This window comes from Engystomops pustulosus, chromosome 6 (genome assembly GCF_040894005.1).
Source record: "Engystomops pustulosus chromosome 6, aEngPut4.maternal, whole genome shotgun sequence".
Classification (NCBI taxonomy): domain Eukaryota; kingdom Metazoa; phylum Chordata; class Amphibia; order Anura; family Leptodactylidae; genus Engystomops; species Engystomops pustulosus.
Genome location: NC_092416.1, coordinates 33283189 through 33355277, shown reverse-complemented (window position 1 = coordinate 33355277; position 72089 = coordinate 33283189).

Sequence of the window (72089 nt, the reverse complement as noted above, 5' to 3'; positions counted from 1 at the left end):
ATAAGTTAACCTATTGTGATTGACACTTCCTCACATTACTCACTACTTCTTAGAGTTTCTTGCTATAGAGTTCTTCTTTGTTAGCTGAATACTTTGCTTATGACTCTCATCATTGTTTTACTGATATACTGACCTTTGGCTCTTGTTTAGACCACTCTACTGTCTTGTGATTTTGTACTATATTTTCCCTTTTTGTTGTGACCTGGATCTGGTGACTACTCTTATCTGGTTGTACTTTTTTGCCTTTGTCTCTTTGTTTTTTCCAGTCTCCAGTTACTGGACACTGCCTAAAGTGGATCAAATAAGTACATAGGGTAAGATTGGTGGGTTCAGAATTTGGGCTCATTGTTTTTTCTGTGCCTACTCCTCCCATTACACCAAGCTTTGAAATGTGCCTAAGCAGACTTTTGATTTGGGTGTTTGATGTTGCTATATGCAGTGGCACAATTGCCTTGAAGACCAAGCAAAGAGCTGCCATGAGACTAATGGAATGGACCCACTTAATTGACTTATACTATTCTTAATTATCAAAAATATTCTAAACTTTCTCCTACTTACACATTAGCCTGTGGCAGTGGCAGTAGTACTGACAGAGCTTTGAGCTGGCATCTAGACATTGCTGGTGGGGTCCCCTTCCTGACTAAAGTGATGGGGGCCTTGAGGTGCACACCTCTGGAGCCCTCCCCATAATATGGCTGTGGTTGTCCCCTACAATTAACGGCTCCCAGTTGCCACTAGTACCCAAGCCAACTGGATGAGTTCAACTCAGAACTTATTCCCTTTAATGAACGCTAAAGTGCACTACATTGCATATCCTCCCAGTTGTTATATATCTCTGTAGTTTTCTTATTTTTAATTTGTTCTTGTCTTAATGTAATGAATGTGAACCCCTTACCGATTGTACAGCACCATGGAAATAATGGTGCTCTATAAATATAATAATAATAATAATAACCACCGCTATACAGCTCTGGTGGCAAAGCTTATCATGGTGGGTGCTTGGTGATGAATCCTCACTGTTGTGAAATTATATCCTACCCCAAGGATAAGTCATCAATATCAAATACCTGGAAAATACTTTAAAGATTGGACCTATCCAGAAAATATATACTGAATAAAAGTTCCCTGTACATGGTCCTACCGAAAACTTAGCTGAAAAGTAAATTCAAAATACTTTACATGTTCAGCCATAGTTTTCTTCTTAAGCACAAGCAATTAAGAGCAAAGTTTCATGAATGCACGACTACATTGTCTAATAGCCTTCCGGAACACTAAGAACTCTTTGTTACAACTGGGTGATCCTATATTGATTTGAATAGCCTCGAGAGAATCGGTATCAAATCTGCCGCTCCGAATATGTTAATATTAATCTCGGAATTTGGGTGATTGTAATTTTAAATCTGTGCTTTTGGATTTAATTTAAGCCTTTGCACAATTCTGAGAAATCTTACATTTATATTGCATTCGCCTGAAACTTTTTTTAGCAATAAAGGGCATGAAAATGACAGCTGTATAATAAGTTACCTACTCTAATTACATAGACCTTGTCTCGTGCTGCGCTGTAGGATGCCAGTCGCAGCTAAGACTGTGTTTTCTTCTGCATAGATCCACGTTCTGCTCTGTTACAGGAGGAGAAAAACTTTTTTTAAAAATGTAAATGTAAATTAATACTTATGAAAGGAGAAAGGACATAGTTGGAGATCCATTTTGACGATCTTTACTTTGCCAGATAAAAATTCGGACCCTTCTAACTTTTTCATCCAGGATTTTATGTGTGCACATTGAAGCATTAAACAACTTAAAGAGAATTTGTCACCAGGGATCTCATTTTCACTAAAGACCGGCTACAGAAGCCCATTACAGCTGCAGTGCAAATATGTCTTTCTACCTTAAATAAACATTTGCATTACAATATAATTGTGTATTATAACTGACCTTGCACCCTGACAAAATCCTCTGTTTATTCCCAGGGTTTGGGCTTTGGTTTGGATGCACTTCAAGAAACAACACATGACTTGCCTGTGCTGCAGACTCCTCAGCTCTCTGCCCCCTCCTATGTGCTCCTGTACATATCCTCCCTTCTGCTCCTTCACAGATCTCACAGCCTGGTGGCCTGACATTGATGGGAGAGGGAGGAGCTGTACAGGAGAACAAAGGTGGGGGCCAAGAGCTGAGGAGTCTGCATCATAGACATGCCATGTGTTGTTTTTTGAAATGCATCCAAAACAAAGCCTAACCCCTAGGACTATACAGAGGATTCTGTCAGGGTGCAAGGTAAGTTATAACACACATTTATATTGTAATGCAAATGCTTAGAGAAAGCATAAAGGCATATGTGCTGTAATGGGCTTTTGCAACCTATCTTTAGTGAAAATTAGGTCCCTGGTGACAGGTTCCCTTTAACTCCTTACCGACATGAGACATAATAATACGTCACATGCCAAGTGCGGGTGCATGGAGAGGGCTCAGCCCTCCATAGCCAATAACACCTCAATTACTGGTAACATCTGCAATCAGTGCCAGCACTAGAGATGAGCGAGCACTAAAATGCTTGGGTACTCGTTATTCGAGACAAACTTTTCCCGATGCTCGAGTGCTCGTCTCGAATAACGAGCCCCATTGAAGTCAATGGGAGACTCAAGCATTTTTCAAGGGGACCAAGGCTCTGCACAGGGAAGCTTGGCCAAACACCTGGGAACCTCAGAAAAGGATGGAAACACCACGGAAATGGACAGGAAACAGCAGGGGCAGCATGCATGGATGCCTCTGAGGCTGCTTAATCGCACCATTATGCCAAAATTATGGGCAACAGCATGGCCATGACAGAGTGACCGAATGAGGCTAGATAGCATCTAAAACATCCAATAATTGACCCTGACACTATAGGGGACGGCATGCAGAGGCAGCGGCAGCAGTGGCAGGCTAGAGAGTCTCATGGCGACATACCCTAAATGGACTCAGGTTTCACCAAAGGAGGTGAAATGATTTCCTATGTGAACAAAAGGTTGACGGTATATTTAGTCGATAACACAGCATGGTGGCGACATAGTGACCAAGTTCCATAACGTATCTGGTGAAACACCCGAAAAATGAGCCTGACACAGCTCTTTTGATAAGGGGACGACATGTGGAGGCAGCCATGGAGACGACTTCCATGATTAAGAGCGACAGTATGGGGCATTCATATTGCGCTGCTATGATTGCAACTTCAGGTCTCCAGCATGGCGGCGACAGATGGGCCGAGTTCCACTATGTATCTGGTGACCTGACACAGCTCGTTTGATAAGGGGATGATGTGCTGCATATCCTCTCGTGCTCCAGCGTCTGGGGTATAGAGAGTTGAAATGAGACATTGGTGGACGCTGTGGAGGATCGTGGAGGCAAAATGGACAGGAAACAGCAGGGGCAGCATGCATGGATGCCTCTGAGGCTGCCTAATCTTGGGATGGAGCTGGCGGTCCACTGCCAGGCGAGCTTTCGCCTGTCCAAGCCCCTGTCTCTCGGCTCCTCCCCACCCAAAATGGGCCTGGGGGCCAGAAGCGTTTACTTTGAAAAAATTATAATTTTCAAATCAGGCCAGGTCGTTTGAATATTTCACCTAGGAATAATGGAATAGCATAGTGGTTCTATTTTTAATTGTTTTTACAGAAATGGTTCCATGATTAAGAGCGACAGTATGGGGCATCCATATTGCGCTGCTATTATTGCAACTTCAGGTCTCCAGCATGGCGGCGACAGATGGGCCGAGTTCCACTATGTATCTGGTGAAACACCTGAAAATTCTGCCTGACACAGCTCGTTTGGGGACGATGTATGGAGGCAGTAAACTAGTAGTAGATTAAGGGTGCTGCAGTTAAAACTATGTTAGTTGGATCTTGAGATGGAGCTGGCGCTCCGCTGCCAGGCGAGCTTTCGCCAATCCAAGCCCCTGTCTCTAGGCTACTCCCCAAACAGCACTTCTAAGAACCTTTTGTATAAGATCAAGTGTAGTAGCGTTCTTATAAGTTTGGGATATGGCGGGTGAGGGGAATGTAAACAGATGCGCAAGAAGCGCTGAAATAATATCGGTAAATGATAAAAGTTTGCCAGTATATTTTGTGGATTACACAGCAGGGTGGCGACAAAGTTAACAAGTTTGATGTGGAAGCCATGAAAACAACCCAAAATTCTGCCTGACACAGCTCGTTTGATAAGGGGACGATGTATGGAGGCAGTGAACTAGTAGTAGATTAAAGGTGCTGCAGTTAAAACTATGTTAGTTGGATCTTGAGATGGAGCTGGCGCTCCGCTGCCAGGCGAGCTTTCGCCAATCCAAGCCCCTGTCTCTAGGCTACTCCCCAAACAGCACTTCTAAGAACCTTTTGTATAAGATCAAGTGTAGTAGCGTTCTTATAAGTTTGGGATATGGCGGGTGAGGGGAATGTAAACAGATGCGCAAGAAGCGCTGAAATAATATCGGTAAATGATAAAAGTTTGCCAGTATATTTTGTGGATTACACAGCAGGGTGGCGACAAAGTTAACAAGTTTGATGTGGAATCCATGAAAACAACCCAAAATTCTGCCTGACACAGTTCATTTGATAAGGAGACAATGTATGGAGGCAGCTATATGGACGACTTTTGGAGGCAGCTATGGCGATGACGTGTGGAGGTAGCAATGGAGACAACGTGTGGAGCCAGCTAAAAAGATGACATGTGGAGGCTGCTATGGAGACAATTTAATTTCGATAGTGTCTGTATGTGGCAGTCCAAAAAAGTTTTCAAACCAGAGGAGCAGGTAGGTGGTCCTCCAGAAAAATTAAATAAATTGAGTGCCTGTATGTGGCAGTCCAAAAAAGTTTTCAAACCAGAGGAGCAGGTAGGTGGTCCTCCAGAAAAATTAAATAGATTGAGTGCCTGTATGTGGCACTCCCAAAATTGTTTAAAACAGAGGACTGGGTAGGTGGCCCTCCAGAAAAATTAAATACATAGAGTACTATAGCTAGAGCCAGTTGGCCCTGGCAGAAAATAGCCAGTTTCCTATGCTTTAGTGTACAAAGAGGAGGAGAAGGAGGACAATGAGGAGGAGGAGTGCATACATTATTCAGGTTGAGCTTCTTTCACCTGGTGGAGAATGAAAATCCGGAGAAATCCAGGCTTTATTCATCTTGATAAGCGTCAGCCTGTCAGCACTGTCAGCGCTGTCAGTCGACAGGCGTGTACGCTTATCGGTGATGATGCCACCAGCTGCACTGAAAACCCGCTCGGACAACACGCAGGGCAGGCAAGAACCTCCAAGGCGTACAGCGCCAGTTCGTGCCACATGTCCAGCTTTGAAACCCAGTAGTTGTAGGGAGCTGTGTGATCATTTAGGACGATGGTATGGTCAGCTACGTACTCCCTCACCATCTTTCTGTAAAGATCAGCCCTACTCTGCCGAGACTGGGGACAGGTGACAGTGTCTTGCTGGGGTGACATAAAACTGGCAAAGGCCTTGTAAAGCGTACCCCTGCCAGTGCTGGAAAAGCTGCCTGCTCGCCTACTCTCCCTCGCTACTTGTCCCGCAGAAGTACGCCCTCTGCCGCTAGCGCTGTCAGAAGGGAAATACTGTTTCAGCTTGTGCACCAGAGCCTGCTGGTATTCATGCATTCTCACACTCCTTTCCTCTCCAGGGATGAGAGTGGAAAGATTTTGCTTGTACCGTGGGTCCAGGAGAGTGAACACCCAGTAATCGGTGGTGGAATAAATTCTTTGAACGCGAGGGTCACGGGTTAGGCAGCCTAGCATGAAATCTGCCATATGTGCCAGAGTCCCAACGCGCAAGAATTCACTCCCCTCACTGGCCTGACTGTCCATTTCCTCCTCCTCCAACTCCTCCAACTCCTCTTCTTCTGCCCATACACGCTGAACAGTGAAGGACTCAACAATGGTCCCCTCTTGTGTCTCGCCAACATTCTCCTCCTCTTCCTCCTCATCCTCCTCCACCTCCACCTCCTCCGATATGCGCTGAGAAACAGACCTAAGGGTGCTTTGGCTATCAACAAGGGAATCTTCTTCCCCCGTCTCTTGTGACGAGCGCAAAGCTTCCGACTTCATGCTGACCAGAGAGTTTTTCAACAGGCCAAGCAGCGGGATGGTGCGGCTGATGATGGCGGCATCGCCACTGACCATCTGTGTTGACTCCTCAAAGTTACTCAGCACCTGACAGATATCAGACATCCACGTCCACTCCTCATTGTAGACTTGAGGAAGCTGACTGACCTGACTACCAGTTCTGGTGGAAGATGACATCTGGCAGTCTACAATGGCTCGGCGCTGCTGGTAAACTCTGGATAACATGGTCAGTGTTGAATTCCACCTCGTGGGCACGTCGCACAACAGTCGGTGAGCGGGCAGTTGGAGGCGGCGCTACGCTGCCCTGAGAGTGGCAGCATCTGTGCTGGACTTCCTGAAATGCGCACAGATGCGGCGCACCTTCATGAGCAAATCAGACAGATTGGGGTATGTCTTGAGGAAACGCTGAACTATGAGATTTAACACATGGGCCAGGCATGGCACATGTGTCAGTCTGCCGAGTTGCAGAGACGCCACCAGGTTACGGCCGTTGTCACACACAACCATGCCTGGCTTCAGGTTCAGCGGTGCCAGCCACAGATCAGTCTGCGCCGTGATGCCCTGTAATAGCTCTTGGGCGGTGTGCCTTTTATCGCCTAGGCTCAGCAGTTTGAGCACCGCCTGCTGTCGCTTAGCGATGGCACTGCTGCTGTGCCTAGAGCTACCGACTGATGGCGCCATGCCCACGGATGGTAATTCGGAGGAGGAGGGGTGGGAGGAGGAGGAGGCATAGTAGGCCTTTGAGACCTGGACCGAGGTAGGCCCCGCAATCCTTGGCGTTGGCAGTATATGAGCAGCCCCAGGGTCAGACTCGGTCCCAGCCTCCACCAAGTTAACCCAATGTGCCGTCAGCAATATATAGTGGCCCTGCCCAGCAGCACTTGTCCACGTGTCCGTGGTCAGGTGGACCTTGTCAGAAACGGTGTTGGTCAGGGCACGGATGATGTTCTCTGACACGTGCTTGTGCAGGGCTGGGACGGCACATCGGGAAAAGTAGTGGCGGCTGGGGACCGAATACCGAGGGGCGGCCGCCGCCATGAGGTTTCGATAGGCCTCGGTCTCTACCAGCCTGTAGGGCAGCATCTCCAGGCTAAGCAACTTGGAGATGTGGACGTTGAGGGCTTGGGCGTGTGGGTGGGTTGCGCTATACTTCCTTTTGCGCTCCAGCGTCTGGGGTATGGAGAGCTGGACGCTGGTGGATGCTGTGGAGGATCGTGGAGGCGAAGATGGGGTTTTCGCCCGGGAGGTGTTTGGGCCGTGGTCCTGGGCAGGGGGCTGACTAGCAGATGACACAGGGGAAGGAGCAGTGGTGTGCCCGGCCGGAGGTGAACGGGCTTGGTACCATTGAGTGGGGTGTTTAGCATTCATATGCCTGCGCATACTGGTGGTAGTTAAGCTAGTAGTGGTGGAACCCCTGCTGATCCTGGTTTGGCAAAGGTTGCACACCACAGTCCGTCGGTCATCCGGTGTTTCTTTAAAGAACCTCCAGACTTCTGAAAATCTAGCCCTAGCCACGGGAGCTTGACTACGGGCAACATTTGGCGCTGATGCACCAGCTCTGGCCCTGCCTCTCCGTCTGGCCCCACCACTGCCTCTTCCAACCTGTTCTGCTATAGGACTCGCCTCCGTCTCAGAAGCATTGTGTTCACCCGGCCTATCAACCCAGCTTGGGTCTGTCACCTCATCATCCTCCGATCCCTCAGTCTGCTCCCCCCTCGGACTTCCTGCCCTGACAACAACTTCACCACTGTCTGACAACCGTGTCTCCTCATCGTCGGACACCTCTTTACACACTTCTTCCACTACGTCAATAATGTCATCATCACCCACAGACTGCGACTGGTGGAAAACCTGGGCATCGGAAAATAGCTCAGCAGCAGCCGGACAAGTGGTCTTTGTGACTGTGGGAAGGGTCCCGAAAACAGTTCCTCAGAGTATGCCGGTTCAAATGCCAAATTTTGCTGGGAGGGGGCAGACTGGGGGGAAGGAGGCGGAGGTGGAGGAGCTGGAGGAGTGCTGATTTCGGTGACATGGGTGGACTGCGTGGAAGACTGACTGGTGGACAAATGGCTAGAAGCATTGTCCGCAATCCACGACATCACCTCTTTGCACTGTTCTGGCCTCAACAGTGCTCTACCACGAGTCCCAGTAACTTGAGACATGATGAACCTAGGGAGTGTAGCTCTGCGGCGTTCCCCTGCTCCCTCATCAGCAGGTGGTGTCTCACCCCGCCCAGGACCCCGGCCTCTGACCCCTGCAGTAGTTGGACGCCCACGTCCCCGCCCTCGTCCTCTACCCCTAGCCCTCAGGTTAAACATTTTCCAAATTAAAGTGTAAACTTTTAATTTTTTTTTTTTTGTGTTTATTTATTTTTTTTTTTTAACAAAATGATGCTATCCTATTGCTATGGTATCTAACCTACACTGACAGCACACAACTGGATTTTGTGCTGTGCCTGATGACTTTGAGCTATAAAATGAAATAAAGGTAAAAAAAAAAATAATAATTTTAATAAATAATAAATTGTCCCACTTCGGTGTTTGAGGTGGATATGCGTGTCACTAAGCGCTAAACACAATGGTCGCAGGTCTCCAAGCAAATTCCTCACAATATGGTACTAGCTGCACTACTAATGCCAGCAAGCCCAGCCACAAGCAAACAAAAAAAAGGAAAATATAACGCTATTGTAGGCCTAAGTAAGCCGTTGGGGTTCTCCTATGGCTATTTTGTAGCCTACACTGAAAGCACACTGCTTTGCAAGATGAGTTTGAGCTATAAAATGAAATAAAGGTAAAAAAAATAATAAATCAGCAGACTCTGCCTAATTCTAATCAAACCCCTAATAAATTGTCCCACTTTGGTGTTTGAGGTGGATATGTGCGTCACTAAGAGCTAAACACAACGGTAGCAAGTCCCCCTGCAAATTCCTCACAATATGGTACTAGCTGCACTACTAGTGCCAGCAAGCCCAGCCACAAGCAAATAAAAAAAAAAAAGTATAACGTTATTGTAGCCCTAAGAAGGGCTGTTGGGTTCTTGTAGAATCACTCCTGCCTAACACTATTCTAATAGAACAGCCTAACGCTTTCCCTGACCAGCAGCAGCTCTCTCCCTAGCGGCATCCAGACACAGAATGATCCGAGCAGCGCGGGCAGCGGCTAGTCTATCCCAGGGTCACCTGATCTGGCCAGCCAACCACTGCTATCGACGTGTAAGGGTACCACGTCATGCTGGGTAGAGTGCAGAGTCTCTTGGCTTGTGATTGGCTCTGTTTCTGGCTGCCAAAAAGCAAAACGGCAGGAGATGCCATTTTCTCGAGCGGGCAAAGTATTCGTCCGAGCAACGAGCAGTTTCGAGTACGCTAATGCTCGAACGAGCATCAAGCTCGGACGAGTATGTTCGCTCATCTCTAGCCAGCACCGATCGTGGCTGATTTCCCGCTGATCTCCAGCGTAGCTGCCGGCGGCTTCAAAAGGTGGCGGCGCATGGGCACCACCATCTTGCCAGGGAGCGTCGATCTGTCGCCAAGACAGCCTTGGGTCTTCCGAAGACCAGAGCCTGGTTCGTGTTAACTATTCACTACAATGTGCTATCAGCACATTGTAATGAATGAGGAGGAAAATCCCCATATACTGCCACACTGTAAATGTATGAAAACATTATAAAACCTATACAAATTTGGTATCTTCATAATCGTACTGACCCAAAGAACAAAGTAGACATGTCATTTGGGGCATACAGTTAAATCCGTAAAATCCAAGCCCACAAGAATACGGCACAAATGCATTTTTTACCAATTTCACTGCATTTGGAATTTTTTTCCGCTTCGCAGTACACGGCATGGAATATTTAATACAATCACTATGAAGTGTAATTTGTTACGCAGAAAATAAGCCATAACACAGCTCTGTATAACGAAAAAGGGCTGCGGCGGAAGGGGATGAAGGACATCTCCCATCAGGATGAAGGATTGTAAATCAAGCACACTGACATACTGGGGGGTGCCCCCTTTGATAGGATCTGCTCTTCTTCTTCTATGGAGCATCAAGTCCCTCAGGGTAATTTGCATAATTCAAAAACCTTTAAAAAAAAAACAGGGCATAAGAAGCTAAAAGAAGAGTGTATCCTTCCAGAGGGGGCACACATCAGTATGTTAGTGTACTTGGTTTACAATCCCTCATTCTGATTTTTACTTGGACTTTTTTAGGGGGGAAGTAAATACTGTCGGCATCTACATGTGGTAGTTGGGCAGTGCAGGTGCAACTCTTGTGCCCTTTAGTATTGAGTGGACCAATATTTTAGGTTGTAGATCCACCTAGCCTTTAAATGTTGTTTGAAGGGCTGCAGAGAAGCCAATTAGGCAGTTTTACGTTGCTAGCAGCTAGGCATGGCTGAGATTAGTCATGTGTGTCCACCAAGTGTCCACCTAGCCAATTATAACCTAGGGATGCTAGGGTCATAAAGCTGCCTGATTGGCTTCTCCGCAGATCATCCAGGTAGATAGAGCTGCCCAAAGGAGGACACAGAGCCTAAACTTCTGCTTTGCTCATCTCTAGTGCATATACAGGCAGTCCCCGGGTTACGTACAAGATAGGGTCCGGAGGTTTGTTCTTAAGTTGAATTTGTATGTAAGTCGAAACTGTATATTTTATAATTGTAGATTCAGACAAAAAAAATTTTGGCCCCAGTAACAATTGGAGTTTAAACATTTTTTGCTGTAATGGGACCAATAATTATCCATAAAGCTTCATTACAGACACCTTACAGCTGATTATCGCAGTCTGGGACTATAGTAAAGCATTCAGAAAGCTTCACCAAAGGTCAGAGGGGTCTGTCTGTAACTATGGGTTGTCTGTAAGTCGGGTGTCCTTTAGTAGGGGACCGCCTGTATATAACACTTCAACCAGTTTACTGAAACATAACGGCATGGTCTCATGGTTGATTTGAATATCCATCACGTGGTATAGAGATAGATCCATAAATTTCACTGAAATTGAGAAATCCCTTTAATTTTATAACCACATTTTTAGCCTTTTTTTCTTATATATCTGAAAACACCTAGATACTGATAAATAACGCAGTCATACGTTATTTTGGGCTCGATTCCACATATCAGATAATCATATGAAGTCCCATTAATTAAATGAACTCTTTATGCAAGAGTGTAAACAAATCCCCACAATGTAATTTACATTCATAGCAATTATAAAAGACAAAATAATTGAGCCCCCCCCTTCCTCCTCGCCCCCGTTTCTATGACACAACAGAAATATGGAACTCATTACAACCTCAATAGCTGAAACATCATTGTATTAAGGCCCTGAGGGTCTTTGTGTTACCACCTGCCACTAACTGTGGCTTTAATTAGAGGATTATACTGATTATTTAATCACAGGTTACACATCAGAGTCTTGCGGGGAAGTAATAGGTTTTGCTTTATGTCTAAAATTGGTTTTATGTTTGTAACCTTGGCTGTGGTGTATGTGCTCTACTAGGATGATTCTGACAAAACTCTTACGTGTGAATGTTGCTTATTCCCCGGAGGCTCACCACCTAATTTTTTTATTGTCATGCATCCCTGGTTTTGCCACCTGGAAATATTGCACCAACACTCCGAAAATGCTGACAATAATCTGTGCTAATGTGTTAAAATTGGAATATTTCTTATTAATTATTTTACGTGTATGAACACTTTGAAGTTGACTCCCCTATATACAACACTGCAACGCCAAGCTTTTTTGTCTTAGGTGTCTTCAACATAGCCTACTCTTACTCCTGAGAGCTATGTGGTCACATGTTTTTTACCATTGGACCAAGATTGAGGGAAATGGACTTTATTTCTGGGAAACCACCAATGAGCTACATATTAGAGTAGTCCCAGTTTTTGTGCAATCTGACCAGAGTAGGGCAAGAGACCCTTGTCGTCAAAGCGTGAAGAGAAAAGGCCAGGGTCGGAGAAGGAATCTTAGAGTACAATTAGCTTAAAGTTCCTTAGATGAGGAACCTTAGAGTGCATATTAGAGTAGTCCCAGTTTTTGAGAAATCTAAGGCAGGTCAAGAGGCCTTGGTGGTCAAAGCATGAACAGAAGAGGCTAGGGTCTGAGCAGGAACCTTACAGTACCGGAAACTTAAGGGTTCCTTAGAGTACAAACCTTAGAGTATGTATTAGAGTAGTCTGAGTTTTTATGAAATCTGACCACTGGTGGTCAAAGCATTAAGAAAAGAGGCCAGGGTCTAAGCAGGAACCTTACAGTACAGGATGCTTAAAGTTCCTTAGAGCAGGAACCTTAGAGTACATATTAGAGTAGTCCCAGTTTTTGTAAAATCTGACCAGAGTAGGTCAAGAGACCCTGGTGGTCAAAGCATGAAGAGAACAGGCCAGGGTCTGAGCAGGGACCTTAGATTACAGGAAGCTTAAAGTTCCTTGGATCAGGAACCTTATATAACTCTCTGCCTGCTTGACTTTATATAAGAAATTTACATCTCACTTGGTATGGTAGAACCATGCAGGGACATGAAAGAAACATTGGGGCTCATTTAGTAAGGGTCCGAACGCCTCACTTTTGTCGGGTTTACTGGCGATTTCCATTTTGCGCCAAATTGCCCCGGGATTTTGGTGCACACGATCGGATTGTGTCGCATTGGTGCCGGCTTGCATGCGACAGAAATGGGGGGGCAGGCCGTCGGACAACCCGACGGATTCGGAAAACACGAGGGATTTAACATTTAAAATTGTGTCGCAAGACACGCACTTACATGCACCAGAAAGAAGCAGGTGAACTCGCGGCAGGACTGGGAAAATAAATCTGGCCCATTATCTGTGTGAAGCTGCTAGGCAACATACTGGTAATTGCTCATTAGACCAATTTCCGATGACAGGTTCACTTTATGTTGCCCAGTTATCCAGACTTGCCAGTTCTAACTTTTGTGTGCCTGCGTCCGTCTCATCTTTACCATACTCATCCAGCTCCTTCCCCCCTTCCTGCAATGTGCATGAATCAGGCAGAGGAGGGGGATAATGTGGACTAGAGGAAGAATGTATGAGGAGACTGAGACACAGGCATACAGGTTGCTGCACACCCTTCCCCTCCGGTACTCACTACAAGCTGCTGGCAGAGAGCAAGGTAATCTGAAATACTTTTATAAAGTACTGAAATGATTCAGAATGCTGACAAAGTAATTTAAATAAAAAAAATATCATAGGCTATATGTCAGGATCGGAGGTAGTGGATCCTCTGTACCATCGCGGATGATGACGTAAGACGACACCTAGGACCGGAGTCTAATTGGTACATGGTTTTCACCAGAGCCTGCCGCAAAGCTCTTGCAGCTTGGTACCACGAGGTCCTCCACAGGCGCAACTTTGTCCATGGTGGAGGCTAAGGTGTAGTACAGAATCGTAAGGCAAACTCGTGGTCGGGGACAGGCAGGAGGTCGAGACAGGCAGCACAGGATCAGGGTCAGGGGACGTAGCGGTAGGTTCAGGACAGGCAGCACGGGATCGGAGTCAGGAACGGAATCGAGGTCACATCGGGAAATCAGGATCAGCTTTCTCTTTGGCATAGAAGCACAAAGATCTGGCAGAGGTCACAGGAAGAGGTTGAGCATCAGATGGCCATCCCCAATTATCGGTGCCCTGGCCCTTTAAATTTCAGACGGACGGCACCCGTGCACCCTAGGGGCCAGGGACCCGCATGCTGAAGTGCAGAGACCGTTGTGGAGCCTGGCTAGGTAAGTGAGGCTGCTGGCGAGAGAGGGCAAACAGAGGCACACAGGTGCGTCTGCGAACCAAAACATGGGTCACAGGAGCACCCGTGACACTATATGAACCTGTCACCAGCTAAAATGACATTTTGGATGACAGGTTCGCTTTAATAGTTAAATATTCTTTAATATGCCAAGGAGTCTTACCAGGTTGGTGCCTTCTCTGTGATTTAGACTTATTGGAATGTCAGTAAGTGGCAGGAATGATAAGGAGCCTATCCTCGATCTGTCACCTCTCCATAGTACTGTGTGTTCTCTCCAAGTCACCTCAACCACAACTATTCCAGACCCGGGTGTCAATTTAAACAATATTTAATATAACCGTGCTCCGGTAGATCACTAGTTCAAGTAATTTCTTTGAAATATAAAACCTGTTTCCTGTATTGTAGAATGTGTTGGTTTCAATTGTTCCCATCGCTCTAGAATGAAGAGGATGAACCTTGTTATCATACAAGGTATAAATACTTTTACCATTCAATTAGTGAGTAGAAAGCACCACAAACACAACTGTTCTTCTCCATAAAAGACGACAAACAATGGAGAGACCTTGAAGTGGGTACTTCAGACATAATTTTGCAAAACTACCGAAAACTCTGATTTGAGGTTATCTAAGGAGAGCAAGTAATTAGTTGTGCACTTTTCTTTGGATGCCTATTAGCCATCCTCGTAATTGGATTACGACACTCCGATCTGCAGCCGCCTAGCCGGCCTCACATTCCGCATGCTACAATACTGTAGGATAATTATTTTACTTGATGCTTTACGAGAAGCTTAAAGAATCCCACAATTAAGCCGCCACAATGTTTCATCTCCAGCTTAAGCAATGACTGGCAGAAGTAGGACCACCGCATCTTGTCCGCGTGATATACGAGGAGATGAAAATTGAGAATGAAAAGGTGTGATCACACGCATTACTCCGTGTCACCTCATATTTTACATTTTAAGCAGTGTCGTGTGACTTTTTCTGCCCTTTTAAAGTGTACGGTAACACATAGGGGAGCTGCGAAAATGTAGACTGCACATAATTCAGTACACTTAGAAAATATGTATCTTGAATATATGGATGGATATGGATTTTATTTCTGAGCTCACGAGAAGGGTTAACTCATGTTTAACTCTTAGCTTAACTCCTGTCAGGACTCCCCAACCAAGAAAAGGGGTAGCATCTACTTGATGAAGTGGTGGGTCAAGTATCTATCTTGCCACTTTATTCAGTGTCTATAATGGTGTTAAAAACACCATCTCCATCTCCAACTTCCATCTCCAACTTCTTCATAGACATTTTGTTGACATCTGTGCTCGCGTCTTCCTCGGTTTGTGCTGGGAGACTGAGGAGACGCTGATTTTCTAAGTGTCTCTCTTTCTTTGGAAGTGTGAACAGTGGTTTAGTTGCTGGGCTACTGTGTGAATTCACCCATCTATTGGCAGCTTTGCTCTGGATCTGAAATGGTTAGCACACTGTGACTGATGGAACTCTGATCCAATCAACTGGGTCACAGTTCTGGCCGCCTATAAAAATCTTGGGGGTTATATATCAAAAGTCTGCGCCTGTGCAGAATTTATCTCTATGCCAGCCCCTGTGAAAAGTCACCGGCTGCAGCTGATGTGCAGGCATGGGGACAGTAACACCCCGTGTTTAGGCCCACTCCCAGCCGGCCTCGCCCACCACTCCCCCGGACACCCCCCCCCTTCACGCTCCTTCCTGTCCCACTGGGTAAATTATCATAAGCTAGCGTTTGCAATATCAGGGCTTCTACGCCACTGACGTGACACAGAGGCCCTGATAAATATCCCCCCTTGTGTCCAAGTGCCTCCCCTCCCATAAAAGTTTATCTTGGCCTATTTTAAACCCAGAAAGTGAGACTTCCATCTGTATTCCTGGATTATTCTGATCTCCGCTTCTGTCATTGAACATTCTGTCCTAACTGCGACTCTCTACCTCATTTTCTATATCACTTGTGATCCAGATTGTTTACCACCCGTCATTGAGGTTTTTCTGTTTCCTTGTCTTGTTTCATGTCTACGTTGTGGCAAAGGAAGGAACAGTCTTAGTGGTATCCGATATCACCTGGGATACACAGAGTTCCCCATTACACAACCATTGGAGAAGTAAGAAGCAAGCTCTATCTGACACTCCATGAATAAAGGTGAATGGGACCAGGGCCGGCGCCAACACTGTGCATACCTGGGCAAGTGTAAAAGATGTAAAAATGTAAAGATGTAAAAAAATGTGAAGTTAATCATATAAACAATGAAGATTTATCAGAAGTGTCTGAGAACAGAACTATTCTACTTGCTCATGGAAACCAATCAGAGTTCAGCTTTCATTTTCCCACAGCTGTTTATAAAATTAAAGCTGAGCTCTGAGCAGTAGTGGATTACTTAGTGGATCCTTAAGGATCCATGACCATCCATGGTGAGTCAAATGCTGACAGATAGGATTGGATATCCTATTGGATAAAATATAGGCCTCTTTGAGGCATACTTACCCTTGAACCTTCCCAATCCCCACCGTTACCCCTTCTCCCAATTACCAGAAGAAATGAACAATTACAACTGCGACGATGGATAAATAAGGCCACAGCAGCCTGTTTATTTAACAAAACATATAAACATATAAAACAGTATATATTAACTTTATTAACAATTACAAATAAAATGCAATTAACAGACTGAATTGACAAGGCCTAAGAGGGGTGATTCGCAAAGCTAATACTAACCGTTACCTGCTTACACCCGCCGCACCGTGCCGGCTCAGGAGCTGACAAATATGTTGCAGATAACCATCCCACCTGTACCCACCTCCGGGTGGGCCAGCTACCATACCCATCATTCTCTATTTCCCCTTTTGGTTATGCGCACAGCGCCACACCTTATGCAAATTTTCCCAAAAGAAATCCCCCTCAAAGGCCTTATGCAGTGGGCGGCTCGTGACAATCCATAGTTGTAAGAAACTATCTTAAAATCTATCTAGTAATTTTAAAAAATTGTACCATAAATTGAGATTCCTGCTTTGTAAGTCAGAAAACCTATGTAAAAAATATGATAAATGCCCCCCTTGGGTAATTTATTACTTTTAGGGTTTCTATGCCAGAAAACTGGTGTAGACGCCAAGATATAGATGCAATTACTAGCAAACCACCAGCAATTGCGATTATTATACTCTTTACACCATTTGGGTGTGGAAAAGGAGTGTAGGGGTCATGGCCGACGTAGGAGAAGGATGGCACAGGGGGATTCTGCCCTGCATCTGCAGCTAGTGAACTTTCACAAGTGAAAAGACATAGAAATAGAAAGAGTCACGGCTGCCGGATACATTAGGAGATACATCATACACTATCATACAATCTCCACCATATAGCAAGTGAAAAATACGGGATCTGGATATATAAAGACTAGAGGAAAGATAAGGATCTATCACCTGTCATGCACGGGGGTGTGGAAGAGTCTCTTGAGGCTAAAGTCTGTGGACTCCATGGACCACCGTGGGAGATGATGGTACTAGCCGGAACCCAGGACCGGAATCTAAGTGGCCCCCTGGTCTTCGTCAGAACCCGCCGCAAAGTGGGATGGTCTCGCTGCAGAGGGGAGCCACCAGATTGTTCCACGGTGCAACTAGGCCAGTGGTGGCAGCCAAGGTAGAGAAGCAGGGAAAAGGAACCACAGGAACGGATCACTGGAGTAGGAACTGCTGAGCCGGACACAGGAACGGACCTCGGGTAGGCAGGACCTCGGCAGGACCTCGGGTAGGCAGGACCTCAGGTAGACAGGATCTCGGCAGGACCTCGGCTAGGCAGGACCTCGGCTGGATGCCAGGACCTCTGGAAGACCACGGGGATACCGGACCGCAACAGGAACACTGGACCGCCATAAGAACACTGGACCGCCACAGGAACACAGGACCGCCACAGGAACACTGGACTGCCACAGGTATACAGGAATGCCACAGGGATACAGGAAACACAGGAAACGCTAGAACATGGAGGAAACCAGGGAACGCAGGAACACTAGGAAACACAGGAGAGTTTTCTCTACAAGGATACTAACTTGAAGATCCGGCAGAGGGTGAAGGGAGGTGCCGCATTATAAAGGCACGCTGGATAAGCAACTAGGAGGACGCTGGCCCTTTAAATCTGCACGAGTTGGCGCGCTCGCACCCTAGCAGTAGAGGGGCACGGCCTGGAAGGAAGGGGGCGTGCGGCCTACACCCCGGGCCCGAGCGGAGCCAGGAGCCTGGAAAGGTGAGTACAGGGGGGGGAGGAGGGGCGCAACGGAGCACTGGTGCCCCCGCGATGCGAAACATGGATCGCGTGGTCACTCGTGACATCACCTAACTATTTGTCTATTGAGCTGTTTGGTATAACTAAAAATGTGGCTTTTAAGTTACATCAGATTCTTCGTCAATCCAGTCTAGACACTGATATTATTGTAAATGACAATTTAATAGATCATCTACAAAGGCAGAATTTTTGGAATCAGCGCTCCTATGTCCCAATTTCTCACTGTGTTAGATAATCTGAAATTCTCATGTTAAGAGGCTAATTCATCATTAGACTCCCCCTTTGTAATTCTGTTAGCAGAGCTGAAAATTGGGAAAAAGAAGATTAAAATTGGTAAAAGAATACAGAAAACCGACAGAGGATGACTGGAGAAAAATGTTGTGGACGGACAAATCTAATTTGTCTATATCACAAAGATGAACATTTCCGAAATGACACAAATGAAAAAACGGTGAAGCTTTGGTGCTTTGGCAAAGTGAAGAATCTGTGCAAAAAAAAAAGAAATTTTAGAAGCTATCACAAAATTTGATAAAGTAGCTCCTAGCGCTAGCCTATTTTAAGCGATGATAAACTGCTAGTTTTATCAGAACCCTCCCATAGGAACGATAGTACGATAGGAATGGTGGACCACGCCAAAGTGGTCCGGTGTGTTCATGATGGGGAGGATAGAGGTGCTGGTTGTTCCCCGGATCGCCGCTCCCACTTCATAGGCCAGCGGTGACTGCCGAGCTTCACTTCCTCCTAGTCCCACCTCCTCATGAATACGCCGAACCGCTTTGTGACAGATCCTCTTTAAATGGGTTGTCTTCTAAAAACATCATCAACAAGTGCTCTACAGATTTTTTCAAAGAATTTGATTCAGACCCTCATTAAATTGATGCAAAAAAGGGGGGTCATGGAATCCCTATCCCTTCTCTTGGAGCCCTTTCCGACACAGTCTGGAACTTTTCCTAGACCGCGGCCGAATTTCTGCCCAAACTGGGAGGCTCTCAAATAGTAGCAGTTTTCTTGGAGCTCTACGGAAACTGGGTGATCCCGAGGCTGGAGAACAAGAGATACATTTTTCTGGGAGAATCTGTTAGGCGGTGCTCTTCCTGGAAGTCTAAAAGCTGGAATATCTGGTCCCTCCAGGCCAAGCTATGGTTCCAGGAGGGCAACTACTATTTCAGAGTCCATTGGTCTTCAGTAGACTCTACTGCCAAAACCGTTGCGTTGCGCTAGGACATGCCAGAAAGGGCTCAAGGATAGACCATGAGACCTCCACCCTCCTGGAGCTCTTTCTGGCACGGCCTGGTGCCTTGCATCAGTTGTCGATAAATTTCCCCAACAAAACAGCCAGTGCGTATCATGTCTTCCTGCTCCCAGAATTTCAGGAATATGTCGGCATTCAGCCAAGACTGTGATGAGGCTCCACGAGTCAGATAGCACTTCCAACACTTACTAGCCTCATCACAGAGACCCAAACTTGTCTCATTTCACTCAGCTAGTTCATGGTCAAATGGGGCTATTTCGGGGCTCTGTACTGAGATTGACAGGTCATGGCAGCGTTATCGAACATCCAGAAGTGCTTTCCGGAATGACTTGGCATCTTGCCCTGGTCATGGCAGAATACCTGCAAAAACTGTGAAGTTCTTTAAAAGTAGTTGGGTCAGGGCACCATGAAGGCACGTTTCCTGGGAGTGTTGAAGTGGAAGGACCTGTTGCCCCAGGCCAAGTCAGGGTTCCAGAAGGGAGAACTTTTTGTGAACCTCCTGATCTTCGCAAAAATTCTCCCACAATGGTGGTAAGGCACCAAACCATGCCAGAAGGGGTTAGAGGAGGTCAGAAACATGCTGTTGCTTGACACTACTAATATAATTTCTTTGAAAAGCAACAGCCTCCTGTCTTTTATCTCATTAGTCAGACATTTCTGTCCATAAAATGGCCGCAGATGTGATCTTATCTGTCCATGAGCAATCACCCTGCCAGGACCTTATCATAGTATTCATGAATAAAAGTTCCTGGCAGGGCGATTGTTCATGTACAGTTAGAGATCACATGACCCTCCATCTGCGGACATTTTATGGTCATTAATGTCCGGCTGATGAGGTAAAAGACAGGAGGCTTCACTTTACATATCACAAAACTGTTGAAGATTTTTTAATAGATGTATATTGGTAAATTACCTATTACTCTGCCCTCTCCACACACTTACATACACACATTACAAACATAAGGTAAAGTAGCCAACCCCTTTAAGGGTCAAGTTGAACTTGGCTACATCTGTAAATTATTTTATGTTTCCTCCACACATGGACCACGGCCAGAATTACATCACTAAACAAAGGATCCTTGAGGTGCACAGAATGTGCCACCTGGAACCATCCCAAGATGTCACTTAGAGTAATGAGGCGTTTGTGTGGACATTTAAGAGAGATGTGAAGGAGACCGAAAAATTCTCATGTCTACAATTGAATAATTGATAAAAATCAACTTAGCCTAGTCCTGAAAAATGGCTCTCATAGAAATGGAGAAACCTTCTATTATTCTAAGTAGCTGCAGTACTTCCAGATTACAATCCGCCCATCCATAGCTGCATCCTAATGATTTTGCTGGACAATTTACTTGAGCATTTTGCACATTTTTGAGAAGAGAAAAAATGATGTAAAGTATAATTTTTAAAAAAGACTTTAAACTTATTGCATGTATATATATTACCAATACAGTGGTGTGCTCATATCTACAGGACTGGAGTAGTGGCACCAGGCTATGCCAATATATACAGGATGAGAGTAGTATTATGTACATATATACCGGATAGGAGTAGTAGTACTGTGCTGTGTCCATATATACAGGATAAGAGTAGTAGTTCTGTGCTGTGCTTATAAATACAGGTTAGGATTAGTAGTACTGTGCTGAGTCCATATACATAATAAGAGTTGTAGTACATCACTGTGCTTATATGTACAGGTTAGGATTAGTGGTACTGTGTGTTGCCCATATATACAGGAAAGGAGAAGAAGTGTTGTGCTTATATATACTATATATATATATATTGTAAGGCAGTGGCTGGAAAGGTCATCAATGGCATCTATATTCCAGCTAGGGTTTTCTCCTATGCTTGGTAAAGGGATGGCCATTGATGATTAATCCAGGTTCTGGGGCTGTGTTAATGGAGCTCGTTAGCCCACACCTGGTCGAGGGCTTTAGAAACCCGAGCTGCATCATGAGAGGAGTCTCTCTGACCAGAGCTAGAGGTGCTGCTGTGTGTGACACAAGCCTGGAGGTAAAGACTGCCAATGCGTTTGTTTTGTACCCTTAGCCAGAGAGGGAAAAATGCTATTGTATTAGCTAGTGCCTAGACGGGCAGGTATTTTTGTTTTGTATTTTATTTCTGTCAGTTATGCACCTGTACAAGTTGGACTTGTGAACACAACTGACAATAAAAACTAAAAGTTGGACTCAGCGTCTCTGTGAACTGTCTTGGCTCTCACCAGTGAGCTGAACCCCTACAGTTTGGTGTCTCGGATGCGGGCAGTTCCTTAAAGAGACAGAGACTTGTTTCAACAGAAAAAATGGAGGAACTTATAAAACAGCTTGTGCAAGCTAATGTTAACCTCCAGCAGGCAAATGCCATACAGCGACAGGTGCATGAAGAAGCCATGCAAGCCCAGCGAGAGACCAATCATCTGTTGGTGAAAGCTCAGCAGGACATTGGTCGGGAGCAGCAGCAGGTGAACAAAACTCTCCAACAGCAAATCCAAGCCTTGGCGGAGAGACCTGAGGCGCTACAAGCCCCGCAGCAGGCACCCCGGCAGCTGGTGCAAAATGCCATGAGGAAAATGACCAAAGAGGATGATGTAGAGGCATTCCTGGGCACCTTTGAGCGGATTGCTGAGAGTTCCCGGCTTCCGGAGGACCAGTGGGCAGAAGTGTTGGCCCCCTTCTTAACATGTGAGCCCCAGAAGGCTTATTTTGACCTGAGGGTGCAGGATGCCAAAGTGTATGCTAAACTCAAGGAAGAAATCCTAGCCCGACTCGGGGTTACCCTTGCTCTCCGTGCACAGAGAGTCTACACCTGGGAGTACGACCCTGCCAAGCCAGCCAGGTCACAGATGTATGATCTCTTCCACCTGACCAACAAATGGCTGCAGCCAGAGGAGCTTACTGCAACCCAGGTTGTGGAGCGGGTTGTCTGTGACCGCTTTGTCCGTGCTCTACCTGCAAAAGTACAGAGATGTGTCGGGTATTCAGATCCAAAAACTGTGGATGAGCTGGTGTCCACAGTGGAGCGCTTTACGGCTACAGAAGAGTATCTCCAGGTGCTGTGTCCCACATCCCCTAGGAACAACAGAAAACCACCATCTGGTAAGACTGTTCCTTATTCTAAAGGGGTAAAACTGCCATCTAAAGAGGGTGGGTCACCGTCTTTTGGTCCTAGAGACCGGCCTACAAGTCCAAAACAGGACTCTGTGTCTAAAGCCCGGGGTCAGGTAGTCTGCTGGCGCTGCCAAGGACTGGGACATATCGCTGCTAACTGCCCGGTGCTGGGAGAACCTATGGAGTGTGACTTGGGAAGGCGTGGGTCCTTGTTTGCTAGACCTTCTTGTGCTGCACATATGGACAATGCATCGGAGAGACAGACCTGTGTAGTACAAATAGAAGGTCATCCTGTTTTGGCATTGCTGGACTCTGGGAGTCTGGTGACTTTGGTACATGCAAGTCTGGTGGACCCTGACAAAGTCCAGACTCGCCGCATGGGTGTAATTTGTATCCATGGAGATACTAAGGACTATCCCACTGCTGTCATAATGGTGGAAACTATTTGTGGGACATTAAGCCATGAAGTCGGCGTGGCTAAAAACCTGTTGCACAGTGCCATTATTGGACGAGATTTTCCCTTATTCTGGGATTTGTGGGAAAATAAAAACAGTCAATTGTATAATGTGCATGATTTTGTTAACCTGTCTGAACATGTCTCTATGTCTGATACCTCAGCTGTGCCTGTCATTGCTGTACCTTTAGAGCAAGAGGAACCTAATAATTTTCCTTTAGAGGTCCTGGCTGGGGACTCAGAGGAAACAGTTCCTGATTTAGAACTTTCCCAGTTACAAGTATCCAGGGGAAACTTTGGTACGGAACAGCTGAGAGATTCGAATCTTGTTAATGCCTGGAAAAATGTAAAAGTTATTAACAGTGTACCCCAAGAACCAGGCGTTGAATTGGAGTATCCCCATTTTATGGTACACAATGACTTGTTGTATAGGGTGAAGAAAACCCCAACTGATGTAGTAGAGCAGCTTATTGTACCGCAGTGTTTTGTAAAAACCATATTGGAGCTAGCTCATTCTCATGTATTAGGGGGACATCTAGGGGCTGAGAAAACCAGAGAGCGAATTGAGAGAAACTTTTTCTGGCCGGGTATTTATAAAGCGGTCGATGTATTTTGTCAGTCCTGCCCGGAGTGTCAAATTAACACTCCTCGGCCGCATTTTCGCAACCCACTCATTCCCCTTCCAATTATTGAAATTCCATTTGAGCGTATTGCTATGGATCTTGTGGGTCCACTTCCTAAGTCCGCTAGGGGTCACCAACACATCTTAGTGATCCTAGACTACGCAACCCGCTATCCAGAAGCAATACCGCTCAGGAATACATCATCTAAGGTCATAGCAAAAGAGCTGTTCCAAATGTTCACCAGGACTGGTATTCCTAAAGAAATACTCACTGACCAGGGGACACCTTTCATGTCCAAAATTACTAAAGAATTGTGCCGGTTGTTAAAAATTACACAATTACGCACCTCTGTGTATCATCCACAAACCGATGGGCTAGTGGAAAGATTTAATAGGACACTGAAAGGCATGCTCAAAAGGGTGGTGGATAAAGACGGGAAAGACTGGGATTGTCTTCTTCCCTATTTAATGTTTTCTATAAGGGAGGTTCCCCAGGCATCTACAGGGTTCTCACCCTTTGAACTCCTTTATGGAAGACATGTACGAGGGCTCTTAGACATTGCTAAAGAAACTTGGGAGCAGGAACGCACACCACATAGAAGTGTTGTTGAGCATATAGCTCAGATGCAGGACCGCATAGCAGCAGTAATGCCAATGGTTAAAGAGCATATGCAGCAAGCTCAAGAGGCTCAGGCAAGGGTCTACAATAGATCTGCTAGGGTCAGAACTTTCCAACCAGGTGATAGAGTGTTAATTCTGGTACCCACAGTAGAAAGTAAATTTTTGGCAAAGTGGCAAGGGCCCTATGAGGTTGTTGAAAGGGTTAATGAGGTTAATTATAAGGTATATCAACCAGGGAAAAGAAAACCCTACCAGATATACCATGTTAACCTCATTAAACCCTGGAAAGATCGTGAGGTGCTTTGTGCCACAAAGCAGCCTCAACAGTTTCCGAGCAATGTATTGCCTGAGGTTTATGTCGCTGAAACTTTATCCGCAGTTCAGAAACAAGAGGTCAGGGAGCTGCTGCAAAGGAACAGGGAAACATTCTCTGAGTTGTCGGGACGTACCAACCTTATAAAGCATGATATTGTGACACAGCCAGGAGACAAGGTTAAGTTGCGCCCATATCGTGTACCCGAAGCCCAGAGACAGGCAATCTCAGAGGAAGTGAAGAAAATGTTTGACCTTGAGGTTATTGAAAAGTCACAAAGTGGTTGGTCTAGCCCAATCGTTCTCATTCCCAAACCCGACGGTACCCTGAGATTTTGTAACGACTTTAGGAAGTTGAATGAAATCTCAAAATTTGATGCCTATCCTATGCCCAGGGTTGATGAATTGATAGAAAGGTTGGGTCCGGCTAGGTATGTCACTACTCTGGACCTTACTAAGGGCTATTGGCAGGTTCCATTAACTAAAGAGGCAAAGGAAAAGACTGCTTTCTCTACCCCAGATGGCCACTATCAGTATAAAGTACTCCCTTTCGGCCCACATGGTGCACCAGCCACTTTTCAGAGGTTAATGGACCTAATTTTGGAGCGTCATAGAACATATTCAGCAGCCTACCTAGATGATGTGGTTATCTTTAGCCCAGATTGGGAATCTCATCTAGGGAAGGTACAAGCTGTCTTGGATTCCTTGCGGGAGGCCGGCTTAACCGCCAACCCAAGAAAATGTAAAATTGGTCTAGAGGAGGCTAGATATTTGGGGTATAACATTGGAAGAGGAGTCATCAAACCCCAAAGTGACAAAATTGAGGCAATTAAAAACTGGCCTCAGCCCATTTCCAAAAAGCAGGTCAGAGCCTTCTTGGGCATAGCGGGTTATTACAGGAGGTTTGTGCCAAACTTTGCCACTATTGCCGCTCCTCTCACAGACCTTACCAGGGGGTCAATGTCCAACATGGTAAAGTGGAATGAGGAGGCAGAACAGGCTTTCCAGCGATTGAAGGACGTGCTGTGTAAGAGGCCGGTATTGATTTCTCCTAACTTTAGGGAGGAGTTTATACTGCAAGCAGATGCCTCTAATGTTGGGTTAGGGGCTGTCCTTTCTCAGGAAAAAAATGGGGAAGAACACCCTGTAATGTACCTCAGCAGAAAATTAACATCTGCTGAAAAAAATTATGCGATAATAGAAAGGGAATGCCTTGCTCTGAAGTGGGCCATTGAGTCTCTGAGATATTATCTCCTGGGCAGACAATTTAGACTAGTCACAGACCACTCACCCTTAAAATGGATGGCCCAAAATAAGGGGAAAAATGCGAGGGTGACTAGATGGTTCCTTGCTCTGCAAGATTTTAAGTTTTATGTGGAACATCGTCCAGGAGCTCTACAAGGTAATGCGGACGCGTTATCACGCGCACATTGTTTAGTGACACAAGTTGCTCCTCCCCACAGGTCTGAGCAGAGGGGGATGGTATGTAAGGCAGTGGCTGGAAAGGTCATCAATGGCATCTATATTCCAGCTAGGGTTTTCTCCTATGCTTGGTAAAGGGATGGCCATTGATGATTAATCCAGGTTCTGGGGCTGTGTTAATGGAGCTCGTTAGCCCACACCTGGTCGAGGGCTTTAGAAACCCGAGCTGCATCATGAGAGGAGTCTCTCTGACCAGAGCTAGAGGTGCTGCTGTGTGTGATACAAGCCTGGAGGTAAAGACTGCCAATGCGTTTGTTTTGTACCCTTAGCCAGAGAGGGAAAAATGCTATTGTATTAGCTAGTGCCTAGACGGGCAGGTATTTTTGTTTTGTATTTTATTTCTGTCAGTTATGCACCTGTACAAGTTGGACTTGTGAACACAACTGACAATAAAAACTAAAAGTTGGACTCAGCGTCTCTGTGAACTGTCTTGGCTCTCACCAGTGAGCTGAACCCCTACAATATATATATATATATATATATATATATATATATACATAGATACATAGATAGATAGATAGCTGTATTGGGAGTAGTAGTACTGTGTTGTACCCATATATACAGGAAAGGAGAAGAAGTGTTGTGCTTATATATAATATATATATATATATATATATATATATATATATATATATATATATATACATAGATAGATAGATGTATTGGGAGTAGTAGTACTGTGTTGTACCCACCCATATATACAGGATAGGAGAAGAATTGCTGTGCTTTTATATATATAAATAAAAGTCTGACCAAAGTGCGCTTGTTATAGAGCAGGAGGAGGAGCTGAGAAGATTGTACATAGTGGCCTATCTGCAGGCAGCATGTTATAGAACAGGAGGAGCTGTGCAGATTGTACATAGTGTCCTATCTGCAGGCAGCTTGTTATAGAGCAGGATGAGCTGAAAAGATTGTACATAGTTTCCTATCTGCAGGCAGCTTGTTATAGAGCAGGAGGAGCTGAGCAGATTGTATATAGTGTCCTATCTACAGGATATTATACAGCAGGAGGAGCTAAGCGGATTGTATCTAGTATCCTATCTGCAGGCAGCATATTATAGAGCAGGATGCGCTGAGCAGATTGTATATAGTGTCCTATCTGCAGGCAGCATGTTATAGAGCAGGATGCGCTGAGCAGATTGTATATAGTGTCCTATCTGCAGGCAGCATGTTATACAGCAGGAGGAGCTGAGCAGATTGTACATAGTGTCCTATCTGCAGGCAGCATGTTATACAGCAGGAGGAGCTGAGCAGATTGTACATAGTGTCCTATCTGCAGGCAGCATGTTATAGAGCAAGAGCAGCTGAGCAGATTGTATATGGACCCTTTACTTCAAACATGTTATAGAACAAGAGATTGGCATAAAGTAAGTTAAGATTTTATATAACTAGAAACTTTTGGATCTTTGCTCATTCTCTGCTTTATCAGCATCCATATCAGTGATTACCAGCTATCTATTTTGTAGGCTTATGCACAAAAACGGGCACTATGTAGGACCTTCCACAAGACTGCTAAGCATTTGGGCAAGTTCTGTACTTTCACAGTGAGAGTTCCCCTTTAAGAATGGCGGATAACTGTCCGATGATCCATATAGAATGTATACATTCACAGAAGATAAACCATCCTGCTATTTACAAAGTAGGGATATAAATATCCGGCTCCAATATTATGACACTTCCAGATGAGACAGTGGAGATACAGAATTATTGATTGATTATCTCCGCTAAGTTGTGGTAGTGACAGAGAAAAACTGTTCTGAAGAAAGGATTTACGACGGATCATTAGCTGTGATGCATTACATTCTCAGGGATTGAATTTTGATAATGATTTATCTGCTGTCATTTAGAATTAATGAGCTTTGAGGAACCTGACATTATGTTGTGTTCATTCATGTTTTCTCCCTTTGCTGTTGTATTAGAGAATTATATCTGAAAAATATTTCGTATTTGTTTAATTTATGATATTTTTTTTAATCACATGCAGTTTGAGTTCACCGGTCCCATGAATTTGGTAACGGAGAACATGTGGCGCGCTGTTATTATCATGACCGGTCGCATCTTCTACTTACCTATAAGTAATAAATTATCATTTATAAATACAAATGAGTCACGGTCCTGCGGTCCTGGATGTGCGGCAGATCAATGAGTATAATGTGGTTTATAATTAGCCGATTCCATGATTCTAAATTGTAAATGAGAATTTTACATGGATGCTCTGTTGAGTCGGCCCGGACTGCGGTACTTTTATGGAGACAAGGAATCTTATTATAACAGATACATTCATTACGGTCCATGTTTATGGGCCTTTGGGTTCTATCCATCATATGATTTAGGCTGTACATTCTCAACTCAAGGTTATGCAGAATACAGTGCGGTAGGTTCCTGCATATATTAATATAGAACCAACACAAAGGTGTTTAATTATTTAATTTCACATTGTTTTCCCTTAATTCTATTTTTTTTACCTTCCTTTAATCTTTTCTTCCTTTACTCATCCCCTTCATACCTTCCTTTCTTCCTGACTTTTTTCCTTTCCTCTCTCCCTTACTCTCTTCTTTCTTACCTGTTTTTTCTTCCTTCCTTTTCCCTTTCCTTTCTACCTTCTGTCATTCCTTTAGTCCATATCTCCCTTCTTTTCTTCCTTCTTCCCTTCCTTCCTTCCTTCCTTCCTTTCTTCTTTCCATCTCTTCCTCCCTTTCCTCTTGCTTTCATTTCTTCCCTCTCTTCCTTCCTTCCTTTCTTCTTTCCATCTCTTCCTCCCTTTCCTCTAGCTTTCATTTCTTCCCTCTCTTCCTTCTTTCCTCCCTACCCTCTCTTTCTTCCTGACCTCTATTCCTTCCTACATTTCCTTTTTTACATATTTCTGCTTTCTTCTTTTATTCCTTTCCTTCTCTTCCTTCTTTCCTTCTCTCCTTCTTCCCTCTCTTCATTCCTTCCCTTTCTTACGTCCTTCCCTTTCTTACTTCCTTCACTCTCTTTTCCTTCCTTCCTTCCTTCCTTCCCTAAATTCATTGCTTCCCTCTCTTCCTTCTTTACCCTTTTCCTTCCTTCCATCCTTCTCTTCTTTCTTTTCTCCTTCAATCCTCCGCTGTTACACTTAATTTTCTTTTATACATTTTCATTGTACTCCCACACTTTTTCCCCTTCTGCTTCCAAACTTCAAACCCATCCCTTATACTGATAGCCCCACCCATTCTTCCATCATTCAGGCCCTCATTTCCAATCTTACATCATAGAGGGAACCTGTCATCTGATTACATCTCATACATTCGCAGTGAACACAACTACACTGCCGTGCCCGTCCCCTGTGCAATGAGCAGCGGAGCATGTACCAGGCCGTTGCTGTATCACTGCACATGCGCCGGATGTTAGTTGTGTTGAACTCCAATGTGCGTCTGCCCTGAAGTAAAGGGCAGAACGGAGATGACAAATCAATGCACAATCACAGGGAGGACCTCATCTGTATATATTTTCCAACTTAGCTTTTTACAAAATGAAGCTGCAGACATCTATGATTGTATTCTGTGTAATGTGACCTCCAACAACCTGCCACTGGCCTAATATGTAAAATGCTACTGACAGTTTCCCCTGTATGTCCAAACCTTCTCTCAGTACTTTTATCTCTCCTTCTTCACTACCAACCTTCCTATCTTTTCTTTTACTTCCCCAATACTTTTTTTTTGACACATGTAAAAGGTGCAAATAATCGCCAACAAAACTTCCGCTTCTCAGACGTATGAACCATCACAACTTTTTCACCTTCCCTTTCTTCTTACTCTTCCTGTGTTTACCTCTTCTCCTTTTTCCACTCCCACAGTTTTTACCACTATTCCCATCTCTCATTCTTTACTTCCACTTCTGATCATTAGCCATTGAATCATGTAATTATGTAAAAGTGCCAGTAACATCAGACATACACTCATTGGAGGGTGATCCTCACTATTTAAGTGGCACCGGAAATAATAGTCTGCTGTACGTCCATCCTCTCATAAAAATAGAACAATGGGGTATATTTACTTACCCTTCCGTGGAGTTCACAGTGCATTGTCTGACCATAATAGGTATAGAATTTTTTTTTTGCATTGTATCAGTTATTTCCAGTTTGCTCTCTCTCTCTCTTGGTCCCATAGATTTTAAATGGACTGACTGCTGTTTAACTTAAATGGGGGGCATAGGACCCCTTATATATAATCAGTGGGAGTCTATGCCATAGTTCTGTTACATTAAAATTAATGGGGGTAAGTGTAGAATAGGAAATAGAGTCAAGTTTTAGCCTTCATGTAGGGGCATCACTTCCCTTACTACTATCTGACTAGCTGGTCCCCATTAGCCTTCATGTAGGGTCATTGCATTCCTTATTAATATGTGACTAGCTGGTCCCCGTCAGCCTTCATGTAGGGGCATCACTTCCCTTACTACTATCTGACTAGCTGGTCCCCATTAGCCTTTATGTAGGGGCGGGTCTTCCCTTACTACTATCTGACTAGCTGGTCCCCATTAGCCTTTATGTAGGGGCATCACTTCCCTTACTACTATCTGACTAGCTGGTCCCCGTCAGCCTTCATGTAGGGGCATCACTTCCCTTACTACTATCTGACTAGCTGGTCCCCATTAGCCTTTATGTAGGGGCATCACTTCCCTTACTACTATCTGACTAGCTGGTCTCCGTCAGCCTTCATGTAGGGTCATCACTTCCCTTACTACTATCTGACTAGGTGGTCCCCTTTAGCAATTATGTAGGGTCATCACTATCCTTACTACTGTCGACTAGCTGGTCCCCATTAGCCTTCATGTACGGTCGTCTCTTTTTGCATTGTGTCAGTTAACTTCAGTATTGTTATCATTCTTGCTGCCATAGATTTTAAATGGATTAACTACTGTTTAACTTAAATAGGGGGCAGAAGACCCCCATATATGTAATCAGTGGGAGCCTAAGCCATAGTTCTGTTATATTAAAGTTAATAGGGGGAATAGAAAATTGAGTCAAGTTTCAAAGGCAACTGTTGAAGGCACCAAATTGAATCTTTGCCTCTCCCTTACTACTATCTTACTAGCTGGTCCCCATTTGCCTTCATGTAGGATCATCACTTTCCTTACTATCTGACTAGATGGTCCCTATTAGCTTTTATGTGGGGTCCTCTCTCTCCTTACTATCTGACTAGCTGGTCCCCATTAGCCTTTATGTAGTTCCATCACTTTCCTTACTACTATCTTACTAGCTGGTTTACATCAGCCTTCATGTAGGGTCATCACTTTCCTTACTATCGGATTAGCTGGTCCCCATCAGCCTTCATGTAGGGTCATCGCTTTCCTTACTATCTGACTAGCTGGTCCTCATTTTCTTTTATTTAGGGTCATCACTTTCCTTACTACTATCTGACTAGCTGGTTTCCATTAGCATTCATGTCAGGGCGGGTCTTACCTTACTACTATCTGACTAGCTGGTCCCCATTAACATTCATGTGCGGGAGGGTCTTTCCTTACTACTATCTGACTAGCTGTTCCCCATTAGCCTTCATGTATGGTCATTGCTTTCCTTACTATTATCTGACTAGCTGGTCCGCATTAGCCTTCATGTAGGGGCGGGTCTTTCCTTACTACTATCTGACTGGTCCTCATTAGCCTTCATGTAGGGGCGGGTCTTTCCTTACTACTATCTGACTGGTCCTCATTAGCCTTCATGTAGGGGCGGGTCTTTCCTTACTACTATCTGACTGGTCCTCATTAGCCTTCATGTAGGGGCGGGTCTTTCCTTACTACTATCTGACTGGTCCTCATTAGCCTTCATGTAGGGGCGGGTCTTTCCTTACTATTATCTGACTAGCTGGTCCTCATTAGCCTTCATGTAGGGGCGGGTCTTTCCTTACTACTATCTGACTGGTCCTCATTAGCCTTCATGTAGGGGTGGGTCTTTCCTTACTACTATCTGACTGGTCCTCATTAGCCTTCATGTAGGGGCGGGTCTTTCCTTACTACTATCTGACTGGTCCTCATTAACCTTCATGTAGGGGCGGGTCTTGCCTTACTGCTATCTGACTAGCTGGTCCCCATTATCCTTTATGTAGGGGCGGGTCTTTCCTTACTACTATCTGACTGGTCCTCATTAGCCTTCATGTAGGGGCGGGTCTTTCCTTACTACTATCTGACTGGTCCTCATTAGCCTTCATGTAGGGGCGGGTCTTTCCTTACTACTATCTGACTGGTCCTCATTAGCCTTCATGTAGGGGCGGGTCTTTCCTTACTACTATCTGACTGGTCCTCATTAGCCTTCATGTAGGGGCGGGTCTTTCCTTACTACTATCTGACTGGTCCTCATTAGCCTTCATGTAGGGGCGGGTCTTTCCTTACTACTATCTGACTGGTCCTCATTAGCCTTCATGTAGGGGCGGGTCTTTCCTTACTACTATCTGACTGGTCCCCATTAGCCTTCATGTAGGGGCGGGTCTTTCCTTACTACTATCTGACTGGTCCTCATTAGCCTTCATGTAGGGGCGGGTCTTTCCTTACTACTATCTGACTGTTCCTCATTAGCCTTCATGTAGGGGCGGGTCTTTCCTTACTACTATCTGACTGGTCCTCATTAACCTTCATGTAGGGGCGGGTCTTGCCTTACTGCTATCTGACTAGCTGGTCCCCATTATCCTTTATGTAGGGGCGGGTCTTTCCTTACTACTATCTGACTGGTCCTCATTAGCCTTCATGTAGGGGCGGGTCTTTCCTTACTACTATCTGACTGGTCCTCATTAGCCTTCATGTAGGGGTGGGTCTTTCCTTACTACTATCTGACTGGTCCTCATTAGCCTTCATGTAGGGGCGGGTCTTTCCTTACTACTATCTGACTGGTCCTCATTAGCCTTCATGTAGGGGCGGGTCTTTCCTTACTACTATCTGACTGGTCCTCATTAGCCTTCATGTAGGGGCGGGTCTTTCCTTACTACTATCTGACTGGTCCTCATTAGCCTTCATGTAGGGGCGGGTCTTTCCTTACTACTATCTGACTGGTCCACATAGGTCTTCGTATGTTCATGTCTTACTTTTGATAATTTTTTCACCTGAATTTTGTGTACTACGTTGCCTCACATGGACTATATAAATAATTCATCATTTGTCCGGTCTGCAGATGTCCATCAACTTGCCGGTAATTACAGTATTTTTAGTGCTTTAGTAATGATGAGTCAATGTAACATTATTCAACTCATAATATTAAAAATATATTCTGATTGCTCTCTCATCATTGTTCTTTTCCCGACACTGAGGAGCTACAACGTAACAAAACAATCAGTGCATGCTACTCATCAGATGTATGCGTCGTCTCGCCGGCTCTAAAGCGATGGAGCTAACGGCTAATTGGTTGCTTTGGGTCGATGCTGATTTCCTCTTTGTTATTTAATAATCCCAGAAATCATAAAAAAGCACAAAATATATGATCTCAGGGAAAATCACTGGAACTGGTTATGATGATGACAGAAGTTATTACATAAGATAACTGATGGGAATCGCAAACATGAAAATGGACAACTTAAAGGGGGTTTCATTAAAATGTTGAAATATGACCTGACATATAAAATGCATAATATATAGGCAAAAAAATTACAAAGAATATATGTCAATGTCTGTTTCCTAAAGCTTTTAGACAACTATTTTACAAAATTATCCAGATACTGCACATTTGCAATTGCCCTCATCAGTCCATGTCCCCAGGGGCTGACAATATAATTTCCCTATCTCACACACACACCAGGATGGTTTAACAAGAAACAATTAACCTATCAGTATGGTATTGTAGTGTGGGGAAAACCCAAGGAACTTCACATGGAGAACATGTCAACAGTGGAAATGAAGATTTTGGTAGGTTGGGGGATACCAGGTAGGAACAGTAACCATAGTTCATGTAATTCTACACTGTAGGGGACACAGATAAAGTTCACATTACATGTAGTGTACATGCTAAGGACTCTATATGATGGTAAAGTGTGCAGGGCTCTGAGGCAATGGGGTACAAGGGGCCCTGCAAATGGACCTCACCAATAAGCAAAATGTCCACTATCCTTTGGACATAGGATGGCCTCTTGTGGGTCTGTGAAATCTAAAATACCTTCCATACCAATAATTGTGCCACAAAGGAGCCTTTACAAAATCTAACTTTATGTCCACAAACCGATGAAACATTTCAGATATTATCAGCTTTTTATGGATATGCAAATTAGCCTGGAAGTGCAATGGAGGCGCACTGTTGGTAACCTAGAGCACTTACGATTGGCTGTTGGTAAACGGGACCAACCTTCAATGGACTTTCAGACTGATTTGCATATACATAAAAAGATGAATATTTAAGCATTACTTCATCGGTTTGAGGCCAAAAAAGGTCTATTTCCTATGACATGCTCCTTGTCAGGGTCAGAGGTAGTGGACCCACTGAACCACCGCGAGTGATGACGTAAGCTGACAACTGGTTTTCACCAGAGCCCGCCGCAAAGTGGGTTGGACTTGCTGCGGCAGGATACCACCAGGTCGCTCCACAGGCACAACTTTGCATCGCGGTAGTGGCTAAGGCAAGGTACAAAATCGGTAGACAGAGGCATAGTCATGGAAGTCAGAAACAGGAATCAAGGTCACAACGGGAAATCACTATAAACACAGGAACAAAGACTGGAAAGCTTTCTCTGAGACACAAGGCACAAAGATCCGTCAGGGAACACAGGAAGAGGTTGGCTATTTATCATACGGCTGGCCCACACCAATCATCGGAACGCAGGCCCTTTAACTCTTACAGAGCCGACACGCGCATGGCCTAGGAGGCGGGGACGCAAGCGTAGGAGCATTGGGGCTACCGCTGGAGCAAGGGAACGTGAGAGGGGCTCCGGCCAGGCTCCAGAGACATACTGAGGCACACGGGTGCGCCTAAGACCTGGGACATGGGTTGCAGGAGCACCCGTGACACCCCTGTATGGCACTGCTGTTTGTTTGGGAGGCATTTTGACCTCTCATTTTCCCTTTAAATATATGTAATGCATATTTTATTGACTATTCACATGCCGTTTTTTAGTAAATATTATCCTACAATGTAGCTCACAGGATCTTGCTGTCCTTACAAGGTAGATAATCTATATTTGGAATTTCAGTAAGGAATGAAAAACATGAAGTCATCTCTTACCTATTACTCTAGAGTCTTATTTATTCACAACTTTATGTGTGAGATGGTTTTACTATGCACTTTGAAGTCCGACTACTCATGCAAACCGAACAAAAACACTTTCATCTCCTGAGGGGTTTTCAGAAGAAACGTCGAGGACCAAGATTCTACAAAATCATAGAAAATCAGGGAATATTTGGACTGTCATATATCCGGATGGGTCTGCACATGTAATGTAAAGGAAGCCATGACAAAGGAATACGGATGAAGGGATGTAAATAATTAATTTACTTAAAGAAAAATAAGCAAAAAAAAGTAAAAGTCATCAAAAACTAGAACAGTAAATTATTTGTTACTCTCTATAGACCCCAAGGCTAAAACACATACTTTACATGCTTTCAGCTTTCAACTTTGACATATAACTAGTAGTCTATTATAGAGGTTCTCAAGAGAAAGCCACGCGAAGGTTGACAAGCTGTTCTTAGGCTACACTTATCCACACTAAGACGTCATTATTGCACTACAAAAATGGAGAATGTATATGAAATGTATTGCAAAGCTTAAGTGATGGTCCACTCTCCGCAAATAATTGATATTGGCTGCATAATGAAAAGTTATACAACTTTACAAAGTTTTCTAGATCTCTGCTTGCTGTCATTCTATAGGAAGCTTCATCGTACCGGTCCTTGGTCATGTGATGTCACACAGATGCACAACTTATTATTTTTTTGGTCATGTGATGCCACACAGGTGCACAACTCAGGTGCACAGTCCTAGTCATGTGATGTTTCACAGGTGCAAAGCTTGTTATATCTCTGGTCATGTCACACAGGTGCATGGCTTGTCCCAGCTGGTCATGTGATGTCACAAAGGTGCATGGCTTGTCACAGCTGGTCATGTGATGTCACACAGGTGCATTGATTGTCACAGCTGGTCATGTGATGTCACACAGGTGCATTGCTTGTCACAGCTGGTCATGTGATGTCACAACGGTGCACAGCTTTTTATATCACATAGCTCTGATTACTGTAACGAGATGTGCACCTGTGTGATAATAATAATTATCTTAATTTATATAGCCACATCAAATTCCATAGCACTATTCAGATAGGAGGGGGTGACACAAGGGGGCCGACACCATCTTAAAATGTATTCTCTGTTACAATGGTTTTAGGAAAATAAGACAAGTAGAAATTACAGGATTTGATCTATCAGCTAGGTTTACCTTAACAGGAAAGGTCCTCAATATTTTTAGCACTGGGAAAATTCTTCAAAATACCATCAGTTTTCTAGAGCGATTTACTGGCTAGAAATAGAAACACTGTGAAATTGTCTTTGTTAGATCGCTACAGGCCAAAGAGTATCAGGAGATTTCATTATTCGTTACATTTCTGGATTTCCCAGAGATTTCATAGCTAATTTTTTTCCTCTATAGATAAACATGAAAATCTTTTGCAAATGAATCAGTAATTTCACAGTGATTTTCTCTCCGGTGATTGAATCGCTTCACTCGTCCTCGCATCCTCAGAGATTCTGAAGACATTTTTAAGCTTCTCAATGCATTTTCTGTAATGTTGTAAAAAAGTCTACGTGTAGCCCTCACCTCGGGTGGCTAATGGTTAATGGTTACAGGAGATGGACCAGTAAGGAACATAGATCAAACTCTTCTCAAGGTCTTACTGTAAATCTTCTCAAGGTCTTACTGATTTTTATTTGTATATTTGTAGATCATCTCAAAAACTTTTTTTTGAAGACCACAGTGTGACCACAGAAGGGAAATCTTGGTTGCTTTTTTGACAAGTTCTAAGCCCAAATTTTGTTTTCTTAAATTGTGACTTCAATTTATGGTGGAAAGAAGCCATTTTTAAATGTTGGACTTGGATCAGGTTGATTTGATTCGACTCTGATTGGGTATCACATGGTCGGTTTTCCATGGCAGAATGCACCAATCATACTTCTCTCTGATGACATTGAGAGTGGAGCAGTTTTGACATCTGACTCTATGCCGCTACACATCAATTGGTCCCTAGTCTGAGGAAGATACCTACAATTACCCAGTACCTTGTACTCCGTAAAGCCGACTAAAAGCAACCTAGCACCATGCACTGGAAATGGGGCTCAAGTTTGGGGTTTTACAATAATTGTGGTCGTGACCATAGGTTGTCATGTCACCCATGCAGAAACATAACTACAGGGGTAGCAGCCATAGCAGCTGCTATGGGGCCCCAAAGTGTCAGGGGTTCCCAGCATCTAGGGTATTATGTGTGTATATGCCGTATGTCTGTATATGGCATTGCATGCATTTGTGTATTTTTGGTATGTGTGCGTATATGTGATGTGTAAATGCTGTATATTCCGTATGTCTGTATGTTTGCGTGTATTTGTGTATTTTAGGAATGTGTGCGTATATGTGATGTGTATATGACGCATGGGTGTATATAGTACTGTATGTATGTGTGTATATGCTGTATGTATGTATATATGGTGTGTATATACTGTGTGTGAATGTAACTCACATGTGTGAGTATACAAATATGTATATTTTCTAAGGGGGAAGGGGGGCCCCATTCAGAAGTCTACTTCTCCTAGTTACGACCCTGCACCCATAAACACATTCAATCAGGCTTTGATTTTTTCCTTGAATCTTCCAACAACAAACCACAAATCTCTGTGTGGCTCCAACCTAAAGATGAAGTGAACATGTGAACACGGATATGTTCAGTGGTGGCCGTTGGTTGAAGCCTACTGAATGGTTATTGATGTAGGAAATAATTTAGTGGTTTTGGATGTTCCATCTCTTTACCATTAGGATTTAAAGAAGAGTAAATGACCCTTTAATACATATACATGGTAAAATGAGACATTTAAAAATACAACAGCAATGGGTCCAATGAGTTATGGTAAATGCGTAGGGTATATACATTGATCTTTATGTTATCTCACATCAACACGGGCTTCAAGCTTGTTTACAATGGTGAAAGATAGAACGTGGTAGAACAACCATGGAGGTGGAGGCTTGTAATCTTTCCACAGCAGCTTCATCCATAGATCTAATCATGGATATGCCCCCACATTGTGATGGATTGGGGTAAGGGTCTGGCCAGCACAGTAGACATTGATAAACAATGGACATCCCCGGAAGTGTTCATTTCTCATCATTGAACAGTCAATTGCTACATTGAAATATTACAGAACTCAATAGCATAAAGGACCATTCATCACCATACAATTGTTAAATACATTGTAATTTATTTAAAGTAGAAATAAAAAGACAACACATAACAGCGAAAGTTTAGATGTTTCAGGAATAACTAAGCACAAATGATTATTTATTATTATTTATTTATAGAGCCATTATTTCCATGGCAATGTACAATCAATAATGGGATCCCATATATTACATTAATACAAAAAATACAATCATCAGGAAGTGGAACAAAGACCCTCTCCCTGGGGGCTCGTAATCTCTATGGTGATGCTAATAATGATAATGCTAAATGATAATGTATCCTAAATGATAATGAATCTCCATTGATCCCTGGTGATACCAGACACCTCCCCCTCTGGAAGGTACCTAAACATTTTAAGTTCCAAGCCTACTTCCTAAGGAGGTGTTCATCTCACTTTCTTTTGACCTAGGATGAATTTTGCCTTATTTTATGATTTGTATTCATTGTTGTCTGTCTTGACCATTGCCTGGATTCATAATTATGCATTAACTGTCCCTGTCCTGACATTGGCGTGTAAATAAACTATTTTCATGTTTGTCCTCCCAAAGCAACATACCGATGTCTTTTGACCTGCCTCATTCAGCTGTGACCAGTTACATAGTTACATAGTTTAAACGGTTAAAAAAAAAACCAGACGTCCATCAAGTTCAACCAAGAAAGGGATTGCATGAGGAAGGGATTTAGAGGAAACAAATCTATATAACATAATGTTATTTAGGTGTAAAAAGGCATCTAAACCCTTCTTGAAGCTCTCTGCTGTCCCTGCTGTGACCAGCACCTGAGGCAGGCTATTCCGCAGATTGACAGTTCTCATAGTAAAAAAGCCCTGTCGCCTCTGGAGATTAAACCTTGTTTTCTCCAGATGGAGACAGTGCCCCCTTGTCTTTTCATTTCATTTAACCTGGAATAACTTTCAACCATATTTTTGTATAGACCATTCATATATTTATACAAATTAATTATATCTTAGTTGTCTCTTTTCCAGACTAAATAAATCTAGTTGTTTTAATATTTCCTCATAACTGAGAACCTCCATACCCCTTATCAGTTTTGTGGCTCTACGTTGTACCCTCTAGGACCTACTTTTTATGGACCATGCCCAGAACTCAACAGCATATTCCAAGTGAGGTCAAACCAATTCCTTGTACAGTAGTAATATTATATCCCTATCCCGAGTGTCCTTACTACTTTTGTCACAATTATTTCAAGATTTAGTGGCCTGGTGGTTTATCTCCACACCCAAATCCAGATTTTGCTTTAGGAGTTAAAGAATGAAAACATGGTGGCCACTTACACCAGGTCTAAAATTACCCCACTGGTAAAAACAACATTGGGTAGGAAGCTTTCAAAGCCTAACAAACTAAAACTTAAGGAAAATATTCATATTATGGGTAGTGTCCTTGCCTACTAGTGCACCTAACTAGGGCAAACTTTTTAACAAATGTTGACCACTTTAGTAAAGGAAAGGGTGCAACAGAAGGCAAGGCCACACCCCTGGGGCACAGAGAAGCTAATTTTCATAAAGATAGAATGAGATTTTTTTCCAAAATGACATATTGCTTCTAAAAATAAGATGTATGTCTAAAAAGCTTATAAGTGTGGTGATCGGGGAATCGGTAGCCTCCATTTTATCCAAGAATGAAGAAAGATTCCCTAAAATAAGGAAAATCATCATCTACCTCATTCGGATTTGCCGTGTTCTAGATCAACACTCCATGATATAAGGCTGGGCTGGATGATCAGTAAGTAATTTTACCGAGCAGATATTAACTTCTCTGGTGGTTATGAATGCAGAATTTTAAATGAAGGAAAGGCATAGGCACTTAATTCATTGACTCACATGTCAAGCTATTGTGCAACTCAATTAAGTATCACCAGATGGTTTGGAGATTTATTGGAATGGAGAATGGATATTGAAGTGAGTTCTAAATTGAGAAATGAATATTTGTATGTCAAATCCCCTGTTTTCATTCCTTAGCTGAAGTGTCTTAGTCCATGATTGAGCAGAATGATAGATTATCGCCTCTGGCAATGACTGACTTATTCAATATTGGTTGGGGTGCGTCAAATCTTTGAAGAATGATCTGCATGTGGTGGTTTTTTATATAAGGCACTAGAATGTATAGAATAGATTATAATATATGGAATATGTGTAGAAAAGCACCCAGGCCTCTCCTAAACTTGTACAATGTAACAGCCATTACAACAACCTGGGTAAATGAGATGCATAGTCTTACAGTAAAGAATCCCCATTCTTAATGTAGTGGATGTCCTACTGCCTGCCCCAAGTAGTATACAGCCAGCCCCAAGTAGTATGCAGCCAGCTCTAAGTAGTATACAGCCAGTCCCCATGTACTATACAGCCAGCCCCATGTAGTATACAGCCAGCCCCCATACAGTATACAGCCAGCCCCCATGTAGTATACAGCCAGCCCCAAGTAGAATACAGCCAGCCCCAAGTAGAATGCAGCCAGCCCCCATGTAGTATACAGCCAGCCCCCATGTACTATACAGCCAGCTCCAAGTAGTATACAGCCAGCCCCCATGTACTATACAGACAGCCCCCATGCAGTATACAGCCAGCCCCCATACAGTATACAGCCAGCCCCAAGTAGTATACAGCCAGCTCCAAGTAGTATACAGCCAGCCCCCATGCAGTATACAGACAGCCCCCATGCAGTATACAGCCAGCCCCCATACAGTATACAGCCAGCCCCCATGTAGTATACAGCCAGCCCCCATACAGTATACAGCCAGCCCCCATACACTATACAGCCAGCACCCATACAGTATACGGCCAGCCCCCACACAGTATTCGGCCAGCCCCCTGCCAAGTGCATAAAAAATAAAAAACGTAATACTTGCCCCCGATCCCGGGCGGCGGCTCCCGGTGGCTTCTGTCTTTTTTCTTCTCTAGCCGGCAGTCGCGTCCATGCGACCTGCCCGCGGGCGCACACTATGATGCGGTGATGATATCAGCGGGGACACCGCCGCATCATAGTGTGCGTCTACCAGCAAGTCGCATGGACGCAACTCTGCCGGCTAGAGAAGAAAGAAGAGAGAAGAAAGCAGAGATAAGAAAGAAGAGAGAAGAGGAGCTGCTGGGAACCACGCCCAAGATCACTAGCAGCGCCAAAGATTCATGATTCATAACAACATTTTGGGATTTCAATAGGCAAAAAAAGACAAAATGCGGCACTCATCTAGAAAAGTCTTCTTTATTGAATGTCAGCCATAGGTCAGGGAGGCACTAACGTCGGCCTTGCTGTACCACCGTTGACATTTTGGGATTTCACACATTATTAGCGGCTTCATAGAAATCAAATAACCCTCTGTCACGGAAATGACATGCTGCTTCGACACGTGACTTAAGGTGCGACTGTATGGGTTAATTTGCACGCTCAGCTCTCTAGCAGTCATCTTGTCACACCACTGGACATGCACGCTCAGCGCTCTAGCAGTCACACAGCTAACCACACTTTACAGAGCATAAAGGGACCAAAATTAAAGTGAAAGCTTTAATTACAAAAGGTGTTCAGTGCTTCCAAAAAGATGTTAAAATAAAAGAATTACAAAATAAAATGACACACAACATGGCAAAACAGTTGAAAAATATCAGAAACTTACAAATTAAAGAAATTCCTGATTTGCTGGAGGTGGGTGAAATATGGAACACCCCAGCTTGTCCGACAGCCTCCATAGCATCAACCCTGTATTCTACTGCATCTTATTGTTTTATATGTTCAGTTTAGTTCAGGTTTCAGAACCTCCCATTGATGAATTAGTCTTTCAGGATTGGAGAAAGTGTTAATAAGGGGAAGTGTCCAGGAATATTTAAACAGTTTCTTTGTTTCCAAGTCTTAATGCGGGAGTGGGGTGAAGAGGTGACCAAGTGTCTTTTGGGGGTCTGAACAGACCAGTCTGTTGCACGCGATGGGATCGTGTTGCACGTGATCGGATTTTGGTGCATTGGCGCCGGCTTTCATACGACAGAAATCGGGGAGCGGGCCGCCGAACGATCCGACTGATTCGGACAGATTTTAATATTTAAACAGTTTCTTTGTTTCCAAGACTTGATGCAGGAGTGGGGGGAAGAGGTGACCAAGAGTCTTTTGGGGTCTGAAAAGACCAATCTTCAGATTAGAGTTTACCAGGCTGTAAAAAACTCCAAGATGTCATAAAAAGCTGCCTGGACACTTCAAAAGATGTCAATTATAGTTCAACAAGTCTACACATAAAATAATATAAATATAAAATAATAATATACATTTTTCCATGTCACCCTTGTAGTCTGTTTTTAAGAAAACATATAAAATTAAGTTATCAGTGGTGGTAGGCCAGTTTTCATGAAATAGTCACAAATCCTCTCCTGGACCAGGAAATGTGACTTATTTTACCCCTTTGGCCAACTCCACACCAAGTGGGCATGTAAATGCAATTACAGCAAATCCTGGTGGTGGGGTGGGCCTTTGCAATAGTTATAGCCTGTGCTGGGAACTGGAGCAGGTTTTATTTCAATTATATGCCAGGCAGGACCTTGCATAGAATTTCCCAGTCTCAAGCTGGCCGCAGAATAAATATCGGAAGGCTGAGGCCTCTAGATATATCTGCAAGGACTGGAAGGATGGGGTTTACATAAATTCCCTTCTATGTCTTTTGTTAGATATGACCCCAGTGTTGCAACGGGGCTTAGCTAGTCATTATAGTATAAAATATTTTCTGATATATATATATATAACAATAAATTAGAGGCTTGACATGAAGCTGCTGAGCCCCACTGAAAACCTGAACTATAATGTTTTTTTTTTTTAAATTTTACTGGCCCCATTGTATATGGAAGAGACATCACATGGGCCCCTATTGCAATGAGGCTTGGGTCCGACCTCACCCACTGCCCGCCAAGTTATGCCCCTGCCCCAAATTACATAATGGGCTACCTTAAGGTAGAAAATCTTTGAAAAGTACAGATACGCAGACATGAGCTCATATTCCATTCACTTAGTAGACACTTGTACGGTACAGTAGTACATTTTATGAGTTGTGTTGCCCATAATGTAATATGCTCTGTCTCTCGAATTTGGTAGTAACTATGTTGGCAGGATTATTAAAGTTAATGAATTGAAATTGCATCTCTACAGGTTCTATCCTTCTTACTATTGCTGTACATGTGTTTCTGGATCATAAATCTGATGTTTCATAGATGACTTTTTTCAGGCTGTTGAACATTTAAGGCTTATACAGGAGAGAGGAAATTTTAGGAACAAGTTTAACAAAAAAAATGGATTTACTGGATATAGGAGGCAGTTACCGTTCAACTAGTAAAATGAATTTAAAATGATCATTTTTTTATTTTATTTCCAAGCTACCATATATACTCGAGTATAAGCCGACCCGAGTATAAGCCGAGACCCCTAATTTTACCACCAAAAACTGGGAAAACCTATTGACTCGAGTATAAGCCGAGGGTGTAGTATACAGCCGGCCCCCCCATGTAGTATACAGCCAGCCAGCCCCATGTAGCATACAGCCAGCCAGCCAGTCCCCCCATGTAGCATACAGCCAGCCCCCCCATGTAGCATACAGCCAGCCAGCCCCCCCATGTAGCATACAGCCAGCCAGCCCCCCCAATGTAGTATACAGTCATCCAGCCCCCCCAATGTAGTATACAGTCAGCCAGCCCCCCCAATGTAGTATACAGCCAGGCAGCCCCCCAATATGTAGTATACAGCCAGGCAGCCCCCCCAATGTAGTATACAGCCAGGCAGCCCCCCCCCCCAATGTAGTATACAGCCAGGCAGCCCCCCCCCTCCAATGTAGTATACAGCCAGGCAGACCCCCCCCCCTCCAATGTAGTATACAGCCAGGCAGACCCCCCCCCCCCCCCCAATGTAGTATACAGGCAGCCCCCTGTCAAAAAAAATTAAAAACTTAATACTCACCCTCCGGTGTCCAGATCGTTGGTGCGGGTCCCGATGTTCAACGCGGGGCTCCCGATCTTCGGCGCGGGTCCCGGCGGCTCCTCTTCTCTCGCCGGCAGCATCGCGTCCATGCGATCTTCGGCGGGCACACACTATGATGCGGCGGTGTCGCCGCTGATGACGTCATCAGCGGAGACACCGCCGCATCATAGTGTGCGCCCGCCGCAGATCGCATGGATGCGATGCTGCCAGCGAGACAGCAGAGAAGAAAGAAGAGGAGCCGCCGAGACCCGCGCCGAAGATCGGGAGCCTCGCGCTGAACATCGGGACCCGCGGCAACGATCTGGACACCGGAGGGTGAGTATTACGTTTTTTATTTTTTACTTGACTCGTGTATAAGCCGAGGGGAGTTTTTTCAGCACATTTTTTGTGCTGAAAAACTCGGCTTATACACGAGTATATACGGTAATTTTATAATCGGCTGGTAATGTATTTCCATCAAACCAATTTTTTTCGGAAAAAAATCAAAAATTGGCAAATACCTGATACCCGTTATTCGAATGAAGTTTTTATTTTAACATTATAATGCTCATTTTTGGTAATGTTTATTTCTGATTTCTACAGCATAGCTTAATAAAAGAAATAAAATCCTGGGTTTTTCACGCTGACTACAAGTTATGATAATTGTCTGACACTTTCCGTTCTGTATTCTTTACTTATTATTTTTTCCCTACTTCCTCCCCAGACACAATCTCAGGTCAGCACAAGATGTTTCTTCATTGCTTCTCTTCCTGTTTGTTCCTCACTTAAAGGGGTATTTCCAAATGGGCTTTAACATTTACTTCAATTCATTTGCCATATATAAACATTTCTTCAATTGGATGTTATTAAAAAAAATGTTTCTGTGTGAATTTCTCATAAATGTAGTCATGCTTTCCCTTAGAAACCAGATAGCTTCCTTGGATATGACCACCACACATTTCGGCAGCAGTGGCCAGACATGCGCTATTGAGTCCTGTCCAAAGCATTTGGCTTCAGCGTTCATTACCACAGGACGGCTGTACATTTCATATACAAAAACCTTTTGTTTCTTTATGCAATCCCTCCAGCAGAAGTGGTCGTATCCAAGGAGTACATTTAAGAGAAATTATCTTCACACAGGTAAAAAAAATGTAATAACATATAATTGAAGAAATGTTTATGTATGGCAGATTAATGAAACTGAATGTGAGTGCCCAGAAATGAATACCCCTTTAAGCATCGCCAGGATTCCCAACATTCCTCTTTCTATACTGTAATTTGCTATGTGAGTCGATCATGGTGCGGTGAGACAAAGGGGCACATTTACTTACCCGGTCACTCACTAAACTATTTGAGTTCACTATTGTCCCACATCTAGTTTTCTGTCTGATTTTGCACTAAAAAGAACATCCAAACTGCTTGTACATGTATTGATAAAGTGTCTGCGCTAGTTTTGTGTTTTGCGGCTGCTCTGTGTCCAACAAGAGAGAAAACATGTGCAGCAAAAGGGGAGAGTTACTGCTTAGACAGCCCGTGTGCCACACTTCTGCAGTATGAACAAAGTGCACGGGAAAAAAATGGTGCACTCTGTGGGAGCAGTGCAGGGGGCACCAGATTCATGGAGAACGTGCTCCACAATTCCTGAATCTGTACCCTCTACAGACAAACTGCACACAGAAAGTTTGCACTATATTTGCTAAATGTGGGGAATCGCTTCACAAACTTTCCAAATTTGGAGGGCAGATTATCAGGTTGATACTTCAAAAGTTTAATGCAGAACCAACTGATACCAAGGGCACAGATCACGTTTGTGCTGTTGAGGAATCTTTAGATTAGTTGGATTATCAGGTATTCTATCTTACAGAATTCATTTCTAAGGGTGGAGAATCTTTATTTAGACATTCAGAATAAATTATTAATTACACAAACTATATGTTGTGTTTTAAGGCAGCACATCACACCAATCTTTGTTTTTATCCCACATTGGACTACACTGATAGCAGCACTCAACTGGTTCCTATGATGAACCGCAAATAAAACAGGACCTCAAACATTCAGTAGATGACAACTACATTTTGATGAATCTGGTTCTAAAAGGTTAAAATAGTCTATCAATGCCCAAATCTATCACTCCAAATTACCCCCCCCCCAAATATTAAAAAAGATCTTCCATTATTAATTTAACTGTGCCTTTTTTATGAATCCTGCTGTTATGGATCCCCCTAAAAAAGAGGTTTTCAAAATATTCCAATTAGTCTGAAGTGATTTGCGGGGCATTACCAGATTCCCTCCTGGTTCTGGCACCAGCACATTCTATACATCCTCTGCCACACTTCTGTAGCACACACTGACTGTTCCAGCCTGTCTTCTGTCACCGACATTATTGTCTCATTCTCATCCAGTTCTAGCAATCAAAAAGGAGGCTGGAGCAGTCTGAGGTGGTGCCCTCACTCACATGGGCCATGTACACCATGTAGCCACTGGTGCACAGGACCTAAAGAACAGGTGAGCAACTGGCGGAGAAGAAGCCAGTGACTTGGGCAGGCTGAAACAGTCAGTGGGTTGCTGAAGTCCATGGGGTGGTGTAGGTAATGCAAGCCCAGATGAGCTAATTTGAACATTTTTTAAAAATTCTTTTTCAGGGAGATCAAAAACAGCAGCATTCATGAGAAAGACATAATTGGATTAGTCAGAACAGGACAGTGATTTTACTTAGGGGGGAAGATTTCAACGAGTGATAGATTTCCTCAAGTGAATGCACAAGTGTAGGGCAAACTCTAGAACTAGTTCCTTTCATACGCCCAAAGGGGTCCAAGGTCCATATGGGGGTCATCACTGGTGGCCATCACCAGCTTTCCCAGCTGAGCTAGAAGTGTAAGGGGTCACAAGACATGCTGCGGCTCATCAGTAGGTACCATGAGCTGGAGTAGGGTAGTTATAGTAATTTTTTTTTGCTTCCAACTGACCCTTTCACAATGTTTTTTTTCAGGATTCCACAAAAATCCTATATTATCCTATATTACAACTATACAGTGTACAGTATAGCGTTTCTTTCATTAACTTGGTTGATCGGGAACACCAAGTTAAACCCCACAAATCTAATACAGATAGTTAATCGCCAAATTCTCAGAGAATATTATAGAACAATGATTAGAAAACAGAATATTAGTGACAAAAATACCATATTAGTAACAAAAATGACCAGTACCACCAATTCCGACCTGACATTCTTCCAGCCGCAGGATCGTGATCTCAAGTTCAATCAATGACTAAGATGCCAGCACCAAGACTTGTTCCTACAGATGTTATTTGTGATGATCTTTGACAGAACGATAGAGGTAGAGTTTCTCTTCTTATAAATCCAATATGGAGAATTGATTTTCATTTGGAATTTTCGTCACACAAAAAGCCCCTTTGATAACTTCCCATCTAATATCACTAGGGGAAGTGCACAGGATATATTATGTCATCCTGGCAGTTCACTTGTTCTGAACTATATGATGACAATTACATTGACCTTTTGAAATCCCTATGTTCTCAGCTGGAAAAGTCGAGAATAGTTAAAAATTCCCGGCTTGGCAGAATAAATGCCACTGAAATGACTGATTTACTGTGTTACTATGGCTATTACTCTCCCCGGGCTGATCAGTGAGGTGAATGAAGGTTTTTATTGTTTAACCCATTGTTACCCACTGCTGCCAATTTTATTTTATGGGCTAAAGAAGCCCTTTATGGTCTAATCTCTAATGGAGGCTTAAAAACATTGAGCCTTATTACAGAATGTTCCCAATTTTCAATTTAAGGCATGATATTAAAGAAAATCTTCCGGCAAAATCCATCATGATAAACCAGGGACATTACTCAGAGATCCAGGCACCGTGACTGTGGTAATCATCTTATATGTGTTATCTATGGCCCTCTAAAAGTATGAATGGTTCCAGGGGGTGTAACCAGAGCCCCACCGTGCAGTAGCTTGATAGGCTGTTACACTTTGCAGGAGCACTTCCCACTCTCACTGTGTGTGACTGCAGCAGGCAGAGGGAGGGGGGAATCTACAACACAAAGGGGCTCTGGGAATGCCCCCAAAGCCCTTCTTGCTCATTAGCATAATTACACAAGTTTTAGAAGGCAGAAGGCAATGTATAACAAATATAAGAAGATTACCACAGTCCCGGTGTCTGGATCTATGAGTAAGTGTCCTTGGTTTGTCCTGATGGATTTTGATGGTAGATTTTCGCCACATGAAATGTACCCATGAAGTCTATTACTACTTTAAGGGGTTTAACTTATACATATGAGAAATGTGGCCCACTTGTTATAGCAAAAAAAATTCTTGTTCAGACCCCAAGGTTTAATTGCATAAGGTTTAATGTCGCCCAGTGGCCTCCTGAAACCTGTAGCCAATCCTGGTTACTCACATTTTAAAAAACATTAGGTAAAGTGGCCAACCCCTTTTAAAGCCAATTTTTTTTTAAGTGAACACCACTTTGTCTCTTTTTTACTGTTTCCAAAATAAAAATCCAATTAATCATTTTTAAAAAATTGTGAAAAATCGTATCTATGCAAATTATAAAAAATCATATTAGTACTGGTAAAACAAAATATCCACAGTGGGCCCAAAATAGGAGCCTACATCATCTTACCGTATGTTATCATCACAGTAGATGAAAATTGCCCCCTACGTTGTACTTCACCTTTAAACGCAGCTCATTTCGGAATAAAGCTCCTTTTTAGCCATGAAAAACTAACAATGATCTATGTGTCTTATCTTCTCCCAGTTATGCGCCGCACGTAAAACATCATAATGCAGTTTATGAGATAAAATGTATATAATTAGATTCACATTTCTGCTTTTACTGCGCCATCTATCACATCTACACGACGGCAGACACAATGCGCCGCAATCTTCACCTTGTTTATTTTTTGAGGCAAACAATTTTTCAAGGTAAAAAAAAAAGAAAGAAAGAAAATAAAATGATATTTTTCTAATGTCCTGTAGGTCTCGTATATAGCGGTTCTTTCCCCTTCTGCGTCCTGGCATGTTATAAAATATAGTTATCATATGATATATGGAGCACGATGTTTCCATGTTTATAGCACAGGATGGAGGTATGAAGCGGATGGGCTCAAGTGGAAAATGTATTATCTGCCGAGATGCAGAGGAATAGTAATAACCTAAAACAACACATCTGATAAAAAGCAATGTACTGTATATTAGATGATTCATCACTGAGCCGCACGCATTACTTATGTTCTATCCATGTTTCATGTAGAATGATGTAGACGTCACGGTCACACCAGGGAGACAGCACAGCAAAACACAACTATAATCACAGAGAACAACAATTTTTTTTGTACTATTTTTATTACTTTAATGCTAATAGAAAAAGTGATCACCGTGTCAAAGAACTTTGAAAATGGCCGCCACCTAGACCGGTTGGAGAAGGGATTTTTATGATTTTGTCCACCAGCTTCCATGTCTCCTACAAGACACTTTATAGGCTTTGATGTTCTCTAATTACAGTTTTTATGCTAATGAACTTCCTGGTGCACAATGGGTGTGGCCAGGTCTATTGAGCTCCTATTTTCAGCATAACCCTAAAAGGCATAACCCAAAGAGGTAGAAGACAGACTGTGATCTAGCGCCCTCCCCAGTTAAAAGCACAGTAGCATTCATATCCCCACTTTACCTCTTCCCATTCCCATGGCCTCTTCCTGTCAAGAAACACAGTCTAATCTACCGGGGTCATTGTGATTATTGACTAAAAGAGAGCTATATGACTATTGGTTAAAAGGGGGGGGGGGGTGGCAGTGTGACTACTGGCTAAAATAAGGGGTCTGTGACTATTTGATACATAGTGGGGCACTATGACTATTTGCTACTGGGGGCACTTTGACTATATTGGCTTTTGTAAGGGCACTGTAACTATTATCTATTAGGGGAATAATATCTCACTTTACCTCTTCCCATTCCCATGGCCTCTTCCTGTCAAGAAAGACAGTCAAATTTACCGGGGTCATTATGACTATTTTCTAAAAGGGGTCTGTGACTATTTGATACTGTGGGGCACTATGACTATTGGCTACTGGAGGCACTTTGACTATATTGGCTTCTGTTACTGAACTGTAACTATTGGCTACTAGGGGAACTGGGACTATAAGCTGTGGGGAATTAAGACTGTTCACACTGTGGGGCACTGTGGCTCGCTATTGTGGAGCGCTGTGATTATTGGTTACTGTGTGTCACTGACTAAATTGATGACTGTGGGGCACTATGATTACATTGGCTACTGTACTATATGTATTGATGAACCTTACATTTTTGTGTTGCGAAATCTACAGAGACAAGTTGGGACAATATTGTATATAGGCTAGGTCTTCACCAAGGAAGTCTCCCGAATTGTGTCACAAAAAGAACCAACTCATCAATCGACTACCAACCCCAATGAAAACCTGAACACATACGGTACAAAAAAGTAAAATATCTGCACATAGCTTTATTGAGATTAATTAGATATCAACAAAACACAAACACTTTTGTTACTGGAAAAATTCCATAAATATAGTCCAACTGGAAATTACCACACAAGGTAAACTTTCATATCTACACTAGTCTCCTTAATATTCCAAAAACTACCTAAGGAAAAATTAAATGATGACCCAAATAAAGTGCAAGTGCCTAATTGTTATTCACAAGCCGTTAGGGAGAATAATCCCACCTGTACCCCAATTATATGAGTTGTACAAATATCACTTGAAAATTATTAAGTCTTACCCATGGTGGTAAATTAAGTCAGTTGGGCAGGGCAGGGTGTAGTTTATGGAATATTAAGGAGACTAGTTTAGATAGAAGTATACCTTGTGTGGTGGTTTCCAGTTGGAATATATGTAGGGAATTTTCCGGAACCCTTTATTTAAAACATACAAAAGTGTTTGCGTTTTGTGGATGTTTTATTAATCTCAATTAATGTGTCAAATAAAGTAACTTTCTTGAGATACCTTTCACCCCTCCCGTCTCCATTGAAAGATGAACAGCCACGCCCGGCTAGGTCATGGTGTGGTGAGCCACTGTGTGCTCACAACACCATGAGTGGTGCCATAGGCCACTAAGGGGGCTGTGAAAATTGGGCAGTTATATCACCACCTCCCATATGGTCAAGTGCATGGACCCTCACTCTTGCTTCTACAAAGCAAAACATTCAATAGCTAAAGACTTCCTCAGATGCAAATATCCCTCTAGAATCATATAGACCAAAATGCAAATAGACTAGATCCAGTTCCTTTCTTTTTTAATGGTTCATCTTTAAAATTCCATGATCACCACAACTTCGAATATCGGTTCCAAAATTTTTGTGGTAAGGCAATGCCTTCATCCCATAATAGATCCTGAGGTCGTGAAGTAGGTACTCTTATTATTATTGTAACTTCCGTGCCAAGACGTCCCTCTATCCGCAGTTGGCAAAATAGGTGGTGTTAATCTATTTGTGTTTCTTGTGGGTGAACTGTGGCTTAGGTTTCTCCTGTATTTGGATTTACTGAGCTCCATGCTGCAGTGCGGCCCTGTCCAGCAAGGGCTACTAGCCTGATGGAAAGCTTCTGATGGAGGCGTATCCGGGAACTGCCTTATATACCTGCCTAGTGTCATCAGACCTTGCTGGTTATTCTTATTTTGATTTCTAGTGCTATTGTTTTGTTTGCTCTTCAGTGTTATTTGACCTCTGTTACACTTACAGACCATTCTTTTTGCTTACGATTCTGTACTTTTGCTGCCATCTTGTTTTTGGCACAGTTTTGCCCAACTCCGTCTGTATCTTTCAATTGTCCCTCAGTGTTACCCCGCTTTCCCTGTATCAGACTCGTGTCGGTTTTCTCTTATATCCAAATTCCTGTAAACTGTCTGCTCCACCAGACTAAGTAAGTATCCCCTGTCACCTTGTGAGGTCACTCAGGGACCTTTAGTTAGGTTCCTGATAGTGAGTTTGCCGTTGTCAGGGCGTCTTATCTGCTGCAGGCAATGCCTTAGCCCGCAGGAACTTTGCACGGTGAGTTCGCCACCCTTAACCTTGTCTGACAACTAGCACCAAGTCTGGTTGAGGTTGCGCTGTTGCTAGGCAGGTTCACTACTGTTATGCTTTATTAAGTGAATCTGCATTCGTTTTCACTCTAAGGTCTCCAACAAAGCAACATAATGCCACAAACATAGACCCTAAGTTGAATTAGTTCTCTATCAGCTAGTCCTCATCATATTTGGCTTGGAGTTTTGGGAAAAAATTAGGTAATTCTATGATAAAACTTAAGAACATGAGGTGTGGCATCTGTATTGTTTCTTGAGGAAGGAGAGGAATAAGGTTGAAGATCTGCAGGTAAGGTGTTATTATAACACCTTGAAAAATTCACCCTGCAAACAATGGGAGCAGTGATTGCATCTGTGATTCACGGTTAATAAGAGATGACCTACTGACTCGTAGGGAGCTGAGTAAGGAATACCACCAAGCATCACTAAACCACTGTGTTTTCTTAAGGGAGAGACAGAGAACATGCTTTTACAAAGGAACATTCATGCAGAGATTGCAAATCAATAAACCCGTAAAAAGAAGCTGCTACTTACCAGCCCTACAACGCTCAATGTCATGGCTGATTCATTTTAGAAATAAAGGCTAAAAAGAGTTCATAAAAAATAAATTCTCAACTTATTTTTTCAAATTTTTTTTATAAATGTATTATTGTATTTTAATTGTATTTTATTTAGAATTTTGAACACTATGGGGGACATTTACTTACCCGTCCGGAGGAGTTCACTGAAAGTGCATAGTCCGGCAATCATGCACTGTGCCGCGAATCACTAAGATCGTGCTCCCGATATCCTGCACGTGTCGCTTCCCCGCTCAGGTCCGCCGGAGTTCACCTTCTTCTTCCTGGTGTATGTAAGTGCATTGTAATGCGACACAATTAGAAAGTTAAATCCCTTGCTCAGTCTGAATCCGTCGGATCTTCCCACGGCACGTCCCCTGATTTCTGTCGCATGAAAGCCAGTGCAGCTGTGCCACAATCCGATCACGTGAAACGCAATCTCCTGTTAAATACCTTCCACTGCTGTGCAAAACCGCCAAAAACAACGGAAAGTCAGCCAAAGTGCGATCTGCAGACCCTTAGTAATAAGCCCCTGTGAGTTGTATTTAAAACAAATAATACTATATATATGGTCGGACTGGCCCATTACTGTACAGATTCTTTTTGGGGGCCTCCTCCATAGCACAATAATGAGTCTCAAAAGATTACCCAATATGAAGGCTACTATGCTCTAATGCAGTGATGGGCAACCTTTTGAGCTTGGTGTGTCAAAATTCACCAAAAAACCGAGCATAAATCAGGTGGTGTGTCACCTTGAGAAAAAAAAAACATAATTTTGTGATATTTATAGTTTAAATAACAAACATGTATAATTATTTAACTTCTAGGGTACTTTAACGCTAGTTTGTCTAATTGATCCTACCATGTACTACAGTTTGGCAGTATATGGGGATTTCCCACATCATCTATTACTTTGTGCAAATCGCACATTGTAATAGATCGTTACAATCAGACACGTGTGGAAATGCTTAGTAACCTGCAAACTTTGTCATGAAAGTTCACAGGTTATAGCGAGGGTGCAGGCGCCACTGTCCACATCTCCTTCATGAGGAGCAAAATAATCGCAATGTCTGGCGGTTTGCAAGGCATTGTGATTATTTCAGGGCTTGTACGTCACAAAACTGACACACAAGTCCAGATGTCTTCTATCATACAGTACACTGACCTTACTCACTGTATGATGTCTTGTATGTATGATGAGAGTGGTTGTCCTCCCTCATCCCTGCTGTGGAGATGGTCAGTGTAGAGGTGACCTACTACAACAACTCCCCCCAGCACAACTATCAGGAGCTGCAGAGGAGTTTCGGGAGTTGATGGCCGGGTCACCTCTCCTGGTGCTGAGCCCCGAGATGATACCTGTGCTGACTGGAGACACGAGGCACAGCTCACACAGGGGGAGGGGCCGGACCGGTGGAAGAAGAGGAGGAGGAAGTGCTGTGAGCTCAGTGCATGACAATCTCTCAGCCTCCCGGCTACTTCACCTGGCCGTGTAGGAGCCGAGGATGAAACCTAACTCTCTGGTGGCCACGTGTCACTGAAAATGGCTAGGCGTGTCAGCACTGACACGCGTGTCATAGGTTAGCCATCACTGCTCTAATGGAAACCCAGACTGACCCTGCATACAAGAACCTAAGTGGTCGTGGGAAACAGTTATTTTGGATATGATGACCATAAAACATCATCAGGAGAAATTCTGGAAACCCGACAGAATCGCGGTTCGCGGACCCTTAGTAAATGAGCCCCAATCAGTTCATGCTCTCTTCCCTCGATGACTCCATCACAAATTTTTATTGTATTTGCTATTTTACTGTTAAAGAACCAGACTGACCTATCATAAGTCTTAGATTTTGTTTAACACTTTTTGGATTGATCACTAGACAAATCGCCTTTGTTTTATTCCAGATTCTGGTTTGATTCTAGTTTTCTATGCCTTTGAAAATGAAAAAAAGAGAATTCCTAAACATAGGTGATCTCACGAAAATAATTTATACTTTAGTATCTAGTGTTGAAAAATATAAATTTTTTTATTGCAGCCTTGTTACAGCAATCAATGTGACTTTTTCACCGCCAAAAACAAGATAGAGAAACATGTCAGCCTCTCCCGGTGTGTCCATACTCTCAGATAGTAGCGCTGGATTCTGGATTTATTTCAAGTTATGAAAATAATGGAATTCCCTGCAGATTGCATACTTATATTCAGACATTCAAACCATATTTTTGAACATAAGAATATAAATAAAAAATTGTGTTACATGTTTCTGTTCTGTAAAGATCACTTTTCACTAGTTATTTTAGTATTGTCATAGGCACGATTTCGATGATAGGTAAAAACTGTAACATAATGCTGTAAACAGTTACAGGGTAACACATATGATCAGAATATTCGTATGCCTTTATTCAGGCATTACAACCACACATTTCAACATAAATGAAACACTGTGGTAGAGATAATAATAAAATACTTCCTGTTCAATAGAGATCAATTTTTACTTATTATTTTAGTATTGTCACAGGCAAGAATACAATTGTAGGTGATAACAGCCATTATAACAACACCTTTCATCAGAAATAATAAAAAATTGTGTTACGTATTTCACTATTGCCAATTATTAACTGATACTTCCTGTTCTGTAGAGATCACTTTTCACTCGTTATCTTAGTATTATTACAGGCAAGATTACACTGACAGGTAAGAAGTATAACATCAAGCTGGACGCAAATATAACATGATCAGACATATGTAAGGGGTTATTCACACAAATCACTTGCATCTGGATCCTCCCTCTCTATGACTGTTCTAGCAATAACTGACTACTCAAGGAAAAGCTGAATGCCAGGAGAAACCTGGAAGCAGGAGGTAGAGAACAGGAGCAGCTGAGGTTATTTACACTCAATTATGAGTCTGTTAGGGGCATTCACATGTGGCGTTTGCATTGGGTTTACAAATGTAATGCAAACGCCTGGAGGCGGAGCTTTGTCTTATCCCATCTGTGCTTCCAGAAAAATGCACCCAGTGTTTAACCATGTGTACATAACCGGGTGCTGGTTACCAGTCACATGAGCTTCATTGGAAACGCTGATGCGATCCGGCCAAGCCCCGCCCACGGGCATTTGAATTACATTTGTATATGCAATGCAAACACCACATGTGAATTCATATTAGTAATACCTTCACCGTACCGAAAAAAAATAAATTTAAAGACTCTTCTACTAATACCTTGGCACAAAGCAGCATAACCGATATTTGTTTGGGTGGTCTGTACATTAATCAATTTAAAAAAAATGATTGGTGAATTGTAATGCTAATAATATATTATTATTATTTTGCACCAGGATATATACGGCAGATGTTACATCCCAGGCTTTACCTGCAGTGAAGATTTTTCATTTCAGTTTTGACCATTGTATAAAGAAAAGACCATAATCTTCTGACCTTTAGAATCTTTCCCAGATAAAAATATTTCATATTTCTGTTCTCTCCAGTCTTTCCCTCCGGCTGTAAACCTTCTTATTACAGTTTTATTTATACATAATAGACAATGTCATGGTGGTAATGACAGGATGGAGCCGGGCCCATCACTCACTTTTACAGCACATTGCTCTGTTTGCTGGAGTTATGTCTTGGACCCGGCTATTGTTGAAATAAATAAAACTAACAAGAAAAGATGCAAGTACCGGAAAGCGGGAGAGGAAGATCAGGAGAGACAAGGATGTTTTGGGTCAGTGCTATATTTAATGGTGGTCCAATGACCCCACAAGTAAAACCAGCCTTGTGCTAAGTACTTCATAGTCTCCTCCACCAACCATGAGACAACTGAGAAATGGAGATAAAGACTGCAGAAAATGGCTCAAACATGTAGATCTTGAGATATATATATATACACTCACCGGCCACTTTATTAGGTACACCATGCTAGTAACGGGTTGGACCCGTTCCTAGCACATCCCAAAGATGCTCTATTGGATTGAGATCTGGTGACTGTGGAGGCCATTTGAGTCCAGTGAACTCATTGTCATGTTCAAGAAACCAGTCTGAGATGATTCCAGCTTTATGCCATGGCGCATTATCCTGCTGAAAGTAGCCATCAGATGTTACAGGGTACATTGTGGTCATAAAGGGATGGACATGGTCAGCAACAATACTCAGGTAGGCTGTGGCGTTGCAACGATGCTCAATTGGTACCAAGGGGCCCAAAGAGTGCCAAGAAAATATTCCCCACACCATGACACCACCACCACCAGCCTGAACCGTTGATACAAGGCAGGATGGATCCATGCTTTCATGTTGTTGACGCCAAATTCTGACCCTACCATCCGAATGTCACAGCAGAAATCGAGACTCATCAGACCAGGCAACGTTTTTCCAATCTTCTACTGTCCAATTTCGATGAGCTTGTGCAAATTGTAGCCTCAGTTTCCTGTTCTTAGCTGATAGGAGTGGCACCCGGTGTGGTCTTCTGCTGCTGTAGCCCATCTGCCTCAAAGTTCGACGTACTGTGCGTTCAGAGATGCTCTTCTGCCTGCCTTAGTTGTAACGGGTGGCGATTTGAGTTACTGTTGCCTTTCTATCAGCTCGAACCAGTCTGCCCATTCTCCTCTGACCTCTGGCATCAACAAGGCATTTCTGCCCACAGAACTGCCGCTCACTGGATGTTTTTTCTTTTTCGGACCATTCTCTGTAAACCCTAGAGATGGTTGTGCGTGAAAATCCCAGTAGATCAGCAGTTTCTGAAATACTCAGACCAGCCCTTCTGGCACCAACAACCATGCCACGTTCAAAGGCCTCAAATCACCTTTCTTCCCCATACTGATGCTCGGTTTGAACTGCAGGAGATTGTCTTGACCATGTCTACATGTCTAAATTGCAGTTTCCGCCATGTGATTGGCTGATTAGAAATTAAGTGTTAACGAGCAGTTGGACAGGTGTACCTAATAAAGTGGCCGGTGAGTGTATATAGTGCGTGCTCGCAATGCAGTTGCAATTCTTGGCTGTGCGCCAGGAATTGAGACTATGGGGCAAATTTACTTACCCGGCCCATTCGCGATCCAGCGGCGCGTTCTCTGCTCTGGATTCGGGTCCGGCCGGGATTCATGAAGGCAGTTCCTCCGCCGTCCACCAGGTGGCGCTGCTGCGCTGAAAATCATCTCCACGCGCCGGAATGCACCACCTCGGACCAGGTGAAGGTAAGCGGTCCCCAAGCGACACTTTTTCGGTTTTTAAATGCGGCGGTTTTTCCGAATACGTCGGGTTTTCGTCCGGCCACGCCCCCCGATTTCCGTCGCGCGCATGCCGGCGCCGATGCGCCACAATCCGATCGCGTGCGACACAATCCCGGGGCAATTCAGGTACAATCGGCGCAAATCGGAAATATTCGGGTAACACGTCGGGAAAACGCGATTTGGGCCCTTAGTAAATGACCCCCTATGTCATGTTCGTACAACTTGAACATCTTTGATAAATGCCCCCAGTGTTATTCCATTTATGTCTCATTAATAGTGATCAGCAGTCCTGTTCAGGTTCACCTAGTGTTACCCACTGGTGCAGGCACCCATTGCAGGTGTTAACACTTTAAATGCCACCTTTAACGGAACGGGCCCACTCCTATTGGTGATGGCACCTATTGCAGTGTTAAAGGGAACCTTTCACTACATTTTGCACAAATACAGCTAGTGACCGGTTACCATAAAGCCCTATTAACTAACTGATGCCCTTCTTTTACCAAAAAATGGTTTCCCTTGCATCCCCATAAATCAACTTTATTTAGTATTACCTGGTAACAGAGGGGTGTCCTGCTCAGCCATATGCTTCCTTACTATTCAGCAGTTCATGTCATGGGACCAGGGTGATGTCATCGAAGGTCCTATATCCTTTACATATCCTAACATTACAAAATGTTACCCATGTATGTATATGATCACATTAAATCACAGCAGACTCCATGAGCTTCTACTTCTCTCCATCCTCCATGGAGGCTGCTGTGTTTTTATGTGATCAGATACATGCATGGGGTACAGTTCGCTAATTTTAGGAGGCTAAATGACCGTAAATGATGTCACTCTGGTGAATGAATGTAACACAAGGCACCGTGTAAAACAATTTAGGTATATATGTCTGTAGTTGAATAATAGTTGACAGTTGTTAAGTACAAGGAGGCAGAGCAGGGATTTGAAGAGATACAGAGCTGTCATTTTAATAATGGGACGTGGTTCACTGCGAGAGAGAGAAGAGTCACAGCCAGGAGACATGAGTCAGGAAGGCTAATCTGCATATCAGAAAAAGGGCTGTAATTGAAGTACAGCGCCTCACTGGCAGCAAATTTCAGGTGATATGGGGAGGACTTGTAACCTTTAATCAGCAGGGATTGCTAGTCAGGGTTGAAAATTCTGGCAGATCTTTTTTAACAATACTAGGGGAAGTAGCGGTGTGCACACTGCATTTAAAGGACATCTATCACCAGGGTCAAGGTTTGTAATCCAGGCACACTTACATGCTGGTGTGTTCCCCCTCTGACTCCTCGTGCCCTGGTTTTTACTATAAAAGGCTTTTGAAATTATGCAAATGTTAAAGGATCTAGATGTTAGAGGGGCCAGGAGACCCTCAGGCTTCTTTGCATAATTTTTATAGTCTTTTTTTCTTAAAACTAAGGGTATAGGATGCTTAAAGGAAACCTACCATTTCAAATGGTAGGTGTAAGCTGTAAACACCGAGCACCAGCTCAGGGTGAGCTGGTGCCGGTGCTTAGTTTCGTTAGTGTTAAAACCGCGGTATCGCGGTTTTAACACTTTTTAAACTTTATAGCATAAACTGCTTCGGCGCTGCGTGCGCACGATCGTGCGCGCGCCTACATAGGAAATGCCGCAGGCGTTGCGCGCGCACGGTCGCGCGCAGCGCCGAAGCGGCTTCTGCTATAAAGTTTAAAAAGTGTTAAAACCGCGATACCGCGGTTTTAACACTAACGAAACTAAGCAGCGGCACCAGCTCACCCTGAGCTGGTGCTCGGTGTTTACAGCTTACACCTACCATTTGAAATGGTAGGTTTCCTTTAAAGAAGAGCAGTTCCCGCCAGAGGGGGCACACATCAGTATGTCAGTGTGCTTGGTGTACAGTCCTTCATACTGGTGGTAGATGTCCTTTAAAGGGTGAATATCCGAAATGAGTACAAAACTGATCTTGGGTGCTACTGGTGGGGGTGACCGAGAATTTCTGGCTGATGTCCGGGTTTAGGGTTCAGTAGGAGTCCACTAAATAAAAAGGTAAAGTTGCCCTGCATTGTGAGTACACTTAGTTGTCTTCATATAAAGTACAGTTTGTACAAACGTTTTATGTGAGTATAGTAAACAGTGATGGCAAAGTAAGAATGCTTCCAAATATAGGAGTAGTACAAATTGACTATGCCCTCCATCACCCAACGTCATTAATAACTATAGTCAGCAGTCCTGACATAGACATCTGCCAGTCTGTCTGGGATTACATAAAGAGCCAGAAGGAGAGATCTGTGTTCAGATGTGTGGAACAACCTCCCTGCCGAGTTCCTACATGTAAATTTATTTCTAAGGATGAAGTCAAAGTTTAGTGACACCAAACATAAACTTGAATGAGATCACTTTTTTCTTTATTCACTTAGCATTTTGCTAATTGCTAAAATTACTCTAATAACTTGTGTTTTTGTTGTTTTGCAGCATTCCTCGCTCTCCTCCCTCCGATTTTTGCTCAGTATTCTGCATGTTAGGGAAATGTTAATAATCATTTATCCTGTCATACGAGTCAGCGGACTGTCAGTTTACTTTAGAAGAAAGAAAAGTGAAAAACAAGCTGGTACCTGTCAGGTGCAGAAGTATGTACCCCCCCCCCTCCCTTTTGTATCCCGGCGCTGTATTTCTTTTTTGTCTTTTACCAACCTTTGTATCTGCTGTGTTAACAAAGCCGAAGACATGAGCCCTGATACCACACACAGCTCAGACGACTTTGAAGCCTCCACCAATCTCAGCATGTCCCCGGGAGCCAGCGTATCTGATCTGGATTTCATGTGAAGTCCTGAGGGTATTAGATTTTAATTGACACTAGGTATTTCGCCACGCTGTATGAATTCTTGTCTCATTGCCAGGTTACTTTAAGTGCTTTTTAATGAATCAATTGCATTTTGATGATCCTGCACACACAACTTGGTATTACTTCCCAATCAGTGAAATAAGGAAGTGTATTTAACTCTTAATGTAGCGTGGAGGCGAATAGTTCATCCAGACGCATGTACAGGGGGCCACGAAGGTTTCAGTGATAACAAAAATGGAAAACAAAAATTGCTACACAGCTCAGTGGTTACAGACTATTATAATAGTCACATACAGTATATTATGTAGGAATGAGGATAGTAGTCATTACTTAATACAATTACTAGGTACTACAGCTGTACTTAGGTTTGTAAGACACTGGAACAGCAATTTAGTGTAGTAGTCATACATCTAACATATATATTAAAGTGAAGCTCCGTATTACAGATATGTCTACGTCTTCCTCAATTAGCACTAGTAGATTGAGGACAAGCTGACTGTTCCTGTGAGTCACTCGTCCGGCAGTGTGAACTAGGCTTGTGTAGCTTTCTATTGTATTTACCACCATTTTTAGCCGGTGTTAGGTTCCAATAGACTATGCTATGTTGATTTTAAAAACACCCTTGTCAGCATTCTGAATCATTTCAGTAGTTTATAATAGTTTATTTTACATTACCTTGCTCCCTGCCAGCAGCGTGTGGTGAGTCCTAGGAGGAAGAGGGGGCAGCTGCAGCCTGTGTGTGCCTGTGTCAGTCTCCTCCACACTCCTGCAGCTCTCTCCCCCTCCCCACTTCCTGTCCTGTGCATTGAGCAAGCACGGGAGGGAGGGGGATGGTGTGGAGGAGATGGAGAATGCATGAGGAGACACAGGCTGCAGCTGCTCCTCCCCTGGGACTCACCACACACTGCTGGAAAATGCATTTTTCAAATCAGTATATCATAGACTATTAGAACTTGTTACCAACTTAAAACTGACACTCCTGGTGACAGGTTCACTTTAACACCTTGTGACTGTGAGTGCCTGCTCCTACCAACTGGTGAAGAGCTCATCCTCCCTAAACTAAGCTCTCACTTCACCATTTGCTGGTCAAATTAATTTGGTATCTTTGTTTGGTGTCTGCTGTAGTTTGTTTTTGCATTTCACCTGGTTCTTGATCTCTGGTTCTGTTTTGCTGACTTTTCTTCTTTCTTGGCAATATGGCTCTTGTTTGCTCTTCCTGTAGTGACTCTGGACCATTAGCCTTCCCAAGTTCTGTTTTCCATTTGTTTGTCCTATTTTGTTTGTGCCCAGCGACCTAGGGAATGGCACCCAGTAATTGGCCACCAGTTAAGGTGGACACAATGGGCACATTTACTTTCCTGGTCATTCGCGATCCCGCGGCGCGTTGCCCGACCTTGCCTCGGAGCTTGCCGGGATTCACTAAGGTCAGGCGCCCAATATCCAGCCGGTGTCGCTGCTGTCCTGAAGTCTGCCAGAGTTCACCTTCTTCGTGCTGGTGCATTCAAGTGCTGATCTTGCGACACAAATTCTTTTTTTTAACTCCGCAGTTTTTCCGAATCTGTCGGGTTCTCCGACGGCCACGCCCCCGATTTCTGTCTCGTGAAAGCCGGCGCCGATGCAACACAATCCGATCGCATGCACCAAAATCCCGAGGCAATTCGGCGCAAAACAGACATTTTTGGGAAACCTGACAAAAGTGCGGCGTTTGGACCCTTAGTAAATGAGCCCCTATAAGTAGGTAGGTGACAGTTTGGGGGGGGGGGGGGGTCAGCTTTAGGGATCACCATCTGTCTGTCTTTCCTGTGTCCAGGGTCCCCATAAAAACAGATACCTTAACTGCTTACTATCACTGTGTTGCCTATTTATGTCCTGAGTAATGGGTCAACTTCCTTAATGGGTCATTTGAATAGGTAGTACATGGTTCATGTCTTGGTTCACCATGGGCTTAATCCTCTCCTATCCAGCTCTCTACCCACTACCGGTACCAAACTAGCCTTGTGAACGATGTCAACTCTTTAGATGTCACGGTCATAATGACCATAGCATCTAAATGAGTTACAATGTAGAGGTAAGTAAATTACACACATCTGCCGACTGCCTACATTGTGATCACGAGGTGTGATTTGTGGATGAAGACATCAAGGGGCCTAATGAAGGCTCACAGTTCTGTCCTTTGTTCGTTAGACCCAACGCAAAGTTGGCTCTAATAGGCTGCCTGTCAGAAATATGGACAGTGTATAATAAGCCTCACTATATGAGTAGCCAAGTATATCATACAATTGGTCAAATGAATATATGTTCAAGGCCCCATGTTGGACTAATTAAAACTATGAGAGAAAAACTTAATACATAAAAAATCATAAAAATGTTGAAAGAAATTAAAAATGTAAAATTAAAAAATATATATTAGGTACCACCATGTAACAACATGACCTATACGTTAAAGTTATTTATTTTTTTAATAATCTCAATTGTGTAACCACAAAAAAAAACACAAATTGGGCGAAAATTTGGTAATAAATTTGGTGCCTCCACTATTCTGCTGGTCTGTAGGATAAACTTATCATTTTATTTATGCCACATGTTGAACACTGTAAATTAACAATGTAAAAAATTATGTCAGCCTTAACTTTTTTCCCAGTTTTTCTCCCAATTAGTGGTTAAAATCAATGAATTCCCGAAATGTCACTATTTAAAGAATTCAACTCAACCACTAAAACTAAGAAAACTTAAGTTACTTTTTGAAAAGCAAAGATGTAAATTTTTTTTCTAAAGTGCTTGGATTTTTTTTGGGCTTGTAACAAACTAGTTGCTAAAAAGTAGTACACTTCATAGTTACCAAAAGTTTCTCCTACCTCACTGGAAATGCCTACAAACGCCCAGTTTTTAACCAGTTTTGAACTGTATGTGTAGCCCATGCAGGGTCGGATTAAGGTTGGTGGGGGCTCCTAGGCATAAAATCTGGTGGGGGCCCCCATTGAATGTAGTCCAGAAAGGGTACAGTAATCTCTATATACAGCCCCCAGTAATCTCTATATACAGCCCCAGTAATCACTATATACAACTCCCTGTAATCACTATATACAGTCCCCTGACAATAACTATATACAGCTCCCAGTAATCACTATATACATCCCCCCAGCAACAATTATATACACACCCCAGGAATCACTATATACAGCCCCCCAGCAAAAACTATTTACAGCCCCCCAGCAATAACTATATACAGCCCCCAGTAATCACTCTATACAGCCCCCCAGCAAAAACTATATACAGCCCCCAGCAATAACTATATGGAGCCCCTAATAATCATTATATACAGCCCCACAGCATTAACTATGTACAGTCCCCCCAGCATGAACTATATATAGCTCCCCAGCATAAACTATATACAGCCCCTCAGCATTTACTGTATACAGTTCCCGCAGTATTAACTGTATACAGCCCCCCAGTATTAACTACATACAGCCCCCAGAATTAACTATATACAGCTCCCTCCAGCATTAACTATATACAGTTCCCCGTAAAATAATAAAACTTTACCTACCTTCTCCCGCTCCCTCGCTGCACCGATCGACTTCCTCCTCTTCCAGCAGGTCAGACCTCCTGCACCCGAACCTCCCGCACTACCTCCGTGCTATGCTCACACATCAATGGTGAGTAGGGAAAGTTGTTTCCTTGCTCTGCCATAAACCCAATGTTAGGATAGGGTACACACAAGACAGGGGAAGGTGAGCCCTGAGCTTACCCCAACCTCTGTCCCTTCCTATAGCCCCCCCACGCTAAACCGTGGGGCGACTACTTGAAGACTCGGAATATACTGAGTAAGTGTGGATAAGGGCAAACACAAACAGACTGACAAACATAGAACATAAAAGAATAGTAAACAAGCCGGAGTCACAACTAGAGGGAACGTCAAAGGCAGAATCAGTAAGCAAGAGTCAAAGTCCAAAAACTAGCCGAGTTAACAACAATATAGATACAGATACTGAGCAATACAAACGAGCAGCAACCAGGGAGAAAGGGATTTTCAAACACTGGCACTGGGAACTAGTGAAGCTGCAATTTATGCAGCCAGAACTCCACCTCCAGAATCTGATAGGAGCTGGACAGTACCTGGGAATTAACCCCTCACGGTGCAGAATAACCAGGCACCCAGCAGAGGTTCAAAGTCCCAGCCCCTCCTAGACAGCGCGAGATCTTAGCAGCCGCTGCCCAGGACGAGAGGTGGAGTTTGCGCGGATACGCGCCGGGGTACGGAGAACGCTGCTGGCACCACCAGAAGAACCAGAAGTCCCAGCAATCTCCCTAGCGAACCTGACAGTACCCCCCCCCTGACGGGGGGCCTTCGGACCCCTAGATCTTAAAGATGGCTTCTGAGGGTTGGCCTGATGAAACAACCTGAGCAACCGTGGAGCATGAACATCTCTAGCCGGAACCCAAGACCTATCCTCAGGACCAAAACCCTTCCAATGGACCAGGTACTGCAGGGAGTTACCTACCCATCTGGAATTCACCACTTTTTCCACTTCAAATTCCAGATTCCCCTCCACAATAGATGGAGAAGGAGGGTCAGGAAGAGGCAACACAGGCTCCACATAGCGCTTAAGAAGACTTTTATGGAAGGTGTTATGAACCCGCCACCCTGCTGGAAGTGTAATCTTAAAGGAAACCGGGTTAACCATATGAGTGACAACAAACGGACCCACAAACCTGGGCGCAAACTTCAAAGAGGGGACCTTCAATTTAAGGTTTTTCGTGGATAACCACACTTTATCCCCCACCACAAACGTACCAGAGTTAGTGAGCCTTCTTTCAGTCTGTTGGACCATAGAATCTTGTGCCCTCTGAATACTCTCCCGAACTTGTGACCAGAGCGAGCGTAACTTGGATGCAATAGCTTCCGCTCGAGGAATGTTAGAGACAGGCACAGATGAAAAAGAGAAACGAGGATGAAAACCATAATTGCAGAAAAACGGAGATACCTGTGTGGACGAACTACAGTGGTTATTAATAGCAAATTCTGCCAACGGAAGGAATTTCACCCACTGGTCCTGACTGTCCGAGACAAAGAGTCGCAGATATTGAATCATCTCCTGATTCATTCTCTCGGACTGACCATTAGACTCAGGATGAAACGCAGAGGAGAACGACAGATTAACTTCCAGTCTAGAACAGAATGCTCGCCAAAATTTGGAAACAAATTGTACGCCCCTATCAGACACAATATCATCTGGTATACCATGGAGGCGTACAATATTCTGTATAAACAAATCAGCCAATTCTTCAGCTGAGGGTAACTTTTTTAATGGAACAAAGTGTCCCATCTTGGAGAAACGGTCCACTACCACCCAAATCACTGTATAGCCTTGAGATGCTGGCAGATCAGTGACAAAATCCATAGACACTTTAGACCATGGCCTGGTGGGAACTGGAAGCGGAAGAAGAGGCCCCTCAGGACGTCTCCTGGGAGTCTTTCCTCGCGCACAGACCTGACAGGCTTGGACAAATGTGTGCACATCTTTAGTCATGTGAGGCCACCAGTAACTTCTCTTTACGAGATCCAAGGTACTCCGCATACCCGGATGACCTGCCAATACTGAGCAATGCGTCTCCTCCAACACTCTCAAACGACAAGAAATAGGAACAAACAATTTGCCTTCCGGAAGGTCTTTGGGTGCAGATTTTTGTCCTGCTAAAATTTGAGAGGAGAGGTGGGAGGAGACAGCTGCCAACACAACACCTGGAGACAAAATATTACTGTCCGTAGTCGCTGGAAGCTCAGGAGTCCCAAAGCTACGGGACAAGGCATCAGCCTTCACATTTTTTGACCCAGGTCGGTAGGTGACCACAAAATTAAAGCGAGAGAAAAACAAGGCCCACCTAGCCTGACGTGAGTTCAAACGCTTAGCAGTATCCAAATATACTAAGTTCTTATGATCTGTGAGCACAGTTATCGGATGAAGAGCTCCCTCCAAAAAGTGTCGCCAGACTTCAAATGCCCACTTAATGGCAAGGAGCTCTCGATTACCAATATCATAATTCCTCTCACAAGAGGAAAACTTTCTAGAGAAATATGCACAGGGCCTCAGTCTGGTGAGAGTGGAGGACCCCTGAGACAACACTGCACCTACTCCTACCTCGGAGGCATCAACTTCCACAACAAACGGTAGAGAGAGGTCAGGTTGAACCAAAACTGGGGCTGACGAGAATGCCGCTTTTAAAGTTTCAAACGCTGAGCAAGCGGCAGGGGACCAGTTGTTTGGATCAGCACCCTTACGGGTTAGATCCGTGAGGGGTTTGGCGATCACAGAAAAGTTCTTTATAAAGTTCCGATAATAGTTAGCGAAACCTAAAAATCGTTGAAGGGCCTTAAGATTTGTAGGCCGAACCCAGTCCGTGAGCGCCTGAACCTTACTCGGATCCATCTGTACATCAGAGGGAGTCACAACATAACCTAAGAAGGAAACCTTCTGGACGCAAAAAACACACTTTTCCAGTTTAGCGAAGAGGTGGTTTTTGCGCAACCTGGTAAGTACTTGGCGGAGATGTTGCTGGTGAGAAACCATATCAGGAGAAAAAATCAAAATATCGTCTAGATACACCACCATAAACACACCGATGTAATCATGAAAGATGGAGTTCATAAAACCTTGAAAAACCGCTGGGGCATTACTCAAACCAAAAGGCATAACCAGGTATTCAAAGTGCCCCAAAGGTGTATTAAATGCGGTTTTCCACTCATCCCCTTCTCGGACCCGAATCAGGTTATAAGCCCCTCTGAGATCTAATTTAGAGAAAACTTGGGCCCCAGAAACCTGATTTAAGAGATCCGGGATCAAGGGGAGGGGACCTGAGTTTTTTACCGTTATCTTATTTAATTCTCGATAATCAATACACGGCCGTAAACCACCATCTTTTTTCTCAACAAAAAAGAACCCGGCCCCAGTGGGCGACTCAGAGGGACGAATATGTCCGATTGCCAAACTCTCCTCAATATAGCTCTTTAGTGCCTCCCGTTCTGGCACCGACAAGTTATATATACGACCCTTAGGCAATCTAGCATCGGAAAGAAGGTCAATTTTACAATCAAACTCCCTGTGAGGAGGAAGGACTTGGGACAAGGGTTTAGAAAACACATCTGAGTAGTCAGAGAGAAAACCTGGAAGACTCTGATCTTCCGTCACTACTGTACATAGTGAAACTCTGGTCAGGTGTTCCTTACAGAGAGGACCCCAATGAACCAGCTCCAGAGTTTCCCAATTAATTACCGGATTATGGATCCGGAGCCAGGGTAGACCAAGAATGACATTTTCAGACAGGTTTTCCATAACTAGAAAAGAACACCATTCTTCATGCATAGCTCCCACCATAAGCTTCATCTGCGGGGTTCGGAATTTGATCAACCCTGCCTGTAGAGGGGTCAAATCCGCACCCGACATCTGGATAGGAGTGGACAATGGAATCAATGACATGCCAAACTGAGAGACAAAATTATAATCGATTAAATTAGTCGCAGCACCTGAATCCAAAAAGGCGCGACCAGTGCAGGAAACAGACTGAAACTTAACCGTACAAGGTAAATACATTCTAGCCACAATAGGGAGTACCTGAGCTCCTAAGCAGTCCCCCCGACTACTGCTTAGGAGCGGAAGTTTTCCTGCTGCTGCCTCTTGGAACAGGTGTTGATCTGATGATCAGGACTTCCACAGTAGAAACAAAGATGGCGTCTCACTCGACGTTGCTTCCGCTGTGCAGGAGAGATGCTATCCAGCTCCATGGATTCCAATTCTGGACTACCCGGAGACGGACTGGCCGCTGGCTGACAGTCCGAGGACACCCGAGGTGATCGCCTGGATCTTAGGCGACGATCAACTCGGATGACCAGAGTCATAGCATCATCTAATGTCTGAGGCTCGGCATAAGCTAAGACTAAGTCCTGTACTCGGTCTGACAGTCCGGACATAAATTGGTCTTTTAGGGCGCAGTCATTCCATTGCGAGTCAGTCACATACTGTCTGAACTGGGCACAATACTCTTCTGCTGTCCGTTTTCCCTGACACAGAGATCTAAGGTGGGAAACTGCAAGTGCTCGACGGTCAGGTTCGTCATAAATCTGGCCTAAAGCAGAAAAAAAAGCGTCAAGAGAAGAACGGGATGGAGAGTCAGGTGGGAGAGAAAAAGCCCAATTTTGCGGATCCCCACGCAACAGGGAAATTACCACGCCCACCCTTTGAATCTCTGTGCCCGATGAACGAGGGCGTAAAGAAAAGTAAAGTTTACAGCCCTCCCGAAATGAAAAAAAATGCTTACGGTCACCAAAAAACACGTCAGGGAGAGGAACCTTAGGTTCAGGTATGGGTGGCAGTGGATCCTGCGGTGATGTCTGCCGTGGAACCTGCATAGATTCCTGAATTTGGAGACGGGAAGCTAGATCCTGAACAAACTGAGTTAGGGTCTGGACCTGAGCGACCACAGCTGACAAAGGCTCCATGGAAGGAGAGAATGTAGCAGGTCGGATACAGGATGCAGACCTATGTGTGGCCAGTGTTTCTGTTAGGATAGGGTACACACAAGACAGGGGAAGGTGAGCCCTGAGCTTACCCCAACCTCTGTCCCTTCCTATAGCCCCCCCACGCTAAACCGTGGGGCGACTACTTGAAGACTCGGAATATACTGAGTAAGTGTGGATAAGGGCAAACACAAACAGACTGACAAACATAGAACATAAAAGAATAGTAAACAAGCCGGAGTCACAACTAGAGGGAACGTCAAAGGCAGAATCAGTAAGCAAGAGTCAAAGTCCAAAAACTAGCCGAGTTAACAACAATATAGATACAGATACTGAGCAATACAAACGAGCAGCAACCAGGGAGAAAGGGATTTTCAAACACTGGCACTGGGAACTAGTGAAGCTGCAATTTATGCAGCCAGAACTCCACCTCCAGAATCTGATAGGAGCTGGACAGTACCTGGGAATTAACCCCTCACGGTGCAGAATAACCAGGCACCCAGCAGAGGTTCAAAGTCCCAGCCCCTCCTAGACAGCGCGAGATCTTAGCAGCCGCTGCCCAGGACGAGAGGTGGAGTTTGCGCGGATACGCGCCGGGGTACGGAGAACGCTGCTGGCACCACCAGAAGAACCAGAAGTCCCAGCAATCTCCCTAGCGAACCTGACACCCAAATCTGCCGGCAGGATTACTGGCAGTTCAGCACATGTCTAGTGGGTGATATGAGCAAATATGCGACCGCTCCAATCACCCACATTGTAAACAATTAGTGGGGGTCCAACTTATAATCAGGCCCTGAGCCTACTTCTCATTTTATGTACCTTGTACTCATAACCATAATCTCCCAACCCATTTGTTGCCTGTAAAGTATGTAATGTGTATGTTAAACTGTATTATGTTGTACCGTAGCATACATATTCATGTATGTATATATGTAACTATTAACTTTGAGCAACAAGCAAGAAAGTCTTGAATATGTAACATTGTTCATAATTGTAGTGTAATGCATATATATGATGTGCCTCTCGTTTAGGATTTATGTAACCGTATCCATAACACGTAGGTTTATCGCTAACCGCATGTAACATTATGCCTGGACACAAAAGAATTTCCCCTTAGTGATCAATAAAGTCATAACATATTGAGGGAGATGTAACAATGTGACGCAGGGTCCGCCAGTGCAAACACAGACAACACTAGCAAACACAGCCACAATGTGCAAGGGCTATTTCCGACCAGGACCCAAATATTGATGGGTCGGTTTATCACCTATAAGGAAAATAGCCAACAGCTTAGGTTTTAGGGCTGCATTAGTGTAATTTCATGAAAATTACTCAACTAAACAGCAAAACGGAGGAGGTGTAATTTTATTAACTTTTTTTGTAAGATAATACAAAATTGTAATAGAATATTAATTGTAACTCAAACAACTGTGACTGATGCTGCCCCCAAACTGATAGGCTGGATGGTCTTGTGTCTACTGCAAATGAAAAATAAAATTAAAAAAATATTAAAAAGCAATTTTTCAGCTAACTGAAGGATCATTTGCAGAATTTCCTAGTTGATGCGATGCTCTATTGAATCTGGTAATTTAAAACAGAATTTATTTTAGGAGGAAGAGTGAATCATGAGGAGATTCTTGCTAAACACAAAGTGAAATAATTTAACTTCTTACAAACTGGAACTATTAAAGGGGTTGTTCAAGAAGTATTTTAAAATATCTAGCATTTAAATGCTTTCCTCCACTAGTCTTGACACATAGGGGGTCATTTACTAAGGGCCCGAATCGCGTTTTCCCGACGTGTTACCCGAATATTTCCGATTTGCGCCGATTGTACCTGAATTGCCCCGGGATTGTGTCGCACGCGATCGGATTGTGGCGCATCGGCGCCGGCATGCGCGCGACGGAAATCGGGGGGCGTGGCCAAACGAAAACCCGACGTATTCGGAAAAACCGCCGCATTTAAAACCCGAAAAAGTGTCGCTTGGTGACCGCTTACCTTCACCTGGTCCGAGGTGGTGCATTCCGGCGCGTGGAGATGATTTTCAGCGCAGCAGCGCCACCTGGTGGACGGCGGAAGAACTGCCTTCATGAATCCCGGCCGGACCCGAATCCAGAGCAGAGAACGCGCCGCTGGATCGCGAATGGGCCGGGTAAGTAAATTTGCCCCATAGTCTTGAATCACCTAGAAAAGAAACTTACAATTAGCAGCACGGAGCACGGGGACAAGATGTCCGGTGCTCCGGGCTGCTAATTATCCATTTATCAAGAGGGAGGTGACGTCATGTGAGAGGCATGATTTCATGCCTCCTGTGTGATAGATACCTCCCTCTTCCATGTTGGAGAGGAAGGTGATGTCACAAAGGGGAGTACATAATTAGCACTTTGGAGCACCTGATATCTTGCCCCCGTGTTATGGGCTGCCAATTGTAAGTCTATTTTATAGGTGATCCCGGCTTGTCAAGATTGGTGAAGAACAACATCGGCATCAACATCAAGAGAAGTGTAGTTGAGTATTTATATATGTTTTTTACTTTTTTAAATGGTAGATTACCTGTAATGGTCAGTCCACAGAATAAGCCACAAATACAATGACCACAAGAATCCA